General features: G+C 37.7%; 1 pseudogene across 1 annotated transcript; it reads right to left on the bottom strand.

Annotated features, from left to right (window-relative positions):
• Positions 1-39,650: 39,650 nt before the first annotated feature.
• Positions 39,651-61,509, bottom strand: LOC308611738 (ferritin light chain-like; annotated as a pseudogene). The gene is made up of 2 exons: positions 61,481-61,509; positions 39,651-40,175 (listed from the first exon to the last, which is right to left on the bottom strand). The product of its transcript is annotated as a ferritin light chain-like (transcript).
• Between the last annotated feature and the right edge of the window lie 10,580 nt (positions 61,510-72,089).

Here is a 72,089-nt window from a genome sequence, read left to right as displayed (position 1 = left end):
TTACTTTTGGCTGTGAGAAAGGTAAGGAGGAAGAATAGTATGACTAATATTCATATTAAGGACTAAATACTCCTTTAAGAAAATATTTTACTAATTAGGAAAATAACTACAGGTTATGTTACATTAGTTCTGCCTTCAAGGTGCCCACACTCTAGTGCCATGAAGATATAAATCAAATTTAGAGCCCAATAATAATAAATAGCTCAATCCAGGTGACTTGTAACACCCATTGCAATGTTTGCACTTCAAACTGTTTTATGTGATTCCCTAATTATATTATATGGTAACCTAATAAATGATCTCAAATCCATTAGATAAAAGGCATGATAAAAAATTAAGAAATAGACTTAGTAAAATAAAGGGTACCATGGCAAAATAATGTGTTTCCCTTGATTTATAAACCCGTTAATCCTGAATGAACATTTTGGTAACATTTCATCTGGTTTGTGAGTCCATTTTACAAGTATAAGCAGTTCACTTGGAGGAATTTTGTTGATTCCTGCTGGGTTTAAAACTTCAGTTAAGTGACTACCATTCTATTTCTCATGAGAGCTAGCTTAACTCCTTCCATTTTTCTTCATAATTCTCATCTTTGAGAGCAGGAACATGTTGGTTGGAATAATTTTGCATCCCAGTAGGAGCAATTATACATTTTCTCATGTGATTGATACTGCACGCAAGTCTATTGGTGATCAGTAACCTGTGCCTTGTAATTCCTTTAATTTCATTTATATTCAGCTGGGAAAGGAGCCAGATTTCTCCTGGCTTCCACACACTCGCTGATGGTTAGACAATAAATAAGATTTTTATTTTCCTTCCTGTACTTGTAGGCTTGTCGGCTATAACACTTTCTTCTTTTTGCAGCATTTTCTGTCACTATCTTTATTTTTAAATTAAGTGTATTTTATTTTGTGCAAAGTACCCCTTCAGCTTCAACAGAGAAGTTTCACTCTGCAGTATTTTTGTTACTATTCAGTCATATGATTTTAAACTTTATTATTTCTTCTTTCATCTAAGGGTTACTTACAAGAGTAAGTTTATTTCTCCCTAACTTCAGATGTGGTTGTTCCTTAGTAATCCCTTTATATCAAATACCAGCTTAATTGCGTTCTGGTCAAGAATGTGTTCTTTAGGATACTGGTTCTGGGAATATAATAAAACTTGCTTTATTACCTTGTAGCTGATTAATTTTTATGGATATGCTATGTTTGCTTGAAAATGATATGCATTCTACATTTGTTAGGTGTCATGTTCTATCTATACTCATTATATCAAGATCTTGTTTAGTTTAAATCTTCTATATCTTTATCAATTCTTAACATCTTGTTAATATTCCTGGCTTGGATTTAAGTTTTTTTTTCTTCTTAGCATTTCTACATTGTTACATGTGTATATATGTGGTGCTATTATTAGATGCATACATATTTATAATTTATACTCAGTATGATTTTTATCATCCTGATGACTTTAATACTACTATTTAACATATTGTTTGTTTGACATGAACACAAATACATCATTGATATTTTAAATATTTGGTTTGCTTATAAATTTATGCTCTTTTAATTTCAAATTCTAAGTTTTTTGGGTTTTTTTAAATTTACTTAGGGCCTAAAACTTATCCCCTTGCAAAAAAGCATATAACTTTATTTTTAAATTGACTTATTGATTTTTTTTAACCTGGATTATTTCTTTGGCACATTTAATTTCATATATATTGATTCATTCTTACAATCTTATTTTACTTATTTAATGTTTTCTATTTATCTGATTTTCAACATTTGTTTTGTTGGTTAGCATGTAGGTACATATACTTGGGTGTGTGTGTGTGTGTGTGTGTGTGTGTTTTAGTGTAACTTTTCAATTTTGGATTGATTTCACTTATATACTACTCTAATTGCATTTCACACAACTATTTTATTTTTTTTGATTGAAGTATAGTTGATTTATAATGTGTTATTTTCTGACAATGTGATTTGGTTATATATATATATATATATATATATGTATATATTCTTTTTAATATTCTTTTCCATTATCGTTTATTACAAGATATTGAATACAGTTCCCTGTGGTACACAATGTGTCCTTGTTGATTATCTATTTTATATATAGTAGTGTGTATATGTTAATCTCAAATTCCTCATTTATCCCTCCACTCCTCTCCCTGTTATCCCTTATGGTAACCATAAGTTTGTTTTCTAGGTCTGTGGGTCTATTTGTTTTGTAGATAAGTTAGTTTGTATCATTTTTTTTTCAGACTTCACAAATAAGCGATATCATATGATATTTGTCTTTTTCTGTCTGGCTTACTTCACTTAGTATGATAATCTCTAGGTCCACCCATGTTGCTGCAAATGGAATTATTTCATTCTTTTTTGTGGCTGAGTAGTATTTTATTGTATATATGTACATCTTCTTTATCCATTCATCTGTCGATGGACATTTAGGTTGCTTCCATGTCTTGGCTATTGTGAATAGTGCTGCTATGAACACAGAAGTGCATGTATCTTTTCAAATAGAGTTTCCTCCAGCTACATGCCCAGGAGTGGGATTGCTGGTCATATGATAGTTCTATTGTTTATTTTTTTAAGGAAACTCCATACAAGTTTCCATAGTGGCTGCACCAATTTATATTCTCACCAACAGTGTAGGAGGGTGCCCTTTTCTTCATACCCTCTCTAACATTTATTATTTGTAGAATTTTTTGATGATGGCCATTCTGACTGGTGTGAGGTGATATCTCATTGTAGTTTTGATTTGCATTTCTCTGATAATTGGTGAAGCTGAGCATCTTTTCATGTGCCTTTTGGCTATCTGTATGTCTTCTTTGGAGAAATGTCTATTTAGGTCTTCTGCCCATTTTTGGATTTGTTGTTGTTGTTGTTGTTGTTGTTATGCATTGTACGAGCTGTTTGTATATTTTGGAAAGTAATCCCTTGTCAGCCGAATTGTTGGCAAATATGTCCTCCCATTCCATAGGTTGTCTTTTCATTTTGTTTATGTTTTCCTTTGCTGAGCAAAACTTATAAGTTTGATTGTGTTCTGTTTGTTTGTTTGTGCTTTTATTTCTATTGCCTTGGGAGACTGACCTAAGAAAACATTGGTATAATTTATGTCAGAAAATATTTTGCCTAAGTTCTCTTCAAGGAGTTTTATTCTGTGATGTCTTATATTTAAGTCTTTAAACCATTTTGAATTTATTTTGGTGTAGGGTGTGAGGGTGTGTTCTAACTTTATTGATTTACATGCAGCTGTCAAACTTCCCCAACACCACTTGCAGAGAGACTGTCCTTTTCCCATTTTATATTCTCGCCTCCTTTGTCAGAGATTAATTGACTATAGGTGTGTGGGTTTATTTCTGGGCTCTCTATTCTGTTCCACTGACCCATATGTCTGTTTTTGTGCCAACACCACACCGTTTTGTTTACTGTAGCTTTGTAGTATTGTCTGAAGTCTGGGAGAGTTACGCCTCCCGCTTTGTTGTTTTTCCTTAGGATTGCTTTGGCAATTCTGGGTCTTTCATGGTTCCATATAAATTTTAGCATTATTTGTTCTGGTTCTGTGAAAAATGCCATTGGTAATTTGATAGGGGCTGCATCAAATCTGTAGATTGCTTTGGGCAGTATGGCCATTTTAACAATATTAGTTCTTCCAATCCAAGAACATGGCATATCTTTTCATTTCTTTGAATGATCTTCAAATTCCTTTACAGTTCTCAGAATATAGGTCTTTCACCTCCTTGGTCAGCTTTATTCCTAAGTATTTTTCTTTTTATATGATTTTCAAAGAGATTTTTTTTTAACTTTCCCTTTCTGATATTTCATTATTAGTGTAAAGAAATGCAACAGATTTCTGTATGTTAATCCTGTATCATGCTACCTTGCTAAATTAATTTATCAGTTCTTGCAGTTTTGGTCACACTATTTTAGATATTATATACTGTTTTTATCTTACAATGGCTACTTTCTAAAATAGTACATGTTAAAATGTTAATTATTACTTTCCAAATTATATAATAAATCCAGAATTCTTTAATTCCAATATTTTATCCTGACATAGTTTTTACTTTACTTCTGCAATACAGTAAGCCCCCTACATATGAACCTTCAAGTTGCAAACTTTCAAAGATGCAAACGTGTGTTCACATGTCCAATCATGTAAGTTACTTCATGTGTCTGGCTTCCATTGTCACGTGCATGCGTCCTCTACAAGTGGTTGTGCTTTTGTGTATTTTACTGTACAGTACTGTATACAGTATAATAATACAGTATCTTTATTTCAAGCCCAGGATGTTTGGAAGCAAGCGTAAAATCAATGGTATATAGCTGTTGTATTAGTTGGGTACCTAGGCTAACTTTGATGGACTTAACGAGCAAATTGGACTTATGAATGAGCTCTCAGAATGGAACTCATTCATATGTAGGGGACTTACTATAATTTATAAGTATAAGCATTAGATGTAAATGTTATATTTTCATATACTCACAAATAGCTTTGACCAACATGATTACATTTTCAATATTAATTCTTGTGTTAAAAAACATTATTTGATAGAGTAAATTTGAAGATGTAATTGGCTTTATTCAATGATTCATGAATTGGGCAGCATCCCATCTAGCAAGCAGAAAGGAGCTCTGAGGATCTGTACAAAATGGAAGGCTTTTATACACAGAAGGGGGCAAAAAGAAGTTTCTAACAAAGTATTATTTCAAGCAAGGTCACCTTTTTGGGGGGGATGTCACCTGTCTATGAGGCAGATTATCTCACTGGAACTAACCAGGTAATTCCAGAGTAACTGGTTAAAGTCACATCCCTGGAAGAGGCTGCAACTGTTAGTTATTAAGTCTATGATTAAGACCTATGATTCTTTGGATCTTCTTGTGGGTAACCTACGTCTCTCCCATGCCTTCAAACACCTGTCCTCCCAAAAAGCCCAGATCTGTACCTTGGGTCCAGACCCGTCTACCAGGCCCCTCTAAAGCACTGAAGATGAAGTAAGATCCTCTCGCCACCCCCAATCCCTTTCTACTGTGCTCTGTATCTCTCAAAAAGATGCAGCTGTAAACTGTCACCCACGCTTGCTGCCCTCTCTTTTCTAACTGGTCACCAGGCCTCACCCATTCTCTCTCAGATCTGCAAAATCCAGTCCCACCTTTTATAACTTAAGTGGGACCCTCAGATTACAACTCAGCCTGCACCAAATCAACTGCCTTCCACATGGAGGTCCGAGTGAGCCTCTGAACCACAAGTCCATCTCAGTCTTCTTTGGTGTTTCCCACAGCCTTCAGGATAAACACCCAAACTTCTGACAGGACAAACAAGGCCCCCTTCTCTTGGGCCCCACTAACTTTCCAGTATCAACTCTCATTTCTTTCCCAAACCCTGAGTTCCAGTCCTGTACATTAGTTTTGCCAAATTTTCTTATATTTCTCAAACATCAACACACACTGCTCTCTCCTGCCACCCCAGGAGCTTCTACATATCCTTAGAAAGGATGGCACCTCCTCCAAGAAGCCTACCCTGAACTTTCCCTTCCAAGATTCTGTGCTCTGCAAAGGGGAAAGATCGGGGGGAGGGATACATTAGGAGTTTGGCATTAACATATACACACGACTCTATATAAAACAGATCATCAACAAGGACCTACTGCATAGCACAGGGAACTCTACTCTATATCCTGTAACAAACTTTACAGGAAAAGAATCTGAAAAAGAATGGATACATGAATAACTAAATCACTTTGCTGTACACCTGAAACTAACACAATATTGTACATCAACTAACCTCCAATATAAAATAATAATTCAATTTAAAAAAAGATTCTATGCTCTATAGCACCAGAACTCACTTCTTCCAGAGCACTGACTACTGTGCTTGTGTTTACCTGCCGCCCAGTAGAAGGGGAGATTACCTAGGGCAGAAGCATCGTCTCCAGCAGCCCTTGGTTCTGACAACTCATTCAAGTGCCAGGCTACTTTACACACATAACCTGCTTAATTCATTCTAAGAACCCACAGAAAGAGTGGTTATTAATGTCATTTTACAAGTGTGGGGATTGTAGTCCATAAGAAACCTGCCCAGGCCACAGACAGCATAAGCCCTGGAATTCAAACCCTAAGCTGCCTTCACACCAGTGAGCTTTGCACTATCTGATACGACTATTGAAAAAAAATTTTTTTCCTGAACCCTGTTTTAATGGAAAGGAAATGAAGCTGGGATATATCCATTTCCTAATCGCTTTGGTGTGTACCAGGCAAAGTCATTCAACAGACCAGGAAACATCTGTGCAACAATTAACGATGCTCCAAACTGTGCTAAGTGTTCTACTTTGTAGAGTCTAGAAGCATTAATACAGTGCATCCTTGTAACCACCACAGAGACTGGGACCTGTTAAGCCCACGCTACAGATGAGAACACTGAGACCTAGAAGCCTTAAGGCACTCGGCCGGGGTCACCGAGCTGGCAGGAGTCCTAGGCCACACGCCCCGTCTAGTGCACGCACACCCGGGCACTGGGCACTGGTTCTAGTGCCCACCCTCCACCTTGCACCATCAAAAACCCCGCTTCTCAGCGCCAACACGAGGGGCCCTGGAAGCGGGAAGTACAAACCTGTCTCGACAAGCCGTGGCTGGAAGAAGCTCTGGATACAAATCAGGGGCAGCGGGTGCTCAGGAGCAGCGCCAAGTGCACCCCGCGGAGGCGGTCGGCCTTAAGTCCGGCGGGGCATCCCGCAGGGAAGCGTGCACAGAGGGCAGAGGCACCAAGTCCTGCAGCGCGCACAGGTCCTCAGAGCGCGGAAAGAAGTCGGCCGCGCTGTCCCGGCACAGCTTCACCGAGTGATCATGGCCCAAGCACGGCCTCGGGAACGCTGGCTGCGGACACGATGGCCACACCCGCCTGGGGGCCCCGGCCCCTCGGGCGCCCACCGCCCGGCGGCTGCGGCCCCGCAGCCTGCGCAGGACCGGCGTCGCAGCCAGAAGACATAGGGCCACGGGCCCCAGCTACGCCGACCCCCCCATGCCGTGCTCCAGAGACCCCGCGCGGCCCGGTGTTGGCGCAGGCATCTAGGGCCTCCATGCCACGGAGCTGGGGTTTACGTCAGCGGGCGGGACCGTTGGGGCGGGGCTCGAGGACGTCAGCACGCTCGCCGTGCGCCCGCACGCAGCCCTGTCTCCCATGGTGACGCGGCCTGAAGAGTAGGGGCTTGAGCTCTGAGACGAAGGCAGCGCGAAACATACGAGGTGTGGAGACTTTGGGGTTTCCAAAAAGCGTTTGCTGACTCATCCAAACAAAACTGAGACCTGGTTGTATCAACGCATTTTAAAAGTAAACTCCCGTAAGTGTCTGTGCTCCCCCCACCCAGGAGAGAGCCTGCACTCCGTGAGGGACACACGAAAGGCTGAGTGAACGTCTGCCTGTGGTCCCTTACCTGGTGCACGGGTGTGTGAATTTATGCGGAGAGCTCTTAATTTCTGTAGTTTCTGCTAATTTGACACGGTAGTTGGCAAATGGTGACGTGTTCCATGCATTCAGGACATGATCGTGGTTACTAATAATCACTTTGTTTGGTACTGACAACTCCACAGAGAATTTACTACTGAATATCCACTTTCCAGAAGAGAAACTGAGGCGTAGGAAGTGAAGTGACTGAGTAAGAGTAAGGACTCAGACAACTGGTGTTAGTAAATTAACCCTGCAAGGAGGCCGTTAGCCTGCGGTGGCTCTAGTGATGCGGCCGCCTATGTAAACCAACAAAAATCTAAGTCTGTCAACGCCTCAGGGTGGCGAACACTGCTGAGGACAACGAGTCACAAATCACCAACTAGGCTTTAAAGTTATAACAAGTCAGTCATTACCTTGCTTTGCTTCTGCCCTTTTAAAATAAACATCTCTGCAGCTCCTGTGGCTGGAGTGCTCCTCACCATTTCCGCTTTGGTGGTGCCTGAATTGAATCTATTTTTGCTCACGTAAAGTCTTATTTTAAATATGCCTCAGTTTGTCTTTTAACATTGGTCGTAGAAGTTGGATTTCTGTCCAGTTTCTAGAACAGTGGTCGTTCTCTGGTCAGGCCTTAGGCGTTATGCATACAACGTTCCTCTTCTACCACCACCTTCTGGATGCCTCCACCCACTACCAGCTCCCGCGTATCAGATCCCCTAGATGTGGTCAGAAATGGCTTTCACATGCAGCATGCTCACATTATAATATCGCAGACACTCCTCCGTCCTCCAGCCAGCGTGTGAAGTGAAACATTACCATTCCTCTTGAAGAGCCTGCTGTGACCACTTTCCCAAACACAGCCACTCCCCAGCTGACCCTGGGTAACCAGTCTTCTGAACTTGGTCTCCATCACTGCATGGATGTCTTTCTATTTAGGCTACATTTTTAAGTATTCTTAAACCTCATATAGTATTCTACTATGTTTTCTCTTCTTACTTGCTTTTTTTAGTGTTATCTTTGCTAGGTTCATCCATGCTGACACGTAAAGATCTGTCTAGTTCATGTACTTTCCTCACAATGTAGGATTCCCATGTAGGGAAGTACAATAATTTATATGTGCATTTTCCTGTTGATGGACATTTAAATTGTTTCCAATTTTCAGTATGATTTCTGTTTTAAAATATTTTTATATACTTTCTAAAGGTCACTTTACATTTACTGCTATTACAAAATATTGCCTATATTCCCTGTGTTGTACAATACATCTTTGAGCCTATCGTACACCCAGTAGTTTACATCTCTCACTTCCCCACCCCGTATTGCCCCCTCCTCCCCCTCCACACTGGCAACCATTAGTTTGTTCTCTATATCTGTGTCTCCCCTTCTTTTTGTTATATTCGGTAGATTGCTGTATTTTTTAGATTCCATATATAGGTGATATCCTACAGTGTTTGTTTTTGTTTGACTTATTTCACTTACCACAATGTCCTCCAAGTCCATCTATGTTGCCGCAAATGGCAACATTTCTTTCTTTTTTAAGGCTGAGTAGTATGCCATTGGTTTTATGTACCGCATCTTCTTTATCCATTCATCAGTTGATGACACTTAGGTTGCTTCCTATCTTGGTAATTGTAAATACTGATGCTCCGAACATTGGGGTGCATGTATCTTTTCAAATACATGTCTTTGAAAACACGTGTTTTTGTTCTTTTTGGATTTATACCCAGGAGTGGAGTTGCGAGGTCATATGGTAGTTCTACTTTTAGTTTTTGAGGACCCTCCATACTGTTGTCCACAGTGGCTGCACCAGTTTACATTCCGACCAACAGTGTACCAGGGTTCCGTTTTCTCTAAAAATTGTAAATTTTCTTCCTGGGGTAATTGAGATGATAGTTGAATAATAACATAAGATCAGGCGAAGTCTAAAGGAATTTTAGACAAGCTGGATCGAGTAGGAAAACTTCTGTTCGCTGGCGTCTGAGTGTTAGAGAGACACCAAGACATGTGGGCCAAGTTGTGGAGAGAAGGGAAACACAGACGCAAGCTTGACACTTGGTGCAGCTTTTCTCCTTGGGGCATTTGCTGATTCAAATGTTACAGCCTAGGAGCTGAAAAGCCAAAGAGTTCAAAAGACTCTAACGACAGAAGCCAAACGGCAAGAACCGTTTTACATTGATAAACAGCATTTTAACTATGGAGAAGCAGAAAATGAAAAGAAAGAACTTTGCATTACATTTAATAAAAGTTTAGGGAGATCTTTGTGGTATATTAGTGAACTTATTTGTGGAAATTTAGCCATGTACATTGTGTTGGAGAGGCACCAAGAGTTCAAGAATTCTCACATTCTGAGGACACAATTACCTTACATGTAGGCCTGGTGGCAGCCATTTACATAACAATGATTTGGAGGATGTTGTGTTAGTCAGCTCTTGCTGTGATAATGCTTTGGAACAAATCACACCAAAGTCAGTTACATAAACAAGAATTTATTTCTCTTGGACCTATGGGCTAGCTGCAGTGGCTCTCTTTTAGACCTCTAGATGGCTAGTTTTGCTTCGTGTTTTGGGTCAGTTTGAGGTCTGTCACACACCTCTTCGTCTGGAGCCCAACTGTGAGGCCGCATCTCCCAAGCCCTGTCTTCTCTAAAAGTTCACTGAAACATAAGAGGTGAGCCCAACTGCACAAGCCCATTTAAGGCCTCTTCTGCTCTTTTAAGGCCATCATGTCTGCTCATACTTCAGTGGCCAAAACATGTCACAGATCTAAGCTGTATTTAGAATATGTGTATTTGTTTAAAGTTGGGTGCTCTCACAGAAGAATATTGCATTTTGGACAGTGTTAGCTTAGCATTTCCATTGGCATTTGCAAACGTGATAAACGTCGTGTGCACTTTTTCACCTTTGAGAACTTTTTGAAATTGTGGGACAATTTCTATGGGAAAAGAGGAAGGTACATTTTAGAACTCAACTCTAGTTATAGCAGTGTTGGGAGAAGAATTAATGAGATAAGGTCAATACAGATGAAAGATTTGGGATTCACATATTCATAATTAACATTAGCATTCTTCAGAACATTCCTGGAGAATTGTGATGCTTGCTTTACGTGATTTTATCATAAATCATTATAATCTGACCAAGCCACTTCAGTAAAACATACATCATACAGTACATCGCATTTTAGTTTTTCCTACCACTGCACAACTTCTCATCAGGCACGAAAGCCTACATATGGTATGGTTCCATTTATGCGAAATGTCCAGCAGTGGCAGATCCATACGCATGGCAAATATTATACATTAGTGGTTGCCAGGGGTTTGGAACAGAGGGAAATAGGGAATGACTCCTTAAAATGGGTGTAGGTTTCCTCTTGGGGTGATGAAAATGTTTTTCAGCTGGACAGCGGTGATACTTGCACAACATTGGGACAGTACTAAATTCCACTGAATGGTACAGTGAATTGTAAAATGATCAAAATGGTGAATTTTGTGTTCTGTTCATTTTACTACAATAAAAAGGAGAAAGAATTAGGGAAAGACTTAGAGTTTGGGAAAGTAAGGTGAAGTGGTCAAGAAAAAGACAGCTTTACTGTTCAGTTTTCTCTCAGCTCTCCCAGTGCATTAATCCTCAGCAAAAAGTAGCCTGAACTTGTAGATGATAGTCATTCAACACAGTGCAGGGAAAAGTAAATAAAATAAAAGCCAACTCTTCTTCTTTAGCACATCTGTGAAAGGTTAACTTCCTGCTCAGCCACATGGACATTCATGAAGACGTTTCACTTCAGGTGTCCTCTACTTCAGTACTTTAGTCACAGCTCATTCACACATGTAGGCAACAGCATTCCTGGTTGTGATCAGCAGTGCTGGTTGTGATCAGTCTCATGAAAAGAAAAGGGAAAGAGGAAAAAGCCTCCACATTGACTTGGTGGTCTTGACAAAATGGATGCAGAAGACAGCTTGAGTGTCAAACTGGAAACTTATTTTCCTTTTCCTTTTCTTTTTATCTTTCCTATCAGGTCTTCTGCCCACTTCCCACCTGCTTCTTTCAAACAGGAGAGACACTAATTAGCTGCTTTTTTTTGTTTGTGCTAAAACAACTATTGTTTTGGGTTTCTTGTTGTTCGGTGAACATTTTTGTTTTTACTGCCAAATGAGCTTCGGTGGTTGGTGTAGGGAGTCTCTTGGGAACTTAACTTTTTCCAGTTTAAGTGGGAAAGCTTATTTGTTTGAATGGGCTTTTACTGGGTGCTTCAAGGTTTGCTCTTGGCTCTTTGATGGGGGACTGGATAGCACTGTGTTTCCTTTGAGGCTCCGATAAATAAAGGATCCTATGTCCTCCTGGGCACTTTGTGTTGATTTTGCTGTGTGTCCTCTCTAATAGCCAGATGCAGATTCCAGGAAAATGACATATAAATGAATAGAAGTAATCTAATATTTTTAGAATTTGCTTTGGCCATACTCCTGGTCTTATTCTACTTGTAGCAGATGGCTTTAAAGAGCATTAGCTATGTATATATTAAATATAATATAAATATACCAATATTAAATATTATATTGATATATAAATTTAATATACTAATATTTATATTAATGTATAACAATTATGTATTATATTAATATATATTTTTGCCTAGCGTATATTATATACAAAATATATGGGTAATGAAATGTATTTATATGGTTAATATGTTCATAATATTAATAGGATATATCCTGTAATATTGATTATAAAACAATTATATCATAATATATAAATTATAAATATATATATTTATATATATTATAAATATATCATTATTATTATCTGATATAATACACTATAGTTAATATAGTCTATATAACACAATACGTAATGTATGAGTATAAGACAATTATATTATGTAATATAAATATAATATATCTATAAAACTATATATATTTTAATTATACATTACACATACAAGTATGTATAGCTATTTATAATTTTATTTACATAGGAATCTGTTCATCATAACAATTGATGTAAAAATATGCAATATTTTCAATCAAATGGGCCTTAAGCTCACTACCTACACATAACTACTTTTATAATCATGAACCCTGTCTAACTCATGCTTCCATATCTCTCAACCTGCTTTTCTACACATGCACATAGACGACACACATTTATACACGATATATATGTATACTACCAGTTTTCAGTTCAATGTGTATAACTATATAATTTATATAACTATATTCCTGTGTATGTATACAAATATAAATCAAAGGTATGTGTATAGGTATGTATTTCGTATGTTTATATAACTATATCATACAAATAATGTATGTGTATATAAATACATGACTATATACATACATACACAGAAATATACTTATTTAAACAAAAGGGACCTAAATAAACATAGTTCTCTAAGAATAAAACTAGTTATGTCTCACTGTTTCAATAAGAGTTTATAGTTTTCTACTGTATGTGCTTCTATAATTGTTATGAACAATTCCCATTTGTTGAATGTTAAGTTGTTTTAATTTTTTGCCATTATTAATGAAGCTCTAAAGAATACGGTGGGCAAGATGACTTGAAAAACTCTCCTGAAGGAAAAGGGTTAGGTATGCTAGGTTAAATGTACACAACTTATTTTTAAGTGCGTGGTTGATTTTTGAAGTATGCAGTAGAAATTTCCAGGACCCATGAAAGAAGGGTGGTACATGTATGAGAGTTATAGCTATATTAGGAGTGGGTTGAAGATCTTGATAGCTTAGAACAGAAGCTGGAAATCCTGTTTTTATGGAGCCAAGTGGCAAATATTTTAGGCTTTGTAGACCAAGGAGCAAAATTGAGGATATTATTTAGGTACTTAGGCAATCATTTAAAATGTTACCAGTTAAAATGTGAAAATTATTCATAGCTCACAGGCCATAGAAATAGGCATCTGTCTGGATTTGTAATACAGGCCATAGTTTAATGACACAACTGACATAGAGACTTGTTTATAAATGGCCATAACCATGTGAGAGGCAGGAGGTAAGACTCCATCCCTACTAGATGGGAAGTTAGAACTAAACCTATCTATCCCTAGCTTCACCTTCAATGAAAGGGTGTGCCAGGAGAAAAAATATCTGCTGGCAAAGGGAGACTAAGACCAAATTCTCTTGGCCTCTGCTCTGGGTAGGAAACAGGTAGGAAATCTTGAGAATTCTGAACCCCAGATCTGTGTTCCCAGTGTTTGGGTTGCAAATTTATGTGCGGTCTTGCAAACAGAAGCTAAGAAATTAACTTAAAATGCTCCCAAATCGGTGGTATTCCAAACACAAAACTAAACCCTTTCTGGAGAGGTAGACCTTCAACACAGGCCTATAGCATTCCCACAGATAAAGTTTAGCTAAACATGAGCTCATGATCTAAATTTACACAATAATGAAGAAATCAGCTAGAAGTGGAGAGAATCAGCAAAAAAACAATCAATACCAGAATTATATTCCCAAGGCCATCCATCAGATGTTGGAATAATCAGGTGCAAGGCAGAAAATACACATAAAACTAGAACTGAAACAAGGAACAAGGATGTTTTAAAAGACTGGGTAGGATCTTTAAAACATTTTTCAAGTACATGTCATTGATAAAGCTAAAAACTCGAAGGTTGTGTAATACAGCAGATTAATCATGGAGAAGTGTGAATTTATGCTGTTTTTAAAAATATGGCAGGTCAGATTTTCTGCCTAATTATATAAGTAGATTTAGCTTTAAAAAATACACATTACTTTAAAGACTTATTGGCTGTAAAATAAGTTAAGGTTATTTCAAAGGGCTTCTCTCCAAAGAAAAGTGAGAAGTAGCAAAACACAGAAAGTCGAGGGGAAAAAATGTCAATATATACATTGCGGTAGGGTGAACTAAGCCTTAGGCTAGCAACAGTGTGGACGAGCTGACCCTTAGATACTTACAACTAATCTGGAATCTTCAAAAAGTTCAACTATTTATAACTAAAAAGATTTCTTAAAATTAATAACCAAGTGTTTTAATTGACATCAGAAGAGTAAAACAATAAACCCTGAGAACATAGAAAAATAGATAATAAATATATGAGCAGAACTTAATAAAACAGAAAAAAGTATAAAATTGAGGTGATTTAGTATGTCAAAAGAATATTCTTTGAAAAGATTTAAAAAACACACTTTGATTAAGCAAAACAAAAACATAAGTAAATAATATACAGAAAGAATCAGGACAATGTTAGAGCAGAGAATATATGAAATGCCAGTAAATTTGAACATTTCTGTAAAGTGGACAATTTCCTAGCTCCTAAAGTTTACCAAAACTGACACAAGAGGAAATTTATAGCTGGAGCTCTTTCACCAGTAAAGGAATTATGTCAATAGTTTATGATCTTTCACCAAGAAAACACCAGACCCAGCCAGATCATTTAGGAGGTGAATTCTATAGAACTTCTATTAAACAGATAACATCAATATGAACAAAGAAAAAGTTCTAGAGATAGCGAAGGAAGAATGCTCCTTTATTCATCTTATGAAGTCTATAAAATCCTAATACTGAAAATAGATTAGGACTGTAAGGAAAAAGAAATTTACAGGTCAAATTTACTTGTAAATATAAAAGCAAAAATTTTAAACTATGATATTAGCTACCCAAGTTCACTAGAGTAAGAAAAAGCATGAGCAAGTTAGGTAATCCAATGAATGAAAAGGTAGTTTAATGTCAAGGATATATATCAATAGATTGAAAACACCACATTTTATTTCTTTCATCTGTCTCTTTAAAAAATGATAAGTACTTATATTGATCTCTCTTGTACTAGGCACTGTGCTAAGTCACATATTTACTCCTTTAAACCTTCTATCATCCCTGTGGGAAAGTTCTATTTTGCTTCCATTTCTTAGCTAAGACTCTAACCCCCAGGAAAGTGAAGCAACATTTGTAAGTTTTTGTGGATGGTCAGTGATGGGACCAGTACAGGAACATCCAAAGTCTGTGCTTGGAAACAGCGCCCCATGTTGACACTCACATTACAGATGAAAGGAAAGGAACCATGCACTTACCATATAGATTAAGTCTCACATTACAGGTTAAAGGAAAGGAACCATGCACTTACATTATAGATTAATACCCCCATAACAGGTTAAAGGAAAAAGAAACATGTGCTTCCTCAAAAGTTGTAAAGAAAGCATATCCATTTCTTAATATATTTCCCAATTTCTTTTGCTTGTTTTCTGACCTTTGTAGTGCATTTTGCCATGAGGCAAATTTTATATCTTATATAATTAAATGTATCCTTTTTTCTTTGTATCTGAGAAAGGTATTCCTCATGAATACTTTATTTCATGTCTCCCAGGTTTCTGATACTTTTACAGTTTCATTATTTTTTAACTTTTAACTACTTGCTGTATCTAGAATTTAGTAATGATAGCCATATTTTCCCACTTTTGTTGAATAATTTTTGCTACTGATCCAAAATGTGAATTTTATTTTAAACTCAATTCCCTTATGCTCTTGCATCTAATTTTAAGATGCTTCCTATTCCACTGGTTGTTTTGTCTATCTAAAACAAAATGCTACCTCAATTATAATGTAATTATAATATAATAAATGTAATTAGTAAACATAATACGATATATAATAAATAGCATATATAAAATAACAAAATATAATTTACCATATAACAAGGTCCAAGGAGAGCAATACTATACAATCACTTGAAATATCCCGCAAAAGATAGTTTATAAAATTCAATATTCATTTGTAATTTAAAAGAAAGAGTAAAATAGGGATTGATGAATGCTTCCAAAATAAGAAGAAATTATATGTCTACAAGAGAAAGAGGTAAATGATAAACTTTAGTAACACAGGCAATAAATGCAGGACAAGATGAGGATGCCTGATATAATGTTAAAGAAAAAGTATTATGTAACATTGTTTTTGCAGCACTGATGAGTTCAGTGAAAAGAGAATCTCATAGAAAAGAGTATCTCGTTCTTCTTAATGTCTGTACACTTGTCCATTGCATGAACATAACAGCTTATTTAGCCACTATGTTACTGATCTGCATCTGGATTTCTAGGTTTTCATGGAGTATTTTATTATGCACAATTGTTTCAAACACTAGGACTTCCTCTTATGTTTATATCTTTTGAAAGAAACAATATCTCCACAGATGATTTATCTGTGCTGGCTGCTAGCTGACTTTGGGTACTTCTCAGTTCTTCCCTTTACCTTCCTTGTCAATATGAAAACGGAAGGCAAGAAGGTCTCCTGTTTAGAGACTGTCAAGATAGATCTTGGTGATAAAGTCTTGGTGGTAAAGGCTAAAAGTATCAACCCAGAACAAACGTTTTTCCAGCTGTAACTATGTGTGATTCCCTTGGCTTGATTCCGTAGAGGATGTCAGACCAGACTGTAGAATCTGCCGTCAAAGTGCTTCCAGTAGGATGAGCTAAGTCAAGTATGGTGGCATATGTAATTCAAGACAAAATATAATGTCTCCTTTTCTCTCCTAGCAAAACTCGGTAGAGTGAATGTAGAAGTCACTGTATGCTTTGAATTAAAGGAACACAATAAATCTTGTTTTGGAAGGTAAGTATTCTGGTCTCTTTGTGGAGATGAATTGGAAATTGTCTAGAAGAAGGAAAATGAGGTTAACCAAAGTTAAACTCATAAATAATTGAGCATTAATTAAATATCTGTGGTCTATGTTTGTCTTTGATCATAATTTCTCCCAATTTATAGACCTCTTTGATACTTGATGAATCCTTGTCAAAGATGCACTTAACAATGGCTATCACTTGTGTATTAGGTTTTGCCTGGGCCCTGAAGAAACTATCCTAAATTACCAGCTATGATTGTCACTTGATTTCCTCACAGAGAACAATCAGAACTCCTTGTCTTAAGTGGCTTGGAATGTGAAACTAGTTAGTCTCTTAGATATTGTTAGAGGACCCTACAGAGCCCATTGGTGAAAGTTTGGAAAACATGGGGCTTCTTAAAATTGATTCTTGTAGTGCTATAGGAAAGATCACTGAACCAAAAGGATAACGGTGTTTCTGGTTCTGTTGTTAGCGTTCTCCATGGAAACATTGCTGAAGCTTCTGGACTCAATTTCCTTCCCCATGTGTGAATGTCACTGAAAATATCCAACTCCATTCTATCCCCATATAACTTCAGGAACTAAGCAAAATGAAGACTCAAAATTCATTTCAAATAATGAAATGAATATATAACATAGAATGGAACTGGGAAAATACCTGGTTTAAATTCTGGAAAGTACCAACTATACAATTCTGGATAAGTTGCTTACTCTTGCTTAGTCTAATTTAATGCCCATCTCACAGGATGTTATGATTAATTTAATATCTTTGTATAACACAGAGTGTTATGTAATTTCTTCTTGTTTTTCTTGAGTAAATACATATCCTTAAGCAACTCACTGTAAACAATAGTTACTTACTTGCTTAAATTACTCTTATCTTCTATTATCACCTGAACTGTGTCCTGCTCAAGTTAATATGTGGAAGTCTTAACCCCCAATACCTCGTAATCTGACTGTATTTGGACATAAGGCCCTTAAATAAGTAACTGAGGTCAAATGAGGTCAAATGGGTGGGCTCTAATTCAATATGACTGGTGTCCTTATAAAAAGAAAATATTAGGACACAGACATGCACAGAGAGAAGACCATGTGAAGACCAAAGGAAAACATGGCATCTACAAACCAAGAAGAGATACCTCAGAAGAAATCAATCCTGTTGACACCTTATCTCAGATTTCTAGCCTCTACACCCGTGAGTGAGTAAATTTCTGTTGTTTAACCTCCTCAGTCTCTGGGACTTTGTCATGGAAGCTCTAGGAAACTAATACAACTTTTTATGGCCTCCTTGTCTCAAGTTGAAAGTTCAATATTTGGCATCATAGCTAAGAAACAAAAATATCATCTACATTCCTTGTTGTAGTCTTTCTTCCCCATTCTCATCGCTAGTAATTTCCATATTTGGGTCTGTTTTCTGTATCTTGTAAACAGAGCGTTACACTCATTTCTTGTCTTACTGCTAATATACAATAAATGTGCAGATACCGAATAGATTTTGGAGAAGTGCAACATATAGTTGATACATGTGTGATATGTGTGTATTCATATAATTTATACTTTTTCTCTATTTTCTTCCTTTGTTGTGAGCTAAGATTCTCTGCTTTTGTGACTAGCGCTCCTGAATACTAATCCCTGAATTTAATTCACCAAAAATTGTCAAAAATAATAATCATATGGGGAAAGAGAGAGTGATAGAGGGAGAAGAACAAATAATCAGGCAAAGGCAGTACTGTGAATTATTAGGGTCTTATTAATAAGATTATGTTAGTCTAGAGGAAATGACCGTAAGTACCATCAGTGAGCCCAGTTGGTCTTTACTGACCGCTAGACACATCCCTGAGTTCTGTTCTTAGTCTCCAACTGTATGATGACTACTGTCTGGAAGTATTATCTGAACAACTAAAGTCACTTAATGGAAAAGGAATATGTCTTTAGAGAAGCAACAGTAATTTTTCTATCTGATTAAAAAGCAATGTTGACTGTCTGGAAACCTCAGTCATATTTGTAAGCAGAAAAGCATTGGCTATTCAAAGTGGATGACGTAAAGAGATGAGCAGAAACTTTGGCGATAGGTATACCTGGATTTAATTCTCACTTCTACCACTTGGCAGCTGGATAGCCTTAGGCAAGTTTCATACCTCCCTGAAATTCACTTAATTCAGTCTGTAAAATGGCATAATAACTTATTATAGCATCCTTTTAGGAATTTTAAATCAGTTATTGAAATAAAAGTACACACTATATAGACAAGTATGGATTCCTCAATAGGTGTTGGACCTTTCATTTCTCCAGTATCCCACCCCCATCAAATAAAGAAAAATACTTTTTAAAATTTACGAATATTTCATTATTCCAAAGTTAAAGCCATAAAAATAAAAATAATCAAATGGCCTACGATCATACCATTAGAAGAACAAAAAATAGGTGTTCATGAGAGTTCCAAATTAGAATACAAGTTTTCATTAGGCACCTGTTTATGTATGCTATTCTACTCTTTAAAATAAATAATTAAATTTGAAAGACTTATTTCCTCACTTTTAAGACTTCATTAGTTTACAAATTACATATCGACCTATGCTAAATATTATACCGACCCATGCTAATAAATTCAGTACAGAAAACAAAAAACACTGCACTCAAGCAAACCACATATATATGTGTGTGTGTGTATATATATATATATATATATATATATATATATATATATATATATATATATATATATATATATATATAACTTAAATGCATTTATATCCTAGCATGTCCCATAACGCATTGTGGTAACTCACCGGAATACATACAATCAAATATAATGGCAAAAGCACTTAATATAAACAGGGCCAAGGAAACATAGACAGAAGATGAAGAAAAGATGAGGGAAATGTGAACAGGAGAAAGTGTAGTTAATCGAGTTGTATGTTTTGACCTTAAGACTCTCTGTGTGGGGACTTCCCTGGTGGCACAGTGGTTGGGAATCTGTCTGCCAGTGCAGGGGACATGGGTTCAAGCCCTGGTCTGGGAAGATCCCACATGCCACGGAGCAGATAAGCCCGTGTGCCACAACTACTGAGCCTGTGCTCTAGGGCCCATGAGCCACAACTACTGAAGCCCGCGTGCCACAACTACTGAAGCCCCAGCGCCTAGAGCCCGTGCTCCGCAACAAGAGAAGCCACAGCAATGAGAAGCCCGCACACCACAATGAAGAGTAGCCCCCGCTCACCCCAACTAGAGACAGCCTGTGTGCAGCAACAAAGACCCAACATGGCCAAAAATAAATAATAAATAAATTTATTTTAAAAAAAGATTCTCCGTGGATAAAACAACATGTAAATAATTGGTTACAAAGCCACATTATTTGAAGGTGCCAGACTGCACATTAACAGTCTGACACAAAGGGACAGCACAGGAAAACTATTCAAAGATAGAGATTTTTAAATATTTGCAGTTTGAAACCTTTTAGAGCACGTATAATGAGCTCGACACACATTTCAACACTCAACATGTTAATCACATGTTCAAAGTATGTCTCAAAGTCATTGGAAATAGCTGTTGTCTCTGTCCCTGATATCCAAAACTGATCTGTGATGTGTAAAACTCACGAGGTATTGATATCCACTTTTTGGCATCTGAACAGGAAACAAAGTTGTTTTGCAGTGATAATAAAGAATGAAGTAAATGCAAAAGGATACAAAAGACAAAGTACTGAGGGAATGTATTAACAGAACGAGTCAAACTAAATTCTGGTGAACTGGGGCCTACGATTGTACACACTCCATGGAAATACCCCAGCATAAATACTGGCATAGGAGGAAGGGTACAGCGAAGCCCATCACAGTATAATCCTTTAAAATGTCCCTTTCAAGGTTGGCTCCACTCAACACTGAGTATAGGAAATCTTCCCATCAGGCAGAAACACTGGCTGCCCAATGATTGACCAAGAAATTAACACACTAATGAATAAACGATGCTAATTTATTTCTATCCCTGACAATGGGAAACAGCACACACTCTGTGTCAATGGTATGTCCTCCTTCCCACTTTTCTAAGTGGTAAATTATGTTTTTCCCTTCATTGCTTTATATCATGTGTGGCAGGCATGATGGGAAATGGCTATCAATGGTTCTGTTATTGATTTCTACCTTCCTTTCACTGTGGCTAAAGAAGATACTTTGTATGATTTCAATTTCTTAAAAATGTATTGGTACTTGTATTGTGGCCTAACATATGGTCTTTCCCGGAGAGTGTTCCATGTGTACTTGAGAAAAAGGTGTATTCTGCTGTTGTTGAGTGGAGTGATCTATATACGGCTGTTAGGTTTAGTTGGTTAAATGTGTTATTCAGTCCCCCTACCTCTCTACTGATCTTCTGTCTAGATGTGTTTTCCACTATTGAAAGCAAGGTATTGATCTCCAACTATTATTTTAGAACTATCTATTTCTTCCTTCAATTCTGTCAATGTTTGCTTCACATATTTGGGGGTTGTTTGGTACATATATGTTTATAGGTGTTCTATGTTCTTGATAGATTGAACTTGTTATCAACATATAGTGGCCTCCTTTTCCTCTTGTGATAGTTTTTGATTTAAAGTTTATTTTGTGTGATAGTAACATAGCCATCCCAGATCTATCTTCCTTCCTTCCTTCCTTCCTTTCTTTTTCTGTCTCTCTTTCCTTCTTTTTTGTTACTATTTGCATGGGATATTTTATTCTATGCTTTAACTTTCAAGCAACTTGTGTCTTTTGAAATCAAGTGAGATTTTTGCGGACAGCATATACTTGGATTATGGTTGTTTTTAAAGTCCATTCTGCCAATGTTTATCTTTTCATTGGAGAGCTTAATCCACTTACTTTTTCAAAAATTACTGATGAGGAAGAACTTAATTCTGTCTATTTCCTGCTTGTTTTCTGTATGTCTTATGCATTTTTTGCCCCTCATTTACTCCATTACTGACTTCTGTGCTTAGCCGATTTTCTTGTGGTGAACTCTTGATTCCCTTTTCATTTCTTTTTGCATATGGTCTATTGATATTTTCTTTGTGGTTATCAAGAAGATGACATTTACCATTCTAAAGTTAAAACAATATAATTTCAATTGAAACCAACTTCAGTAGCACACAGAAACTCTGTTCCTCTACAGTTCTGTTCCTCCTCTTTACATTATTATTGTCACAAATTACACCTTTTTACTTTGTGAGCCCAATAACATGGATTTATGATTACTTTATACATTTGTTTTTTCAATCATGTAAGAAATAAAAAGTAGAGCTACAAGCCAATAACACAATACTAGCTTTAGTATTTGCCCATGTATTTATCTTTACTGGAGATTTCTATTTCTTTCTACAGCTTCGAGATGCTGTCTAGTGTCCTTTCATTTCAACCTGAAGGTTCAATTTAGCATTTCTCATAGGGCAGTGGTAGGAAGTTGTAAAATAAATGCCCTCAGCCTTTGTTCATCTGGGAATGCATTAATTTCTCCCTACGTTTTGAAACCAGTTTGGCCAAATATAGAATTCTTGGTGGACAATTTTTTTTCTTTCAGCACTTTAAATATGTCTGGCCTCTTGCTTCCATGGTTTCATATAGGAAATTAGCTCTAATCTTTTTGAGGATCCCTGCTTTGTAACAAATTTCTTTTTTCTTTCTCCTTTGGGAGAAAAGATTCTTTCTGTGTCGTTTGGCTTCTGAGAGTTTGATTATACTGGTTTTTGCTGTGGGGTTCTTTGAGTTTCTCTTAGTCCTGAAATCAACCAAAGATTTATAGCAACCAAGCACATAGTGAACCAGGGAAGAGGCAATTTGAAAATGGCAGGAAAGCTTTGTGGCATTTTTACTTGCCCTTGCCCATCCACTGTTAGTGTAGTGATGGTCTTAAAGTGGTGGAGTCTTAATGCAGTGATAGTCTTAAAGTAACAGCAGACCATTCCTAGTATGGGACCCTCAATCCTGCTTCAGGAGGGAGCAGAAGAGACCATACTCTCAGATTATTATGTGTAGCTGTTCTAACCTGTCTGGGAGCTACCTGAAGGACTGACACAAGATGCTTATCTCTGTCTTAGCTAACTTGGAACACAGTCTGGAAAAGCAGTGGTCAATGCTCAAAAAAAGTGCAAGGTGAACTAACAAAGCACAGATGGCTGGGGCAGAGGACTGTGCATTGAAATACAATAGACCACAGAAGATGCAGGAGCCAAAGTTGGGAGAGATTCTTTGGGAAATTAGAACCTACAAAAAGTACACATATGTCCAGAGAAATTAGGAAAGCCACATGCATACTCGAGATAAGATGCATGTTCTGAAAACACCAGAGGAGTCTCTAAGCTTTTACCATGGGCTGAGCCCTGAACTCAATGCAGGTCAGCTAAATGTTGAAGGAGTGATCCAGCAGTCTGCACAATGGGCAGAGGTGTGTGGTTTTGAGTGTGCATGTGGATGTGCTTGTGTGTATTTATTTTTGTTTGTTTTAGGTGAAGGAATTCAAGGAAATCTCTGTCAAAACATTAGCTGAACATGAACTAAAGGAACAGAGACTTCAGTGCGTACATACGATAAGGAAAATAGTCATTGCAAAAGTAGTTTGGAAAGGTCCCTAAACAAACAGACTACTACAGCCTCCAACAATCAAAAGCCCAGGAAACCCTGGGAAAGTGGGAGAATCTGATTTCCATAGATGCCACATTATACTATTTGAAAGACAAATTTTCAACCAAAAAAATCACAAGGTATACAAAGACATGGAAAAGTATGGTCCATTTAAGAAAACAAATTAATTGATGAAACCATCCCTAAGGAAGCCCAGACATTTCTCCACTGCATATTCTGGCCTCCTTTGTCATAGATTCATTGACCATAAGTGCATGGGTTTCTTTCTGGGCTCTCTATTCTGTTCCAGTGATCGATGTTTTTGTGCCAGTACCATACTGTTTTGATTACTGTAGGTTTGTAGCACAGTCTGAAGCCAGGGAGCATGATTCCTCCAGTTGTGTTCTTCTTTCTCAAGACTGTTTTAACTATTCAGGATCTTTTGTGTTTCCATACAAACTTTAAAATTATTTGTTCTAGGTCTGTGGAAAATGCCCTTGCTATGTTGATACAGACTGCATTGAATCCGTCGATTTCCTTGGGTATGATGGTCACTTTAACAATATTAATTCTTCCAATCCGTGACCATGGTATATCTTTCCAGCTGTTTGTGTCATCTTTAATTTCTTGTATCAGTGTCATATAGTTCCCTGGGTACAGGTCTTTTACCTCCTTAGGCAGATTTATTCTTCTGTATTTTATTCTTTTTTATGTGATTGTAAATGGGATTGTTTCCTTAATTTCTCTTTCTGATAGTTCACTGTTAGTGTATAGAAATACAGTAGATTTCTAGATATAAATTTTGTATCCTGCAAATTTACCAAGTTCATTTTTGAGCTCTAATAATTTTTGGATGGTGTCTTTCAGATTTTCTATGGATCATGCCATCTGCAAACAGTGACAGTTTTACTTTTTCCTTTCCATTTTGGAGTCCTTTTATTTATTTACTTTTCTGGTCTGATTGCTGTGGCTAGGACTTCCAAAAGCACCTTCAATAAAAGTGGTGAGAGTGGGCATCCTTGTCTTGTTCGTGAACTTAGGGGAAATGCTTTCAGCTTTTCACCATTGAGTATGTTAGCTATGAGCTTGTCGTATATGGCCTTTATTATGTTGAGGTATGTTCCCTCTATGCCCACTTTCTGGAGAGTTTTTACCATGAATGGATATTGAATTTTTTTCAAAAGTTTTTTCTTCATCTATTGAGATGATCATATGGTTTTTAGTCTTCAATTTGTTACTGTGATGATAAGAGACCTAAGAGAGCTACAGAGGCTAAGTGACCTTTCCTTCCCTGAATGGGTAGGTATCCTTGTTCTGCCTTCTAATTGAGTTAGTATCTGCGTAAAGAACTGCCAGGTGTCATTTAGTTCACAATACACTGTTGTGGCAATATAGAAATGAATTTGCCTAAATCATTTGGCTTTTCTAAATTATAGTAAAATGAATATACTGAATGAATACTTCAACTTAAGGAAATGTTCTTAAAAATATATTAATGTAGGCACTTCAGCGGAGAATTGAAAACAAAACAAATAATTCAGGTAAAATTAAAGTACACTCAGTTGTATCCAGTTTCCTCTTGTAAATCTCTCTTTTTCATTTGAGTGGACAGTCACTGGAGAATATCTGACTTGGGGCTAAGGAAATCTAAGCCTTCTTGGCCACACTGTATTCTCTTATGTCGTTTAATAAAGACACCAGTTGGGTTGCTGAAAAAATAGTGGGAAAAATCAATGCCTCACATCCAAAGGGCAGCTCTTGAAAATATGTGGATTGTTGTAGTCATTTTGCTCTTCTGGCCTCAGAAGTTCTAATCTTAACCTTAGCCCCTCATGCAGAGAGACTTTTTAAACCAATTTGCACATTACTCATTATGTGACTGTTGAATAAGAGAAACCCAGCTCTTTTCCTGTGCTTTCAAGCAGTTATCTTCTTCAAAACTTTGTTTGGATTGTTATACTTTAATCTTGCTGGCAAGGGACTTATGGGAAGGTTCTTATCGTTTGAAAGTTTGGTGCCAGTATCTGCAAAGAAAGAAGAAAGTAAAGAAGGAAAGGTGTGTTTATCAAACATCCCAATAGTGAAGGTGTGTGAACGCAACTTTTGAAAAAGTGAATCTGTCAGAGTTTAGCCATATTATTACATTTTATATTATTCATTGAACATAAATAATTATCAGTGAATCCTTTCTAGATTTTCTAGTTTCCCAAAGTTCCCTGTATTCACATTCTAAGGTGAAAAATGGTATTTTAAGTCACTGCTCTCCACCTTATATTATTTATAGTCACTCCTCATGACCTCTTCCTTCAAAGAAACGTGATCCTGAGAAGTGTCCTTTGTTTGTCTTTGTGGAATAAGTGATGGGGATGCATCCTGGAGACCTGTGAGATGTTTAAATTGTGGCCTAATGAAACTAGGATGGAGAGTTCTGGAAAGATCTGGAAAGATGGCTGGTAGAGTGTGGTCAGATGTGGGAGAAGAGACGTGTACAGAGAGAGGGAGAGGAAATTTTTAGAGGGAGATAAACAAATAATTCAATAAGTTTTGTTGTGTGGTGTGGGATGCAAGCCTTTCTCTCCCCCTTTCCTTCACAATCTCTTTGTTAAAGACTGTGTTTTTCATTAGTTTTACTAAGATAGGATTTGCCGCTTTGTTTGGATACTGAGAATGGACCCATGGAAACAGTTACATTTGGGTTATCTCTAACTAGCTTTAATGAAGAACATAAATATTGGCCACACTATCTATGCACATGCTATCACCATGCCTTTTTTGTTCTCTGTTCATATATCTAAGTCCTCTTCTTTGAGGTCAATCTCAAATCTCATCTGAAATGTACATTTATTGATAGATTCAACCCATAATGAACTGTCCCTTCTTTGTGCTCCTTAGGCTCTGATTATTTATAAAAACTCATTTTTGAACTTAGACACTGTCCAATATGATATATTAGTTATTTCATCCGCATATGTTATATCCTCAACACAGTTATAAGCTTTTGTGGGGCTAGGATCATACATTCTGTAATTTTTCTCAGTACTTACACTTACTTTGATAGAAAGCGCATTCATTCATCTAAACATCATTTATTGAGTGTTAATTAAATGTCTCAACTCAGTCAATATTGTTTGAATGAATGCATGCATGAATGAGGGAGTATGCAATAGGTAGCCTAATGTACCGCCTGATGTGAAAAAACCAAAAGCATAAACACAAAAGCAAGCCAAAAAGTGGCCCAGGACTTTCTACAAAATATCCTGCTTTTGTTGGATGAGGCCATGAAAATCAAAATGCTCCTGAAAGGTCTTAAGAGCTGACCAAGAATAGTAAACAATTGAAATTTTCTCAGGCTTATTCAACCCTATCACTGGACACATTTATACCTCTCAGGAATGTTATTAAAAGAAGAGATTAATAAAGCTTTTATAGATGAGTTGATAAATCTCTAAATATTTAAATCTTCATTTCCTCCTAGGTTTCTCTAGTTTGGGTTTCCAAAAGATTTCAAGAAACCACAGGATAATTAAAAAATTAGACATTATCTTTCTTACCTTCATGTTTTTTGATGGTAAACACATTTTATTTTCTCCATAGTGCTGCCCAATTTCCACCAGTACAGTTCTTAAGTGAATTTTGCTCTGGATGGTAGGATATATAAGATGTAAATGAATTGTTTGTATATGTTTTAGAATTCTTCAAAAGGGCCTGGCCATGGGAATGCATTGAATCTTACTTAAATAAGTAAAGTAACTTCCTCAGAATTATTATTTTGTTCTGGTTAGGATACTCTCTGCCCTGGTTTGTTAAAATTTCCCTCTAGAGTGGTTTTAATTTTGTTTCTGATAGGGTCCTAGGATTTATTGCCACACCCATCCTGCATCTGGTTTTCTTTGAATTCCTCTCCTTGCAGTTTCTGATTCATACAGGGCCTTACAGGTTAGTGACAACCTGGCCATCACAACTCTGGGAAGGACAGGCCTACTTTTCAGAGGTGTTGATGTTTTCTGTACCTGAAGGTTTTCAAGAGATATCAATCTTCCTCACCACCTCCCTTGGCCCTCTTAATGGACTAAGCAGTTCCTCATGAAAGTTCTGTAGGATATCTGTACTAACTTCTCCATATTGTTCCATCCTGAGTCTAAATTCCTGGCCTCAAGGTAATGTTAGATTTCTAGCTCCAGCCCCTATGTACATAAGGCCTATACTAAGGAACGGAACCCATACACATCAGTCTGCTCTTATTTCTCTGTTACTTTCTAAAACATGCAGGTGTTCCTTTCTTTCTTTTAATCTCAGCTATGTGCTTTTAACATTTTGAAAACTGACCCAGAATTTACATGTGTCTCCAGTAAGAGTACATTAAATTGAGCTTAGTCTGCTCTTCTACTGGCATATTTGAGATCCAAATAATTTGCTACTTAACTGGATTCAGTTACCTGTATATTTCAGGCACCTAAAACTCACCATGTTCCAAATTTCCCCCTTTATAGTTAGTAATTTTCTTGGGAATCTGGATAACATTAGATGGAATAAAGTTAGTGAGTGGCCCAGGATTGCCTGAAATTTTGTTTGTCAGAGTGGCCAGGGAAAGTTAAGCAAAGAAGCAAACCAAATGAAAAACAGAATCACATTATTATGGCTGAGACAAGATTCCATGCAGAACTCTCTGTAGAGCTGGGTTGGGTCATAACTTATGCCAGAGCTCTAGGTGGGGTTGACACCATCTCATGCCAAGCTCTCAGTTCTGGGCTGACGTCATCTCTGGTCCACTCTATGGAGTGGAAACTTTGGAGGAATGGCCAATGTGTTCCACAGTGTAGGAAGAGGGAAACTGTGAACGTTACTTTCTAAATTGTGGAGGAACTAACCACTGTAAATGTGCCTTGAACTATGGTGTTTAATTTGACCAGTCAGATCAATGATTTTCCCCTTGAATGAAATGCTGCTACGTATATGAGCAGAAAAACAAAACTGGTATAAGGAATAGATAGCTAGTGGGAAGCAGCCGCATAGCCCAGGAAGATCAGCTCTGTGCTTTGTGACCACCTAGAGGGGTGACATAGGGAGGGTGGGAGGGAGGGAGATGCAAGAGGGAAGAGATATGGGGACATATGTATATGTATAACTGATTTACTTTGTTTTAAAGTGGAAACTAACACACCATTGTAAAGCAATTATACTCCAATAAAGATGTTTTTTAAAAAAAACTAGTATAAGGAGATGGAGAGACTGGGAGTCTTATTTTCCCAGCAATTAACTTTTCCTCGACCATGACCTTCCCTTTGAGTCTCCTAGACCTTGGGGATGATCGCAACCCCTTGGGTTGGGTGATGGCAACCCCATCTTCACTAGAACCTCTATAGTTAACTTTGATTTTTCCCACTCCGTCTATCCATCCCATGTATGCAGTCAGACATTTGATCTTGGACTTTTACTGACAAAATATCATTGAATGTAGCCATTTCTTTTCACTGCCACTGCTACTGCTTTTGTCACTGCCTTAACTAGGGCTTTATCTTTAAGTTCTTTATATAAATATATAAATATCTATATATAAATAAAATATACAAATAAATAAAATGTAATATTAATTCTGATGATTTTAAAGTCTTTTCTTGATAAAGACTTTTCCTGATAAATATACACAATATCTTATATAAATATTTGTGTATTATCTGTTCTTTTCTTAGAATTTTAGTCATATGATTCTATCTCTTGGTATGTCTAGAACTTTTTGATTGAATGCTGACTATTTTATTTGGCTTTTAAAATTTTTCTCAGTGGAAATGTTGTTTTGCTTCAAAATATTTTACTCTACCTGGAAGTAGCAAATCTTCAAATTACAATTTGTTAAATACTTTCAAATATCAATACTATAGGTGTCACAAAATCTAGAAAAATGACATTTGAAAATTAACTACTGCCAGATGTGTCTCTATAAAACTTTTTCCCCACTCTTGTAGCTATATATTCTTTAACTGCCTCCTCATATGACAGTTTATGTGTTTTAGAAATAAAATTGTAAGAAATAAACTTTGTAGTTTATAGACATAGATTTCTTTTCACATGGTTGATTAGAGTTTGCTTTTAGTTATTAATAGTTTAGAAAAGTTTATTTCAGCGTCACAATTTATTATTGATAATGTCGCATTAATGTTCAATGTTAACTTTGAGAAAACCTCTATGGATTACTTGCTCATAAATATTTACTATTATAAATGCATTACTGATTTCAGTACTGCTATAGGTTTGTGCATTACAGGAATTCTGATAAAATACTCATTGACACCATTCCATTACACACATTATTGATGGGGTATATTCTTTTATTTCTTTATTTATTTATTTATTTTTGACTGTGTTGTGTCTTCATTGCTGTGCGCAGGCTTTCTCTAGTTGCAGAGACTGGGGGATACTCTTTGTTGCGGTGTGAAGGCTTCTTATTGCGGTGGCTTCTCTTGTTGCAAAGCACAGGCTCTAGGCACACAAGCTTCAGTAGTTGTGGCTCGCAGGCTCAGTAGTTGTGGCTCACGGGCTCTAGAGCAAAGGCTCCATAGTCGTGGCACACGGTCTTAGTTGCTCTGCACCATGTGGGATCTTCCCGGACCAGGGCTCGAACCCGTGTCCCCTGCATTGGCAGGTGGCTTCCTAACCACTGTGCCATCAGGGAAGCCTCTGGAGTATATTGGCTTTTTTTTTTTTTTGCGGTATGCTGGCCTCTCACTGTTGTGGCCTCTCCCCGTTGTGGGGCACAGGCTCCGGACATGCAGGCTCAGTGGCCATGGCTCACGGGCCTAGCCGCTACGTGGCATTTGGGATCTTCCCGGACTGGGGCACGAACCTGTGTCCCCTGCATCGGCAGGCAGACTCTCAACCACTGCACCGCCAGGGGAGCCCTGGAGTATATTCTTGACAGAAGGAAATTTCCGTTTTGACTAAGCATTGAAGAAAACTGAATCTTTGACTTATCTTTCACATGCCTGATGATTGAAATAATTTTCCACAGAATAACTTCTGGTTTTATACTTTTCAGTTCTTTTTTCTTCTTCACATGCACATGCTTTGAGAGCTGTGAAGTGCAAGACATGGCTATATTGTAAGGTGGTTTTTGTCCTTATGCTTCTGTGTCTTGTGCTAGTTAAGTCAGTAGAGTAGTCAGTAAGAGTACTGGAAGTTATTCCTGTAATGGGATATTATATAGTCAGTTACATATGGTGGTGTCTGAAAATCACATAATAGCCTCACTTAAAACATCTCCTTAGCCAGATTTCAAAAAAGTCTGTGACCAATCCAATATGATCCAACATAGCAGAATATGATAGAAGGAAAATTGACAAAGAAATAGACGCTGGACTTACCTGATGGAAATAAAAATATCTCACTTTTGACAATTTTGCAAAAACCTATAATTACATGAACTAATTTCTAGGGTTCTTCGTAGGACCTAAAAAGGAACCCATAGAGTTGTGGAACAACAATAGTAGCTACTGCGATTAGAAACCCGGGCACCGCAACAAAGAGTAGCCCCCGCTCACCGCAACTAGAGAAAGCCTGCACGCAGCACTGAAGACCCAACGCAGCCAAGATAAAAATAAATAAATAAAAATAAATAAATTTATCTTTTAAAAAGTAATACTCAGGTTTGAGGCATGAGAAATTTGATGAGGAGAAATTAGCTCATGTTTGCAGAACTTTTAAAATATCAAACTCAGTCTCTAAGATTTTAGCATTCTATACAACATCGGTTACTTATTAGTGGTTTGGGAAGGCCAATTTAAAATTTTCTCATCTTACTGTATTGAAATTCATGGCCCTAATGTTTTCCACGTTGACTATATGAATGATGAAGAAAAGTCAGTCATGTATTTCATTTCCAACTGGACAGAATACAATATTTTAAAAAGTGTTTGGCCTACTGACTTTTGATTTCTTCTAAGGCAAATGGATAGGTAATTTTTATTCCCTGATTAGGAGAAAAATGGTGGAAGAGGGCAGGGTTAAGAATTAAGATTTCAAGAGCATGAGAGGTAGATGGCCAACCATAGTTCCTAAGGTTCGGTGCCTGTAACTGTTGCCGCTGCTTAAGCGTGCCAAAGCAGTGGTACGGCTGCTGCGCTCGTGTTTGGTACCACTAGAAACATTCTTGCCAGTAGTGGCGGCAGCGGGACTCAATTACTCCCTTTTTTCACTCTCTCCAGAAGCTCCAGATGGCGTCTTCCGTGGGCAACGTGGCCGACAGCACAAAACCAACGAAACGTATGCTTTCCTTCCAAGGGTTAGCTGAGCTGGCACATCGAGAATATCAGGCAGGAGATTTTGAGACAGCTGAGAGACACTGCATGCAGCTCTGGAGACAAGAGCCAGGCAATACTGGTGTACTTTTATTACTTTCATCTATACACTTCCAGTGTCGAAGGCTGGACAGATCTGCCCACTTTAGTACTCTGGCAATTAAACAGAACCCTCTTCTGGCAGAAGCCTATTCGAATTTGGGGAATGTGTACAAGGAAAGAGGGCAGTTGCAGGAAGCAACTGAGCATTACCGGCATGCATTGCGTCTCAAACCAGATTTCATCGATGGTTATATTAACCTGGCAGCCGCTTTGGTAGCAGCAGGCGACATGGAAGGAGCAGTACAAGCTTACGTCTCTGCTCTTCAGTACAATCCTTCTTTGTACTGTGTTCGCAGTGACCTGGGGAACCTGCTCAAAGCCCTGGGTGGCTTAGAAGAAGCCAAGGCATGTTATTTGAAAGCAATTGAGATGCAACCGAACTTTGCAGTAGCTTGGAGTAATCTTGGCTGTGTTTTCAATGCACAAGGGGAGATTTGGCTTGCAATTCATCACTTTGAAAAGGCTGTCACCCTTGACCCCAATTTTCTGGATGCTTATATCAATTTAGGAAATGTCTTCAATGAGGCACGGATTTTTGACAGAGCTGTGGCAGCTTACCTTCGTGCCCTAAGCTTGAGTCCAAATCATGCAGTGGTACATGGCAACCTGGCTTGTGTATACTATGAGCAAGGCCTGATGGATCTGGCAATAGACACCTACAGGCGAGCTATTGAATTGCAACCACATTTCCCTGATGCTTACTGCAACCTAGCCAACGCTCTCAAAGAGAAGGGCAGTGTTGCTGAAGCAGAAGATTGTTATCATACAGCTCTCCGGCTGTGTCCCACCCATGCAGACTCTCTGAATAACCTAGCCAATATCAAAGGAGAACAGGGAAACAGTGAAGAGGCGGTTCGCTTGTATCGTAAAGCATTAGAGCTCTGCCCAGACTTTGCTGATGCCCATTCAAATTTAGCAAGTGTATTGAAGCAGCAGGGAAAACTGCACGAAGCTCTGATGCATTATAAGGAGGCTATTCGAATCAGTCCTACCTTTGCTGATGCGTACTGTAATATGGGAAACACTCTATGGGATATGCAGGATGTTCAGGGAGCCTTAGAGTGTTATACTCGTGCCGTGCAGATCAACCCTGCATTTGCGGATGCCCACAGCAATCTGGCTTCCATTCACCAGGATTCAGGGAATATTCCAGAAGCAATTGCTTCTTATCGCACTGTTCTGAAGCTTCAACCTGATTTTCCTGACGCTTATTGTAATTTGGCTCATTGCCTGCAGTTTGTCTGTGATTGGACAGACTATGATGAGCGAATGAAGAAGTTGGTCAGCATTGTGGCTGACCAGTTGGAGAAGAATAGGTTGCCTTCTGTGCAGCCTCATCATAGTATGCTCTATCCTCTTCCTCATGGCTTCAGGAAGGCTATTGCTGAGAGGCATGGGAACCTCTGCTTGGCTAATATAAGTGCCCTTCATAAACCACCGTATGAACATCCAAAAGACTTGAAGCTCAGTGACGGTCGACTGCATGTAGGATACGTGAGTTCTGACTTTGGGAACCATCCTACTTCTCACCTTATGCAGTCTATTCCAGGCATTCACAATTCTGATAAATTTGAGATATTCTGTAATGCCCTGAGCCCACATGATGGCACAAACTTCCGAGCGAAGGTGATGGCAGAAGCCAATCATTTCACTGATCTTTCTCAGATTCCATGCAATGGGAAAGCAGCTGATCGCATCCATCAAGATGGTATACACATCCTTGTAAATATGAATGGTTATAGCAGGGGTGCTCGAAATGAACTCTTTGCTCTCAGGCCAGCTCCTATTCAGGCAATGTGGCTGGGGTACCCTGGGACTAGTGGCGTGCTTTTCATGGATTATATCATCACTAATCAGGAAACGTCACCTGCTGAAGTTGCTGAGCAGTATTCTGAGAAACTGGCTTATATGCCCCATACGTTCTTTATTGGTGATCATGCTAATATGTTCCCGCACCTGAAGAAAAAAGCCGTCATCGATTTTAAGTCCAATGGGCACCTTTATGACAATCAGATTTTGCTGAATGGCATCGTCCTCCAAGCATTTCTTGATAGTCTATCAGATGTGCAAATAGTCAAGATGAAATGTCCTGATGGAGAAGACAACACAGACAGCAGTAATACAGCTCTTAATATGCCTGTCATTCCTATGAATACTGTTGCAGAAGCAGTTATTGAAATGATTAACAGAGGACAAATTCAGATTACAATAAATGGATTCAGTATTAGCAATGGCCTGGCAACTACCCTGATCAACAATAAGGCTGCCACTGGAGAGGAGGTTCCCCGTACCATTATTGTAACCACACGTTCTCAGTATGGGTTACCAGAAGATGCCATTGTGTACTGTAACTTTAATCAGTTATACAAAATTGACCCATCTACTTTGCAGATGTGGGCAAATATTCTGAAGCGTGTTCCCAATAGTGTACTGTGGCTGTTGCGTTTTCCAGCAGCAGGAGAAGCTAATATTCAACAGTACGCACAAAATATGGGCCTTCCCCCGAACCGTATCATTTTTTCCCCTGTTGCTCCTAAAGAGGAACATGTTCGGAGAGGCCAGCTGGCTGATGTCTGCTTGGACACTCCACTCTGTAATGGCCACACCACAGGGATGGATGTCCTTTGGGCAGGGACCCCCATGGTGACTATGCCAGGAGAGACTCTTGCTTCCCGAGTTGCAGGTTCCCAGCTCACTTGTTTAGGCTGTCTTGAGCTGATTGCTAAAAATCGGCAAGAATATGAAGAGATAGCTGTGAAACTGGGAACTGATCTCGAATACCTGAAGAAAATTCGTGGCAAAGTCTGGAAGCAGAGAACATCTAGCCCTCTGTTCAACACCAAACAATACACAATGGAACTAGAGCGGCTCTATCTACACATGTGGGAGCATTATGCAGCTGGCAACAAACCTGATCACATATTTAAGCCTGTTGAAGTCACTGAGTCGGCCTAAATAATGACTGTGTGCCCAGGAGAATTACCCCTGTAGCTGAGCCTCAACCTTCTGGGGGAAAGGAAACTACTTTTTCAATAGCATGGTGCAGATGGGTGACAGACAATGATAAGGAATAGCACAGCCAGACTTGATTCCTGCATGATCACGATAGGGAGAGACCCAAGAGATGCGAAACTGCTGTTCCACAAGGAGTCTCCATCGAATTTTGCAGCAGCCAGGTGTCTGGAAGGTCTGGAAGGTAAGTCTGGAAGGTAAGTCTGGAAGGTCTGATCTCCCTTGGTCTTCCAGGGGATGGATGGTTAGTGTGGAAGGGAGATAGAGATTGCCCGGCCGTTTTGTGATTATCACGGATTGATTGAGTCTTCTGAATTAATTTTTTTCTTTCTATTTTGGGTATTGGAGCTTTTAAAAATGTTTGGTTTCAGGTATTTTTATTCATGTGAAGTGTATATGATTCTCTTGAGATAAGGTTTTAGGCTAAAATATTCCTTGTTTTAGTTTCTGAACTCTACCGATAAATGGGGACTTTGCTGGTGTAGTCTTTTTATAGGTTTTATAAACCACTTGAGCCTCTATCAGTCACTTTAGTGTCTGACATACGTTTGGAACTCTCAGTGCTTTGTTGGTCTGTAGATGATGGCTTCAATTCTTTTTCTGGTCCGTTTCCTTCTTCCCTTCCCCCCACTTTAAAAATTCTCCTGTAACTTGGCTAACAAAATACCAAGTGTGATTCAAAACCTCCCAGAGTGTTTCTCTTCAACACATCATCTGGTGCCAAATGAAGATTGTTAGGAGTGCTTATTAATTATGAAGGGCACAGTTGTGGTACTGTCACTGACGATAATAATAATGGATTTTTGGCCTAGAGTTTTGACCTATTTCACCAGTGTTTTACCATTGACTGCCCCTCTATGCTGCTTCCAAAAGTGAGAGTGTGTGATAAGATTTTTACTTTCATTTCTAAAGTTTGTTTTTTTTAGGTGAGTCCTGTTCTTCCTTTTTCTTTCAGCAGAAATGAAATCCCAGGTAAGTATAAGTATTCAAATATTTGATCAGTAAGTCACAGTTATCTCCAGTACATTAAATAACTTTCATCAAAAAACATGTTATAGGTGAAAAGCTCTGAAGGACCAGCTATGTATATGATAATTATGTTTCAGGCCTTCTAGGGTATTATATATAATAACTTGTCTTCTGGTCGTGGTCTTGAAGTCTTTATGGATTCAGCCTCAGTAGTAGCGAACTGCACTGCTACTTGGTTTGGAGTACAAATTAGACTTTAGCCTTCCTGGAGGTTGAGTTTTTGGTATTGAAAACCATAGGAATGAAATTATTGTATTTCATCAAAGGATCGAGGGCTTGAGGCTTAAACAAGCCAACATATGTGTGGGAAGCAGTCAGCCTTGAGAGCAGGCTACGGACATGCCAGGCATGCCGCCGCTGCTCGAAGGGACTGTCCCTACTTGTTCCCCTCCTTGTTCCATTCCACGGGAGATAAATCACCAGGGCCCAGAAATCAGAAAGAATGTAAAATGAGACAAGCCAATCTGTCTCCACCCTGCACGTGCAGGTTATTTTGGATGATTCTGGGTTTATGGGTTTTCTGCCAGGGAAGTTAACCTTGAGCCGAGACAGTCATTAGATGATGTAAACCACCGTCTGGCAACCTTCCCTTTTCTAGTCGATATAATCTGCAACTGTAACATAATAAAACTTGCCTTGCAACCGTCAGTTGTCTTGGTCCTTCTGACCCCATTTGTCGGTGCTACTTCAGTTCCTTACCCCGTCCCTTCTGACCCTGGGCGGTGAAATCCTCTTTCTGAGGCTGGTCCGTGACACATATGAATATGTTTTTGTCTTGCTGTACTACACATATTCTGTCTAGTAACAGATATTTTGTCTGCTATTAGTGTTTTAGATTATGTCTTTCCAAAGCGCTGAGGCAGTGCACCTATTTTGAAGTTGTAGCTGATGCCTGAACGTATCCTAGCTGACAAATTATTGATTAATAAAAACATGAATTTCTGAAAGATTTGTACTGTTAACCAAAATCTGGGCAAGGAGTCTCAAATGTAATTCTTAGCCAGAGTTACATGTTAATGAACCATTTAACAGTGTAAATCAAGGAACATCAATGTAGGGATTTCTTTTCATTTATTTCTTACCTGCTTGAAATATCAGTTAAAGGTTGCCAGCTTGGTTGCAGATGAACAGACATTTGAAGTTCCCCGAACTACTTAATGTGGAATAGGATACTAGACTTCCAACGCCCTCAAGGCTGTGACCTTGCAGCCATTTTACATAGCACATCATCCTCCTATAGGGATGAACCTTTCCCTGGCCCGAAAAGTAGCCACTCCGTTGAAGCTTTGCTTATTGTAACAGGCTTTTGTTTCCAGGTTACATGTCTGTGGAAGACTTAATTCTGAATAGAGATATAGATATTACTGGAAACTAATTGTTTTTGCTATTATACTCTGCTTTATCAAAAAAGTAAAACATTTAAATTGTGCTACAAAAATTCAGATGTTGTCTTGCAATATTTAAACAATAAATGAATGAATTGCCCTTTAAAAAAGAATTAAGCAGTTAGTTAAGCTGTTGGTCCCACATCAGACAAATTATCCTTATACCTTCTGTCAATTTTGTTAACAGAGGCTGTTATTTTATTAATCCTTATGATCCCGTGATTCTTTCTTTCATGTTTCGGGGCACAGCAGGTGAGAGAGTGGGTTTGTTAAGCTGGGTGGGTTTATCCTTCTTTTATGCGTTTATTCAATTTTATGTTCATTTACTTATTGTATACATATGGCAATAGAAGCTGCTAAGGCAATCATTGCTATTCTGCAAAACAACAAGGCACAGAAGCAGATGTCTTATTTCCGAGATTTCTCCCCCCGGGATTATTATGATTAAAGATCCTTTCCCCCCACTCCCTGGAGAGAACAAGGGGCTGCTTGCTGGAGGATTTTTAATGACTTGGGGAAAGGCTCAAATATCCCCCCATTATGGTAATCCACCCCAGGGGCAAACCACACAAGAATATTATGAATTTATTTTATTTTTCTATCCTTGCAAAGGTAATACTCAGCTCATTAGAATATGAAAACTATACTGTCAAATTTCAGAATTACATGGATGAAGAAAATCACCAAAGTGGCATCATATCATGTGTGTTATAGTTGTATTTACTATATTGACTATATTAAATATGTTGTGTTAACAATGTATTGTATAACTATATATTGAAAAGGCAAAATGCTGTAACGTATTTCAGAGAAAATAATTATGTTGGCCAACCCCAAATTGTACATTGTAGACGGGTCCTAGGAAAAGAAGATTTAATTCATAGTGAACAAGAGGTTAGCTTCTGTTTTCAGCCATGTGCTATTTCAAGAATTAAACATCATGAATAATACAGGATATAAGAGGAATAGTCTAAAGATGGAAAAGCACATTTTGATTAGGAAAGAGAATTTAAGGCTTAAGTCTTTTTTTTTAAGGAAAACTGCCTTATTACTATGAGATAAGAAAATTGTTTCCTTCTTTTCTTCCTTGCTTTCTTCTTCTTTTTTTAACCTTTTTAATTTTGGATATTTGACCTCTAAGCTGAGATGACTGAAAATGCCTCCTCTGGGCATTAACCTTTTTGAAAGACCTTTTCCCCCTCCCTGAGGGCTATTTGTCTCTTGGAGGCTTTGTCTACATTACTCCTCAAGAGGCAAGCATTTGTCCTTGCACTAAATGCTGACATCTCCTGATAAGAGGGAAGCTGCAGAGTAGAAGAATTGAAGGTCAGTATGTTGATATTGGTCTCAAGCGCACTGATGTACATTTGTGTATTGGGGAAGGGGAGTGAAGCTTGAGAGTGGGCCAGTGGGGAGGGGTAAATATTTTGTGATGCTGTCTACCTATGGGCTTATAAAGTTTACGGCTGCATTAGGAGGACAAGCATTACCATTAGCATGAAAAGTAGGGCAGACCTCAGTTGCAAAAGCTTCTAGCCATACACATAGGGCAATACGTAAATGATACACCTTATTGCATTCACCCATTCACCCTCCCCTGTTCACGCTAATTGGAAATTTCCATCCATTTCAGAGAAGTAACACAACTATCAATCATTTTCCCTGGCACGAATCTTCCAGGAGAAAGAAAATGGAATACACCTAGCGACAGAGCTCACGCACTAGTAGTCCATGTGTCTTAGATTTAATATCTGATGACTAGCTGCATTGAAGCCAAGAGGTGGTTCACAAAGTTGCTGCACATTAGAATCACCTGGGGAACTCTGAGACCTTCCCGTGCCCAGGCTCCTCCCTAGACCTACTGAATCAAAATCTCTGGGGCTGGGACCCAGACACCAATGTTTTTCTTCAAAGCTCTTTAGGTAATTCAAACGAGCAGCAAAGCTTGAGAACCAGCCCAATAATGGGAACAAACTTATTTCACACAGATAAAGTGGGGCAATTCATATGTTAAAAGAACGTGAATATATGTATATATTTCTTTTTTTCACTTTATTCTGTTTGTATTTCAAATAGGCTTTTTTTTTTCCTTCTGCAAAAAGCATTATTGTTTCCATTTGGTCCAAGGCTTGGGAGAGGGCTCCAGGGCGGTTACAAAGCTGCCTAGTGGCTGCAGAGCGGGGCTTCAGGCAGAAGCTCTGACGCCAGAGGGTCTCCTCAGATGCGGCTGGACTTCAGAGACTCCTGTTTGGCTCGAGGGTGAGCCTTTCAAAGAGATACTCGCCCAGCACAGCCTGCGGACCAGCCAGCCTGCGGAGGTTGGTCAGGTGGTCTCCCATCTTCTGGATGAGTTTTACCTGCTCCTCCAGGAAGCGGCTCTCCAGGAAATCACAGAACTGGGAGTCTGCACGGGCAGGACCCAGGGCGCGCAGATCCGTTAGTGCCTGGTTCAGATTCTTCTCCCTAAGAATGGCGGCTTCCACAGCATCCTGGGTTTTACCCCACTCATCCTGAGAAGGCTTCTGCGCATCCTGGAAGAGGGCGCGGCCGCAGCACTGGTTTTGCATTTTCAAGAGGCGCTGGGCGCCCTCACACTTCTCCTCAGCCAGTTGGCGAAAAATGTGGCCCATACTGTCCAGAGTCCCATTGTTGCTGTCGAAATAGATGCTCAGAGAGAGGTAAGTGTCCACAGATGCATGTTGAACAGGCGGTGGACGGCGGCCTCCACCTCGGTGGAATAATTCTGACGAACCTGTGAACTCGTGGTTGATCAGTGATAAGGAGCTAAGCTCAAAAACTGGTGTTGGCCTGTCCTGGAGGCTGAGGATAGCTGAGTGTCTGATTCCAAAGGTTGCGAAAGGAAGAAAGGTTGGAAGGTGGTTGGGGGCTGGAGCAAGGAGCGTCCCTGGGTCTGTGCATTCCAAACACTGTTGAAGCAAAAGACAGATCTGCAGGACTGCCGAACGCACTGCCTCAAATAGGCTTTGATATAAATGAACAAGAAGTCCAAGCAAGGACAAAACTTACCCTTCCTCCCACCAAAATAGCTGGTGATACTAGAATCTAGATCTGGGAAAGGATTCTTCCATTGCTTTCTTAACATTCCAAGCCACTAGAGCAGTGGTTCTCAAAGTATGGTCACCTTGTAACTAAGCAGTACCCTATGGGGCCTTCCTAGGACAGACCCATCCCCCATATCCTCTATTGTAGTTTCTCTCTGAAGTACTCAGATAATAGTATCTCAGGCATATTTCTTGAGTTTTCAGATGCTAAAAACCACCACCCAATGGAAGAAATGAACTCCTTGATGATCATGAGCACGTAGCCCCCAGACCCTCTGGCACCTAAGGATGGATAATGTTACCTGCCTTGTGGCCTCAACATCAGCCAATCAGAGGATTGTGCACGAGCTGATCACATGCCCTGGGATGTCCCTCCCTCACCTGGCCTTTAAAAATGCTTTGCTGAAATCCTTTGGAGATTTCAGGGGTTTTGGAACACGGACCACCCCTCTCCTTGCTCGATCCTGCAGTAAACCTTTCTCTTCTCCAGACTCCAACCTTTAGGTTTGTTTGGCCTCACTGTGCTTCAGACACACGAACCTGCATTCGGTAACAACCTGACCAGCTTTACCAGCGTCCCCTGATAATGTGTCAGATATTCAAGTTTTAGGGCCCTATCCCAGCCCTATGGAATCAGCAACTCTAGTGGGGCTCAGTGATCTCTGTTATAACTGCCCCTCCAGATGATTTTTATTCACCTTAAAGTTTGAAAATATCTGCATTGTCAGCTGCCAAAGCGTCCACCAGCAGGTGAAGGGGAGTGACGCCTGGAAAAGATAGGGAGTAGCCAAGGCAAGTACAGCAGCATTTGCCGTGGTAGTAATGGAGAATGCCTTTTCTCCACTGGTTGGCACAGACTAGTATCTGGGAGCAGTGGCAGGGTTATTTAGGATACTTTACAATTCAATGTTGAGTGACCGCTGTCCTGGTTTGCCAGGGACTTCCCCTGTGTGAACACTTAAAATCTCATCCTGGCAAACCCCTTAGCCCTGGATTTGAAAAACTTAGGGAATAACATGAAATTTAGGGGAAACATGATCTAGGATTTGGGCAAGTCACAAGTGCTAATTAAAGCTAAGCAAGTATGGACAACATCTAGCCTTCTTTACCCCTTTGTGGGAAGGTAAATCTGATTCGGTGAAAGGACTTATTGTTAAGAAATCTTTGTAGAAACATCCCCTTCTGCTTAGTCCGCTGGTTCTCAGTTCTGGCTAGACACTGGCATCGTCTGAGGAGATTTAAAGTTATTTTATTGGTCTAGGATGACCAACAGTCAGTGTGAGGGTTTTTAAAAAGTGCTTCAGATGATTCTAATATGCAGCCAAATTTAGGTGCCACTGCTTAAGCTTTTGAACCACTGCTCCTTTTTTCACCTCATCTTCCTATGAGAATATCCAACTGTAGTTGAGGTGTGTTGTTTTTTCTTTTTCTTTTTTTAACTCTCTTATTATAAGATTTCCTGTCTTAAATAAGATTGAATGTACAGAAAATCCTGCTAGTCCATCTGGTATAGCTAGATACTTAGGATAATATCATTAAGATATATACCATTTAAGTACTGTGACTGGCCTTTTTAACATTAACATATGCATTGAATTAGTACAATCTCTTTTGAAGTTGTCATGTTGGGGAGCTATACCTGTAATCTGCTGCCATTGCTAATTATCTGGACACCTCTTATTAGGAATTGTTTTAAAAAATCTTTAGGGATTAAAACCAAGAGTGCTGTATTATTTGTACTGGGACCACAAAAACCTCACAAAGTTTCCCCACTGTACCTTCTACCCCCATCTCTAACCCTTGGCAACTTCTAATCTGTTCTCCATCTCCACAGTTTTGTTATTTTAAGAATAATATGTAAACATAATCATGAATTACTTAATCTTTGGAGATTGGCTTTTAAAAATTTTTTCTTCAGCATCATTCCCTTGAAGTTCATTTTAATGTTTGCATATATTAATAATTTGTTCCTTATCATTGCTCGGTAGTATTCTATCATAAGATTTTATCTCAATTTGTTTCAACATTCATCCATTGAAAGACATTTGGGTAGTTGCCAGTTATTGGCTATTATAAATAAAACTGCTATGAACATTTATGTGTAAGTTTCTGTGGGAACTTAATTAAGTTTTTGTTTCTTTTGGATAAATGCTCAAGAGTACAATTACTGCATTGTAGGGTGAATCTACTTTTAGGATTAAAAGAGACTGTCAAGCTGTTTCTCAGAGTGGCTAAACCATTTTATTTTCCCACCAGTGACGTGATATAACTTTTCTACGTACTCACCAGCATTTGATGTTGTCACTATAATTTTAGTTATTCTCTGATATCTCATTATGGTCTTAATTTGCATTTCCCTAATGCTAATGATGTTGAGCATCTTTTCATGTGCTTCTTTGCCATGCGTATATTCTCTTCCATGAAATGTCTGTTCCTGTCTTCTGCCTATTTTCTAGTTGGATTTTTTTAAGTTGTTTGGAGAGTTCTTTGTATATTATAGATACAAGTCATCTGTCTCATATGGGATTTTCAAATATGTTTTCCCACTGTGTAATTTGAGTTTTCATCCACTTAAAAGGATCTTCTATGAAGCATTTTTAACTCATTTTGATGAGATCCAATTTATCAGTTTTTGCTTTTATTGATCATACTTTTGGTGTCAAGTCTAAGAATTATTCACCTAGTTCTAGATGCCAAAGATTTTCTCCTATTTTTTTTTCTAAAAATGTCCTGCTTTTACATTTAAGATTATGATCCACTTTGATTTAATTTTTGTGTAAGGTGTGGAGGTTTAGGTTAAGGTTCATTTTTTGTTTGTTTTTGTCGAGGGATGTCCAACTGTTTCAGTACCATTTTTTGAAATGTCTATTCTTCCTTGATAGCTTTTGCACTGCTGTCAAAAACAGGTTAAATGTATTTATGTCAGTCTATTTCTGGGTTCTCTATTCCATTCCATTGATCTATGTATCTACCCTCCAAAATTACTGCAAAGTCTTGAAATTGGGTGGATTAATTCCTCCCATTTTAATCTTCCTTTACAAATTGTTTTAGCTATTCTTCAGCCTCTTCTTACCATATAAATCTTAGAAAAAGCTTGTCTATATCCGCAAAAACCTTGAGGGCATTTTAAGAGTAATTGTGTTAAGCCTCTTAACTTGGGGAGAATTGACATCTTTATTATGTTGTGTTTTCTAATCCATGAACAAGGTATGTCTCCCTATTTGTTTGGGACTTTAAATTTTTTCTTCATCAGCATTTTGTAATTTTCAGTATAGAGGTCCTATAAATGTCTTATTGGGCTTGTATTTAAGTATTTATTTAGGTCAGTTGTAAATGGCATCACATATTTTAATTTAAGCTTCTACACATTAGTTATTAATATATAATGTGATAAAATTGTGTTGATCTTGTACTCTAAAACATTTACAAACTAATATTATTTCTCAAGCTTTTTGTGGATTCCTTGGTATTTTCTCCATTTAGATTATCATGTCCTCTTCAGACACAGACAGTTTTACTTTTCCTTAGGCAATATAATAGGATATATTACTCTTCAACATTCAGTAGGATATATTCCTTCCTATTCAACATAGTAGGAATAGTCCTTTTATCTTTTAAATGAACTTTTTAAAAATTTAACTTTTAAATGTATGTATTTATTTATTTTTGCTTTATTTTCTTACTAGAACCTCCAGTAATATATTTAATAAAAGTCGTGGGAGCAGATATCCGTGCCTTGTTTCTGATCTTACAGAGAATGCATTCAGTCTTTCACAGTTAAATATAATGTCGGTATAGGTTGTTTGTAGATCATCTTTATGAGTTTCAGTATGTTCCTTTTCTATTCCTAGTTTGCTTGGAGTTCTTTCTTCTTCTTTTTTTACAATCATGAATGAGATTGGATTTTGTCAAGTGCTTTCTCTGCATTATTGGATAGGATCACATGACTTTTCCCTTTAATCTATTGGATATGGTGGATAATATTGTTTGATTTTCAAATATTTAACCAACTTTGCATAACTAGAATAAATGCCACTTGGTCATGGTATATTATTCTTTTTATATATTTCTGGATTTAATTTGCTAATATTTGGCAGAGGATTTTTACAGCCAATTTCATAAAAAATATTGGTCTGTAGTTTTCTTCTTTCTATCATATCCCTGTCCGGTTTTGGTATCAAGGTAATACTGGCTTCATAAATTTAATTAGGAACTGTTCCTTCTACTTCTATTTCTTATCAAATCATGTAAAATTGGTGTTAATTCTTTATGTCTTGGGCAAAAGTGAAACATCTAAACCTGAATATTCCTTTTGGGAGTTTTTAAATGAAAAACCAGTGTTTCTAATGGTTACAGGAAAATTGAGATTATCTATTTCATCTTGGCTGAGTTTTGGTAGTTTTGAGTGTAGAAGCATTGGCCCATTTCACCTACATTTTTCAATTTATAGTGTAGACTTGTTCATAACAACTTGTCCCTTATTAACCTGCAGGATATGCCATGGTATCCCTGGTTGCATTTCTGATATCTGTGGTTTGTGCCATCCATCTTTTTATCTTTATCAGTCTTGCTAGATCTTTATTGATTAGATTGTTTATTTCCAAGAACCAGCCTTTTGTTTCATTGATTTTCCCCCCCTATTTTCCTGTTTTCAGTTTCATGGATTTCTATTTCATCTTTATTATTTCCTTCCTTCTGCTTGTTTAGTGTTTTTTCCTCTTCCCTTTTTACTGTTGTAATATAGAAAATTAGATTATTGCTTTGAAACACTTTCTTTCCCAATTTAGTGCTATAGACTTCCCTTTCAGCATTGCTTTCACTACATTCTGCAAACTTTGATCTGTTATATCTCCATTTTCTTTTATTCTATGCATTAAAAAATATTTCCTTGATGCTGTCTTTTTTACCCATGAGTTATTTGGAATTGTGATGTTTAGTTTTCACGTGATTGAAGACTTTCCTGTTGTCTTTCTGTTATTGATTTCTAGTCTGATTCCATTATGGCTAGAGAACATACTCTATGATTTTAATTCTTTTAAATCTGCTAATTTTTTATGAATATATAAATGAAAGAAATAAGAAAACCTCTGAGTCTTAGCATCCAACACTTAGGCACATTACAATTTAAATCTGCTAAGGTTCTTTTTATTGCCCAGTATATAGTATATGAGTGAATATTCCATGGACACTTGAATATGTATTCTGCTGTTACTGAGTGTGTTCTTTAAATGTCAGTTATATCCTATTGATTGATGATGTTTTCATTTCTTCCATATTCTTGCTGATTTTTCTCTCTGGTAGTTCTATAAATTGCTGTGCTGAAGTCTCAAATAATAATTGTGGATTTAAAATTTTCTCCTTTTACTACTTTTTTTCAGTGTTTGCTTCATGTATTTTGAAGTTCTGTTGTTTGGTGCACACACATTTTGTATCATTGGGTCATCTAGGTGGATTATTCCTGTTATCTTTATGTAATGACCCTGTTTGCCCCTAATAATTTCCTTTGCTCTGAAGTCTACTTTATCTGATATTAATATAGCCATTCCTACTTTTTCTGATTAACATTCACATGATATATCATTATCTTCCTTTTACTTTGAACTCCCTATATCATGATGTTTAAAGTAAACTTCTTATAGACAGTATATAGTTGGATCATGCTTGTGAATTTTTAATCTACTCTTCCAATCTCTGTCTTTGACTTGGTTATTTAGATCATTTACAGTTAATGTAATTATTGCTATGTTAAAGATTAGGTCTACCATTTTATTTTTTGTTTTGTCTTTTACCTTAGTTTCTCAATCCTGTGTTTCTCTTATTTTGCCTGGTGGGTTACTTAAACATTTTTTAATAAGTCCATTTTAATTTAATTTATTTATAATCATTTGTGTATACTGTTTGTATAGTTTTCTTAGTGGTTACTTTTGGCATCACAGTATACATATGTAACTTACCATAGCCTACTGGAATCAGTGTTTTATTACTTCAAGTGAAGTTCCAAAATTTTACTTCCATTTAGTCTCTTAATATTCCCCAGTTTTAAAGTATGATTTTCTGTAGTATTTCCTTTCTCTACATTGAGAACCACATCAGATGGTGTCATAATATTTGCTTTGACCATTATATAGTATTTAAGAAACTCATGAGGCTAATGATATTCTCTTATATATACCCCATTTGTTTTCACCCATTCCATTGTTCCCCTTTTCTTTCTGAAGTTCCCAGTCTTCTGTTATTGTTTTTTTTATGTTTTCATAACATTAGGTGATATCTGGGCTTTCCAGTGCCATTGGATATGAGTTTCAGGAAACCCTGAGTCTGGCTCACTTAATGCTGCTGAGTTGGAGGGTTTGTATATGTTGGGCCTGTTGGCGCAGCAGGTGCTAGCAGATTAGACTAATGTTAATGGGACTAGTGCCACAGGAGGATGGGTTCCCATTCAGGCTATGCTGCTGCTACAGTAGATCAAGTCCCCCTCTACCCCAAGTGTGGGGCAGTGACCTGCTGCTGTCACTGCTTTGTATTAGGCTGCTTTTGCCTCAGGTGTGTGGTGGGATCCCTTGGAAGCTGTTGCTGCTGTCAATCACAAGGTTAAATTCATTTCAGAAATACTTAAGTATAAATATATAGCCTGGCTCCTGTAGGACCCCTGTAATAGTTTTTTATTGCTTTCATACAAATTACCACAAATATAGTGACTCAAAACAATGTAAATTGATTACCTTACAAGTCTGACATTGGTCTCAATTGAGTAAAGTAAAAGTGTTGGCAGGATCGACAGATGAATGGATAAAGATGTGGCACATATATACAATGGAATATTACTTAGCCATAAAAAGAAATGAAATTGAGTTATTTGTAGTGAGGTGGATTGACCTAGAGACTGTCCTACAGAGTGAAGTAAGTCAGAAAGAGAAAAACAAATACCGTATGCTAACACATATATATGGAATCTAAAAAAAAGAAAAAATGGTTATGAAGAACCTAGGGGGCAGGGCAGGAATAAAGACACAGCCATAGAGAGTGGACTTGTGGACACAGGGAGGGGGAAGGGTAATCTGGGATGAAGTGAGAGAGTGGCATGGACATATATACACTACCAAATGTAAAATAGATAGCTAGTGGGAAGCAGCCGCAAAGCACAGGGAGATCAGCTCTGTGCTTTGTGTCCACATACAGGGGTGCGATCGGGAATGGAGGGTGGTAGGGAGATGCAAGAGGGAGGAGATATGGGGATATATGTATACGTATAGCTGATTCACTTTGTTATGAAGCAGAAACTAACACACCATTGTAAATCAGTTATACTCCAGTATAGATGGTTAAAAAAGAAAAAAAAAGTGTTGGCAGAGCTACATTCTTTTCTGGAGGCTCTTAGGGGTGTTTCTGTTCCCTGGACTTTATCCGCTTCCAGCGGTCACTTGTAGTCCTTGACTCAGAGTCCCCTTTCTCCACCTACAAAACCCAAAATGTTGAATCTCTCTGATTCTGCTTCTATTAGGACATCTCTCTCTTTCTCTTTCTACAGTTGGGAATGGTTTTCTACTTTTAAGGACTCATGCAATTAGATTTGTTCCATGAGGTAATCCAGGATAATCTTTCTATCTCAAGGTCTATAACTTCAGTCATATCTGCAAAGTCCTCTTCACCATGTAAGGTAACATATTAATAGGTTCTAGAGATTAGAGTGAGGGCATTTTTAGGAGACATTATGCTCCCTACCACACCCTTAACAAGTGACCTTGAGAAAATGACTGAGATTTTTAAAGCCTTACTTTCCTCAAACATAAAATGGAAAGAAAGCTAACTAGTTAACATCATGAAAGTGAAACAGTATATATGAAATCAACTAATTCAAAAAATAAGATTTCTTCTTTTTCTTTATGATTTACATGATTCTCAGAGTTCAGTTACTTGAAGAGTTACTTTTTTTTAAACAGAACTAAGGAATTTCAGGGTTCAGGTGCTGTAAGATTGTCTGAATTATCTGAGTAACAATTAGCTAAGCACAGGTGTAAAGCATTTGATTTACTCCCTGGTTTTCTTTATCTTCTCATCCCAGTAAATGCATATCCCTTTTCTAGCTCCAGCCAGTAGAGTCAGAGCTCGTTTTACTGTTTAACTAAAGTTCAATTTAAATTCTCTCTACATCTCCAGATTCTCGGCCCTGGTTGCATATTATAATCACCTGGGGAGATTTCAAGGACTACTGATGCCAAATTTCTACCTATGATGGATATTTGAGGAGGGACCTGGAATGAAATGCTCTAGCTTATGGTTTTTGGAACCAAATCATAGTCTACACTGAGCCAAATTATTTGCAAGATCACCTCTAAAAAGGAATTTATCTGTGGTGACTAATGCTCTTCCTTTGTCAGTATGCTTGATTTGTCCCTCTTTGGGGGAAAAAAAGAGGGGGAAAAAAACCCCAGCAGTTGTGCTCCCTGAATTATAACCTGATGCTGTGGAATTAGTGTTGGCTTAGAGCGCACATCTTCGGATACCCATTCTCTCTCCTGCTTCCTTGCATGAACTTATATCCTTGGGCAGTGTTTCATCCACCACCCTCTTTTGCTTCTAATCTTAGCAAGTAAAGTCTCCCCTTAATGAAATAGCATTTCATGAGGCTTACTGGGAGCATAGGTCTGTTCCAGACCTATCCTATGTTAGCTAAAGCAGATATAAGTGATGTATTTTTGGCATTCATCCTTGTGGGTTGGAAAGAGAAGACAGAATTTTATCTTTAGGTGTCATCTGACTGGACAAATGGGCTCTTTCCCTCTGCTGCCTACCATGTAAAAACCTGAGGGTGTTACCTCTAGACGGTATCTTCTAGTTATCAAAATAGTTCAGATAAGTCAAATTTCTCAGTAAAAGATGACAAAACTATGGCTTAGGTGGTTAATTTTCTATGTCAATTTGTCTGGGCCACCATGCCCAGTTATTTGGTCAGATATTATTCTGGATATTTCTGTGATGGTGTTTTCGTGTTTTTTACAATTTTATTTATTTATTTATTTATTTATTTATTTATTTATTTATTTATTTATTTATATTTTTGGCTGCGTTGGGTCTTCATTGTCACACGTGGGCTTTCTCTATTTGCAGCAAGCGAGGGCTACTCTTTGTTGTGGTGTGCAGGCTTCTCATTGCGGTGGCTTCTCTTGTTGCAGAGCATGGGCTCTAGGTGCACGGGCTCAGTAGCTATGGTGCACGGGCTTATTTGCTCCACGGCACATGGGATCTTCCCAGACCAGGGCTCAAACCTGTGTCCCCTGCATTTGCAGGCGGATTCTTAACCACTGCGCCACCAGGGTAGTCTCTGTGATGGTGTTTTTGGATGAAATTCATATTTAAATTGGTGTTGGACTTTGAGTACAGCAGATTATCCTCCATAGTATGGGTGCGCCTCATCCAATCAGTTGAAGCTCTTAATAAAACAAAGACTGACCTCCCTGTCGCAAAAAGGAATTCTACCAGAAGACTTACAGAAATTGAACTGCAACTCTTCCTAGAGTCTCTAGACAGCCTAACCTGCAGATTTTGAATTGACCAAGCCTCTATTATTGTGTGAACCAATTCTTTAAAGTCTCTCTCTCTCTTTTTCTATCTTTATATAGATATGGATATAGATCTAGGTATCAATATTGATATCTATATCTATCAATATATATGGGCACATTGTATACACATGCTGTTGGTTCTGTTTTTCTGGAGAAGCTTGACTAATATAGTGGCCCATATAAATAAAAGGATGAACCCAAGTTCACCCAGGTAGAAAGTAGTACAATGAGAACTGGAACTTAAGGCCTCATGACTCATTCAGCTGTGAACACTGACCCAGAACTGGGGTCCGCAAACTCTGGCCCACTGATCAGATCTCGCTTGACTCCTGGTTTTGTACATAACATTTTGCTTGAACACACCCACACCCATTCATTAACGTATGGTGCATGGCTGTTTCTGTGCTACAGCAGCAGATAGGCAGTTGCAACGGAGAGGTATGGTACACAAAATCCAAAATATTTACTATCTGACCCTTTACAGAAAAGATCTGCTGACCCTTGCTCTAGGATGCCATCTGATTTCTGATAACACAGAGGAGAATAATTCATGCACATTGGGGTTGATTGTTAATCTCCTGTCCTCCTTAGGTCAAAGATCTCTTAAATGCTCACCCTTGCAATAGCCAGCTTGGGGAGCATTGTCTGAGGATGCAGAAATATTTCTTGCCAGGTCTTTCCAATCCACACTGCTCCCTGACTATGGTTCTTAAAACCTATTTTAAAAAAAAAATTTATTGGAATATAGTTGATTTACAGTGTTGTGTTAATTTCACGTGTACAGCAAAGTGAATCCGTTATACATATACATATATCCACTTTTATTTTTTTTTAGAGTCATTTCCAAATAGCCCGTTACAGAGTATTGAGTGGAGTTCCCTGTGCTAATAAGAAGAGCAGGTTCTTATTAGTTATCTATTTTATGTATAGCAGTGTGTATATTTCAGCCCCAATCTCCCAATTTAGCCTCCCCACCACAATCCCCTGGTAACCCTAAGTTTGTTTTCTACATCCCTGCCTCTACTTCTAAAACCTGTCTATTTTAACCAACTACCACTCATTGCTTACTGTCTCTGGCTTCATGTACTTCATAATAAATCTACCTCTTGTTCAATCCTGGATGACATGTTCCAAAGACTGAGATCATATCTTATTCTACATAACTTGTGCTTGATATTGTCTAACTTGGGGTCTTTATCTATGTCCCAAAGAAGACAGTCACACTCTGTCTTCTAGTACTACTAATAATACCACATTTTATGGCATGAATTTGACCCAATGCACTGAACTATCCCTTTAGAAACTGTATGCAACCTGTCACTGGGTTTTAGCACCGGGATAGAGCTGAAATTAGTGTTCATATTTAAACAAATCTACTTGACCAGAAACTTTTTGTCTCACCATTTATTTTATTACACAAGTAACTTCTCTCTTTGCATCTATGATGTAAATATTTTTAATTTCCTAAATTATCTGAAAAATTATTTAGAGCTTCCATTTCAGTAGGCATTGGAATTGCTGTGTTATGACTATTTCATTATTTTATTTCCAAATGTTAAATTAGGCTTCAAGCTTTGGCCAAGAGTAGACAGGAAAGGGTTTTAAAAGAAATGAAGAATGGGAAAGACTTCTGATGCAACGGAGACTTAATAAAGATTTGCTTTTGAATCAAGAATTTATAATAAAGGTTTGATTTTGAATCAATAAGTTATGTCATTGCAAAATAGCTCCCTGGTAAAATTCCATTCTTTTGTAATCATTAAGTACAGAAATTAACCATCAAAACATGCAGTGATCTTTTTCATTTTCTAAAAACAAACCTATATCTAGATGAGAGGAGAATTCATTTCATAACTCAGGCTCTGGACTTACGACTCCAAGTCCTGTTTTCTTTCAACCATGCCTGCTAAGTTTCTGTCTAACTTCTTGAGCATGAGGTAATGGCTTCAGCTTTCATCTCCTTACTCAGTATATAGCTTGGTGACTAAGAGTAAGGGATCTAAACCTTGAGAACTTGGGTTCCAATCTTGACTCTAAAATTTACTTGTTGAGTACTCTTGAGCATGTTATCTGTTTTTGCCTCAGTTTTCTCATCTATAATATAGAGATAACATTACTTCTCTCAGCGAGTTGCTATGAGGGTTAAAAGAGAAAATTCATACAATGCAAGAATTTATCAGTTCTTGGAACACAATAAATACCGAAAAGAAATGTTAGCCATTATCAAGGGCCCCTCATTTTATGGATAATATAGATTAGTTTATATAGGTCTAATATTTACATATACATAACTATTTTGTACCTATATGTGTGTATACGTTCTTCTTAGAAATTGAGCAGTCAACATTCACATCTAAAAGTATGTGCTCTGTGAAATGTAGATCTCCTGTGTACAGACACAGTGCTGTAGTTATCTATTGCTACATAATAAAGAAGTCCAAACTTAGTGGTGAAATAAACAAAAATTTTAATATGTGCCCAGATTCTGTGGGTCAGCAATTCAAACAGCACGCAGAGGAGATGGCTTGTCTCTACTCTGTGACTGATGTCTGAAACCTCAGCTCATGGGGATTCAAATGGCTGGGGCTGCAATCATCTAGATAATTTTAATTCACATGTCTGGCCCTTGAGATGGGATGACTTGAACACTGCGCCCAACAAGGACTGTTGCCTGGAGTGCCTATAGATGGCTGCCCATGTGGCTTGGACTTCTCATAACGTGGTAGTTAGGATTCAAGATAGAGTATCCCAAGAATGAGCGTTCAGGGTTGAAGCATTCCAGGAGAATCATGCAAAAGCTGCATGACCTTTTATGACCTAGTCTTAGATGTTACATAGCATCACTTTATACTATTGCAGGCGTTGGAGACGTTTTTCCATAAAGTGTCAGACGGTCAATATTTTAGGCTTTACACGCCATACAGTCTCTTTTGCAACTACTTAGCTCCGCTGCTGTGATGTGAAAACAGACACAAACAATACATATACTAAGGAACATGGCTGTGTTCCAATAAAGCTTCATTTATAAAAGCCGGTAGCGGCCTAGATTTGGCCCAGCAGCCATAATTTACTGACCCCTGCTCTACTGTTTGAAGCCATGGAAAGCCTGCCCAAATTCAAGGGGAAATGCCCACATCTGGATGTGAAGAATGGCAACGAATCTGAGACCCTGTATTAAAACCACTACATATGGGATACTTAGAAGAAGATCTGTCTGCATACCTTGTTTCTCCCATGTATGGTGGATATGAGGTATTGGCACATGTTACATCTCTGTAAGCCTGGGTCAAGGTCAAAGTTGGAATCTGAACTCAATGACCTTGATTTCTGGAAGAATTGGTAACTCTACTTATGATATCCTTACACTCCTTACCCATATAAATACACCACAAAAGATAGATTTCAAGTAAACAGTTGCTTTATGGCAGCTTTTTATTATGTCTCCATTGACTGAATTATTCCATTTTGGTTAGAAACATGAGTTTTGTTTCTTTCCTAAAGAGATCTGCAACTTTTCAGATGTGGCATTTCGTTCTAATGAGAGGATGATGTAGGTTTTTATAAACGGAAAAAGCAGGGCAGGCTGAGTTCACTCAGATCATACCAATGCTTACAGGAATAACCAAAACTGGAGCACAGGCTTCCAGGTTTTCCCGTCCTGTGCTCTTTCCGGTAGGTGCCATTGTCTGCTGGGCCTGGCAGTAATAAATTTTGACCTTTACCTCTCTACACTCTTGTGAAGTGGTTTTGGGCTTTGTTAGCTTTCTTATGAGTTTGTACTAAATTGTGTCCATAAAGTAGGCTGAATTCCTCAGGGAAGGATGATAGCTGTTACTGTGTTATTACTGCAAGTGTTGTGTTGGTTACTTCTTTTTCTTTTCTTTTGTCCAGTTGTATCCTGAACTTAAAAGTTATATTATCTGAAATGAACGATGTGCATCTGGTGGAAAACATTAATTTAAGGGATGAAAATTCCTGATGATTGCTTCAGTCAACCCTTAATACACACTGAGCTTCATTAGTAAATAGACAACTCTCAGACCTTTCCCTTGGAAGAGGTCGCATAATCAGGCTTTGTGTTGATTTCGCATTCTGTTCGTTAGAGACAGAACAAAGTAGAATAATTGGCTGGTACAGGGAAAGCAGAAAGAACTTTCTTCTATTTTGGTGATGCATCCCGTAATAAGGGTTGAAAATGAGACTGGAGGTAAAAACGTGAAACTCAGAAGAGCAAAGGAGAGAGGATATTGTTTCTTTGAAAATATTCTTTCAGTGTTGGCCCAGATGAAATATGAAGCTGAGGAAATTTTTTTTTAAATGATGATTTTTGTGTTAACAATGTGAGTGTGGAATTAGTAAGAATCAGAAAGCAAGCATCCTTTCCCACCAAGGACTTGGGAGCAAGTGAAACCATAAATACTCCCGGTTCTTGGAAACCCTTTTGGAGCAGTAATCAGAGAAGGGTAAAGGCAAAGCCTCAGAGCAGAGGTGTTCAGAGCAAAGGGATAGGAGGAGAACAAAAGGAGAGTGGATATTTTTAGAGCTGTCATTTTGAAATTTACCTGCTTCTGATTCAGTGCTGCTTTGCTACTGTGTTGATCCCGTGGAAATCCTCAAAGCAGGAGCAGCCCTATTTTAAAATAATAAGGTTAGAGCAAGTGACTTGAATCCAGGTCTCTTTAGCTCAAGAGCACAGAGGAGAGTGTGAGGAAGGAGTGAGGCCACAAGGAATTGTTCACTGGGTACATTTTCCCCAAACCTCACTAACTGGGAGAAACTGACCACTGGATTATGTGGCTTGAAGGAAAGCAAAAATGTTGAAAGCAAAGAGTGTGGAGCTTGTTTAGAAAGCAAGCTCTATCATTTGGTCACCTGCTGATGATAATAGCATTGGCTGAGTCCTGACCATTTACAATGAAGGCACTTCTGTAGGTCATAAGTTCCAGGAGAGCCAGAACTGAGTATGTCTGTTTCAGCATTTAGCATGGTTTAGCATCTTAGAGCCCGGTACATTATTGGCATATAGTAGACTTAAAAATGAATATTTGTGGATTGTCTGAATGAGTGGATGGATGTGTGTGATTCATATCCTATTTGCAGGTCCTATGCCCTACAGTGGATTTTCAGTGTCAGATTGGGACCGTATTTATGATGGGGATTGACATTGTTCCCTATCTAATGGATAAAGATTACACATCAAAGGACTTTACACTGACATCCCAAAAACCTCATAGGAATTACTTAACAAAAAATAAAATTGGATTCTCTATAATTTCTAATTTATAAGCTGGCTAGACCACTGGTATTTCTGCCAGTCCTCTGGTAGTTCCGATGATGTCCCCATGATGACCCAGGCATAATCAGAATGGCTTTAGGATTTGGGAGCCAAAATGTTCCTCAGTATTTACTGCTTTGCTAGTCCATTTAAGAAAATGGACTATTGAAAAAATAGCTTCAGACACAATATGGCATTTTATGATTTAGCATAAAATCTGAGAAATATAGAGGTTATCTGAAGCCTGCAGTGGTAAAGTTCCCTCTGCTATTGAAGTTATTGTCTTTAAATAAAGATTCTACATCAGTAATGCTATATATATATATTTTTTTCTGATATTCAGGTTAATTTCTTATTCTCTATAAGGAAGTAATTAGTTGGTTGGTATGAGAGATAGTGTGGCTTCCAAAAGTGAAAAGTATTATTTTGTTGTAATTTCCAGCTACCTAAGGATGGGAGAGGCCCAGGACACTGCAATCAGTATATTATGTGGAGCAGGTTATATTGTGGTTTATTTATGACCTTTTACATGTTTATTTTCTATGCAATTTTGTGTGCTCCTTTTTGAGTTTTGGTAGATAAGTGTTTTGTAACTTCAGAATACTTGAAGTTATATATATATATATGACTTATATATATATATATATATATATATATATATATATATATATATATATATATATTTATCATAGTAGTTAAAGCCGTGGACAGTGTACTAGTCTACCTAGGTTCAAATTCTGGCTTTACCCTATGACTTCCCTGTGGCTTCCTCTGCTCACCGATTTAAAAGGAGTATAATAAGACTGCTGTGGTGAGTTATATACTAAGTGCTATTTAAGCATTTGCTATAATGATTATGTTACTCGAAAGCAAGGAACTTGCCCCTTGATTCTCTCTGTATTCCTAGTGCTTAAGAATTCCTAGTGCTTTCCTAGTGCATTGTCTTAGGATAGAGATAGCTCAGTATAGTTCTTCTCACTATAAAGTACTGTTACATTGAAAGTCTTTGCTTGTGTACTAATAATCTATGACATATCTGCTGAGGACAAGGAAAGGAATAGTTTTAAAACTGCAATGGATAACAAAAGATTGTATGATGTAATGCCTTTATTATGTAATTATAAAACTAACAAATGATCATGGTAGAAAATTTGAAAAACTCCTAGACAAAATAGAGATCAATAAAATTTGGAGTAGCGTTCAGAGTGTAGAGTTGTCCATGAATATTAGTGCTTTCACATTTTCCAGGACTTTAAGTAGACTCTGCTTCTTAAGAGTCTATTCATGATATTTTATTTTAATGATGTTTTCATCATGGGGACACACACACACACACACACAGAAATCTGTTAAAAAAAAAGAAAGACATGTAAATCACTGATGTTTCAGATAGCCACATGAAATAAAGTGAGAAAGGTCAACAAGCTGAAAGAATGTGGAGTAGTATCTCCTTAATTGCTTACATAATTCTGATAATTACCTCTCTGTGGATAATGTAATTAATGGGGAATCTAATTCAAGGAAAATGTATGAACTTCAAGCCTTCTCGAAGCCAAGTATTTCTTTCCACAAAAGTTTAATTTCCACAGTCGTGCTTCCTTATTACCTGACAGGGAAAGTGTATTGTATGGCAAAGGATCTTCCCGAAGGAGGGTGCTTCCCACACTGATCATCATAAATGACTTCGGAATTATTGTTGCTATATTACCAAAATCTTAAACTAGGGTATTTTTGACAAATGTGGTCCTTAGTTAATTTTTAGAGCTACAAACTCTCAGATGGCTCTGCAATAACAATTGACTGGCTGTTCTTCAGGTTGATCACAATATGTTAATGACCTTGAGGTACCACTAAAAAGCAGGAAGGTGTGAGTCTTCCTTTGGTTCCAGAGTGAAATGCGAGTTGGAGTTGGAGTTGGAAAAGAGGCCGACAACCAAGTGATAGAGAAGGAAATGTGAGGTCATTAGTGAAAAACCAGGTTTAAGTTAAGGTGAAGAGGCATGAGGAAATGGTCAGCTGTTACAGTATTACAAAGATCATGAAGAAGCATATCTATCCATGAATGTGGTTTGTATTGCAATCTGCTGAAAAAGAGACAAATATCCTGGCCTGGCCTTCATGGAGATTATTTTTATTGATTCTGATAATAGATTATTGTTGAAAAGGGCCTCCTATAAATTATAACCATGCAAAGGCAGCAAGATAATTTGTTTTTTCTTTATCTATGTGTTTCTCATTCCTACTCACTTCTCTCTTAGGGGAAGAGAAAATCACAAAACACAAAAATGTCAAATCTCAGCTATTCATTTTCAAAATAATTTTTTTTCCAAATTCCAAAGGAGGCAATAGGTTAACTGTTAAGATTTGTAAGGCTCAAAAAACTAGATTTTTACAAAGTGTAGCCAAATTTTGTTCCATAAGTAGTAGCTTTGGAAAGAATATGTGATGATGCAAAGTTGGAAAAAGCTGGTTTTTCTTCCGTAAATGACTTCACCGTGTGGGAGAAGAGGCAGAGAAGAAATCAAAGTAATTAAACATGGGGTGAGTTTTTCTGATAGGGGACTCTAGTGCTTTCAAATAGACTAGATAATCCTCGGGATAATCTGAGGGTAGAACAGACCAGTGCCTCATTTCCAATCTGGTACCCTGGAAGAAAACAGTGTATTTCCTTTGAGGTCTTGAGAGGTTTTTCTTCTTCTTTGTTTTGTTTTTGGTTCATTTTGTAATCAACTTTATTAAGGTATCATTTACACACAATAAAATGCAGACATGTTTAGTCAACGGTTCAATGACTTTTAATTAATGTACACATTTGTATAACTACCACCCCCATAAGATCGATAACAATTCTAAAACCCTAGAAAGTTTCCTCCTAGGCTTTTGCAAAAGTATCCCCATCTCCCACCCCAAGGCAACCACGGATCTGATTTTTATCTTTAGAGATGAATTTTGCCCAGTTTAGAATTTCATGTAAGTTGAATAATATGGTAGGTGCCCTTTTGATCTGGCTTCACTTGCTCAGCATATGGTTTTTGAGATTCATTCATGTTGGGATGTTTTAAAACCAGGACTTTAGCCTGGGTGGCTGATGTTGTCTGAAGGCACCTATAGGTACATCTGAGTCTCTGGCATTGTCACTGTCTGTTCTTGGCTCAGTATTTTCAACTTTACTAAGAAGCACAAGGTTGAAGTAAGGAAGATCATTGTCAGTATAATGGAGGTGAAGTGGGTTCTGTTATATAATATTCTCAGCATAAATTGACCTGCTTGGAATCATTGTGTTGATAATCGACAAGGATACTCTTCCTCCAAAAAACTTGATACTATAAAACTTCTAAAGGATGCTGTCCTAGGACTCTTTTAGTTTTTAATTTTTGGGAAACATTTCTGGAAAATTGAAATGCTCACAACCTGAAAGAAGCAATTATTCACCTGAAGGCTAACTCTGCTAAAGTTGAGTTGTCCGACCTTTACATGCTGATAGAACCCAAATAGCCTTGCAAAACAATGCTCTCTTATTGGATATAAGCATATAGATTATTTAAGACGGATGTGTATATGCAGTAAAGTGAAAAAACAAAGAATCTTTGAGTTTTCCTTGCTGTTTTTTTTTATTTTTTCATTTACGCTTCTATATCATATGCTAATAGTTTAGGGTAACCTCAGGTTAGTTTTAGGTCCACTCTTTACGTAAATGTTGATGTACTCCATACGCAACTTTTTTCTACCTTCCTTCTTTTCTTCCATCTTTCCTTTCTAACTTCTTATAATCCATTCTACTTAATCCTGCATTTGTTGAGGTGGCAAGTACTGTAGGAAAATTGAAAGCAGTGTGAAATTTTGCTGTTCAGAATGCATGTTGACCAAATTCTATATTGAGAAAAGGTCTGAATTTACCCACAGTAACCATTTCTCAGCGTCTCTGAATAAAGGCCATAGAAACTGGGCTCTATATAATATCCTGACAGGTATGTAGAATTCATAGCAATTGCCCTCAAAGAGCTTACCTAGCATAGATGCATATGAATGCATTTAATGATTGCTTTATTGGCAGCAGTGCCAACATACACAGTCTATTTTGTTTTATATCATTATCATTACCTGCTGTTTACCACTGTATACATTGCTAATGGTGTGGTTTCTATAGCTTGTGAATTTCACGGCCCAATATTATGTAATTTATTGCACACTTTAGTGTAGAAGATGGAGACTCCATAAATTTTCGTGTGCTCTTTGCCCCTTTGGAATGTATTACACTGAGATCAGGCAAAGTAATAAATTTATTTCAAATGTGCGTGATAGCTAAACATCAATTAGGACTTGATGGGAAATATTTCTTCTTCCAGCAACATAACAGTTTTTAAAGACTAAGCCATTGAACGTGGAGTTCCTGAACATGGGATTCAGTTCACTGGGATCCCTCCTTAGAAAAATAAAGGAAAACTTGAATTGGATATGTGTGGCTTATTCAAGTAGTAACTAATCAGCTACATCTTTGATAACTTAATTTGTCACAATGGTTTGGTATTTTATTAACTCCCTTCCCCTTCTTCCCCTGACTCTCACGAGAATGGATCATGAGTATCTTAAAACATACTAAGTCGTCTTCCATCCCTGTTAATCTAACTACAAAAACACACTTCCCTTATCCAATGTAACATACCGTCTTTTAGAGTAGCTGTGGTTTTAATTCACTACAAAATTAAAACCAGCAAAGAGAAACATTTTCAAGGAGCCACCACATTGTAGAGCTTTAGAAAGAAGACTTTAGAATTAAGGGCAACTATATCATTTTATAGCTAAAGCACCTGAGACCTAAAGTAGGAAGGTAACCATCGAGGTCAGGGAAAGGGGTTGAAGAGCAGGTTTCAAGCTGAGAAAGAGTCTACAGGGACTCAATCTGAGCAGGTCAAAAACTGAAATGAGACCACGAATGTTCTGGGAAGGGTGGCACCTGGCCTCAAGTGTGGGATTCAGACAGGGAATGGGCCCCAGGGGAACTGAGCTTCTGCAGTAGGCAGAGAAGTCCACCTCATCTCTGGAAAGTGCCACTGACATCAGGGAGTTGAGGGGAAAGAGCAATGAATTCCAGTCCACCTGAGAAAGCAGGCCAATCTGATTAACTCTGAATTTAGGCTTATTTCAGATACTCCTTGAGAAAGAACTTGGACAAGAGCAAGTCCCACACAGCCTCTTTAAATCCATGTCCAGTATGTTCTGGTGGAGCTGCTTAAACCCTCCAAGTGACTCCAGTATTTTAATTTCACGTTATATTTAATTCCGACCGTTCTATGATTGATTATTTAATGGGCAAATAGGTAGGGTCACAAAAGAGTGTGAATGTATTTTACAGGATGAGGATGGGCGGAGTGGAGCAGTCTGGAATAGGACACCAATAAAAAGGGATCTTGGTAAATAAGAACGTCTATTAGAAATGGAGAGGAATTTGCAAGGAAATTAGTGCCTGACACCACGCCCTTCTCTCTGCATGTTTAGAAGCTAGTTTCTCATTTTATTTTCATGGGAGATGTCCCTGTGATGAATTGTCTTTTACCTCCACACTATTTATCACGTGACATATTGTGAAGTTTGTGTGAGAGAAAGTAAGTATTAGCATTTGTCTTGGAAGCAGCTATAAACATTTCCTGGAACAATCTAGGGTAGAAGGAAAAGGAAAGGAAGGTGGAAACAAAGGAGAAAGACAGCTAATGCTGCTGGAGTCTCTCGCTGGGATTTGTGGTGTCTCTTTTTGAAACTAAGTACAGAAAGTCAGAACTTGACCGATTGTTTCTTGATCACGGTTTGTTTTCATTTTTGTTTTTTTCTTGCTCTCTCATCAGTTATTCCAGCCAGTGCTATGTCATTTTCAGTTTCATTAAGCATGCCTGTCTTGTTTCCATTTGCATTATTCATGCAAACGTTGATTGAACTGATGACCCCGAGTTATCACGGAAACATTAGATACACCAGTGGATACATTTCTTAATTTTAGAAAAAAATTACCAAGTGAAGGTTAAAATAACTCCTCTTAAATTTGTCATTTAAAAAAAACTTCTCCTAACATACAATACCTCATTGCCTAATAATGCCAGATAAGTGAAGAATACCTATGTATTCATGAATGCAGGCTAGTCTGTATATTTTTTGGCAGGTATGACCATTACCGAGGGTAACGGCCTGGTTTGCTGGCCATGTCCTGTCTCCTAGAAAGTTGTAGTTTCTGTTGTCTTTCAGTTGGTCCATTGGATATCAGAGGTGAATTTATAAAACTATACTTCCCTTTACACTTACTTTGTTTTGTTTTGTTTTTTACTTGAAGTATAGTTGATTGACAGTGTTGTGTTTCAGGTGTACAGCCAAGTGATTCAGATATATATATATATATATATATATATATATATATATATATATATATATATATATCTTTTTCAGATCCTTTTCCACTATAGGTTATTACAAGGTATTGAATATAGTTGCCTGTGCTATAGAGTAGGACCTCGTAGTTTATCTACTTTATATACAGTGTACACTTACTTTGTGTGATCCAGGCTGGTCAGACCACATAATTATTTTCACTTCTGATATAATTTTTTCAGGTTCAACCTCAAATCTTTGATAAGAAGATATTTTAAACTAAGTTTAGCATGTGTGTGCTCTAAATCCAACAGTAGTTATTAGAGATATGGTTTTGCACTAGGTATTCCTCTCTTTTTTGTTCTTGGCCAACCAATTGAAAATTAGCTTTTATTTTCTGGTTGGTTTGCTAGATGTTTATGACTATAATAAAAGTCTTAAATTTTGTCTCATATCTTAAAACACAATCTGAATTAGCAATGGATATTGTGCTATACATAGGGGCTGTGATATAAATATAGTTTCTAACTTCAAAAACATATAACCTAGAAGGGAACACAGACACATATGCAGCAATTATGGCAACTGCATTTGTTTACTAAGTGAAGTAGTACTGAGATGGATAAAGTGCTAGCAAGCCTTGAACAGACAAATCAGCTTCAAAAATAGATGTGCAGTTCTTTAAAAATATTTTTAACATTTTTCCAGCTACATGTAGAATATAACAGCATAAAAACGGTATGGGTTTTATTTTAAGTAATTAAGCATTTTGACATCCTCATAATGAAATTAAATCCAGAAGGAGGTTTCTCTCCATGATCTCTTGAAATGGTCCTTGATCATCCACAATATTTCCCATCATCACAAAGATGATACCAAGGGCAGGGAGCTCCAACATTATTAAAGTTTCATAAAGCAAAGTCAATTTTAAAAATATAATGTCCCCAAACTGATAAAGGTCTTGTCAGATAATTTCAAGGGAAGCATAAATTATTTTCTGTTTGTCAGAGGGCAAAAATATTTAGATTGAGTTAATGAATGGTAGAGTTTTTGAGTGGAGAGTGTCCTTAAAATATTTTGTAGATCTGTACTGTCAACAGATGCTAGCTATGTGGCATTATTTATATGTAAACAAAATTTAAAATAAGATTAAAAGTTCAGTTCCTCAGTTGCATTTGCCATATTTCAAAGATGTTTATTAGCTCCATGTAGCTATTGAATACTGCTTTGCATAGTACAGATATAGAACATTTTCATTATCACCAAAAATTCTATTGAGCAATACTAAAATTATACCCAGATATTCACAGAGAAGGCAACCAAGTCTCAAGGAAATAATATAACTTCCCCAAGGTCACACAGCTATGTTTTTAAAGAAAAACAAAATGACACAAAGGAAGTAGTAATAGAGGCATTAAAGAAACCCAGTAAGTTTCTGGAGCAGTCAAAGCAGGGCTTAAAAGTGCATACTTAGCTGTTAGCAGGGTTGAAGCTCTTGATGGTTGGTAAGATCTACCTGCCTGAATTTGGACATTAGCATTTTATGCAATGAATTAAAAGCAAAAAATCATTTCAACGTGTGGCTGCCAGCTCCATAGTTTTAGCCACTGCCATGCTTCCAGATTATGTTTATCACTTTCATATACAGGGCACCACTGTGAAATGTGATGGTTTATCTGACCCCAGAGAAATCAAGAAATCTTGTGGGGGCTATGGCTCTATTTGAAAAGGTTGATTTTTAAATGCATCATGCAGACTGGCCCTGTTTTAAAGGGGATTCCTGCCATCAATAATCACAATGTAAACTCTCTTCTCACCTTGAAAAAGTCAAAGATAGTCCCTGCATCTTTATTATTTCATTGAAATCCAAATATTATTTTTCCATTCTCTAACTTGTTTTCCTCACAGTGTGATCAACTATTGCCAAGGAAGGAAAGGTTAGATTTATCAATCAAAGTTTGCTGAAGGTCCCCTAGGTGATTGAACGCTCAGGAAAAACAATCCTCATGTATTCTTTTTCTGTTGTTTCAATAGCTTTGTTTCAGTATGTTTTGTTCTGTAGCAGAGGTTCTGTGACGTGCTTATCTTCCTCAGAGGTCCAGAAAGCCTGCGAGTCTGTGGGTAAAGAAGGGTAAGGAGAGAGAGGGAAGGAGGATAGAGAGAGGCTCAGGGCTGAGATAAGGACAGTGATCTACAGCCTCCTGGGGGTGAGGCTGGGGTGCACAGACACCCACGACTAATCTAGACAGAAACTGAGTAATCAAGGGGACGGCCACTGTGAGGTCATGTGGTCACCTCTCCCTCTAGAAATAAACATTGCCCTTAGTAAGTCTCCTCCCACCCCAGAAGAGAATTAGGAAGGTCTGGAGAGGGGGATTATTGGCAGAAATGGAAAAAGCAGGTTGAAGGGATTAGCCAGGAGCAGAGAGACCAAGAAACCCAAGCCAGTAGGTGGAAGGCAGACTTTCCATGGAAGTCTCCAAGCCCAAGTCAAGTTCTGGGACCACCAAGTACAAGTCAAAGAGTGCTCATTTAGCCCCTTTGGGCCCCCATGGGAGTGGAGGAAGACTGGACAGAGACGGAGAATTGGGGGTACGGTATTTACTAAGGGATTTAACTCCTGAAAGTTCTCCCAGTAGCTTCAGATCTGCTCAAGAATCCTTCATGTCCTGCTGGTTTGCAGTGAGTGGCTCACAGCTTCAAGGCCTCCTCTGCCAGATGGAGAACTATTTCAACCATCCTGCCTCTATTTTGGACTGTAGCAATGCAGACAGGAAACCTGACCCCATTTTCAGGTTCTAAAGAGAAATTCTAAGTACCTGAAAGACTGAGGAACATGGTGGCTTTTATTTAAGATGGGGAGCTAGAGAGCACATACCTGGACTTGGGCCTGCAGCAGCACCAAATTGCACCAAGAGTTCCCTTTATTTTCTCTCGCATCTCTGTTTCTCCTTTTCTCTCTGCTGGATTAGCCACGGGGACTCCAAGTTCTTCATTATGTGGTCCTGGTACCAAGATTCTCCTGGGAATTGTAAAGCTATTCACCTTCTACATGGAGCACTTCTTGTTTTTTCCCCAGCAAAGTTAAGTCATCCTTAAGAGGAGTCAGGGTGCTAGCTCTTAAATATATTTTAGTCATCCCTTTGTACATTAAATGCTCTTTCTTGGAGACTGCTCCTGACGTGGCGTTCACCGTGCTCTCAGCTGGCCTCCTGAAGTTCTGCCCTGCCTTCCCCACCAGGTACAGTTCAGGAGCTGCCTACCTCAGGTTGATAGGTTATCTTCTAGTTGCTTTATTCCTTTCCCTTTTACATTTAGAAAATATAATTTGAATACATAAACTTCTCTGTGGCCACAGCTTTATTTGCAACCCACAGGTTTTGTTATGGCATATTTTCATTATCATTCAATTAATAAAATTCTAATTCCCATTGTGACTTTATCTTTGACTTACATAATGATCAGAAGTATGTTTTTAATATCCAACTATTTGGTAAAATATTGGTTATATATTTTTAAATTTCTTGCTTATTCGGAGTCTTGTTTTATAACCAGAATATAGTCAATTTTATAAATGTGCCATGTGCACCTAAAATTTTCTGCATAATATATATATTCCATCATTGTTGTTGCAGTGTTTTATGTAAATTTAGGCCAAAGTTTTTAATGTTGGTATTCAGATCTTCTCTAATCTGCTGATTTGTTGTTGTGGTTCTATGTTACTGATCTAGGTAATTTAGATTTTTCTATTTCTACTTAGTTTTTTGGAATTTCCCTTCATCTATTGCATTGAAGTTTAGATTTATAATATATTCCTTGTAAAGTAACAGTGGGTTTTATTATCCTGCCTTATCGCCAGTGATACTTTTTGCTTTCAAATTTATGTTAACATTAAAAAATCTTCTTCAATTTTACTTATTGTTGTTAGGACATAATTTTTGAATCCTTTAATTTTCAATCTGACTCTTGTCTCTTGTAGGTGGCATAGAATTACGTTTTTTGTTTGAATAATCCTTGTCCTTTAATTTGAGTATTTACAGTTAAGGTATTTTCTTGTAGACCGTTTACTCCTCGTTTACTATCTGTCCCACCTTGATATGTTCCTTTTGCTCTTCTTTCTTCCTTTTAGATTTCTTCAAATTCCATTTTCCCTTGTATTAGCTTGTTATTTGTACATAAGTAGCAGTTACACATGTACCATGACTTATTAGCTCTTTTACTGCTTCTCAAGCAATGCTGAGATCTTAAATATCTTTTACTACTTTTTCTCTTCCATTTGTTTTAATGCATTTTAATTTTTGATATATTTTATTATTACTTTTTTGTGCTGTTAGATTTTATTTAGGTTTATCCACTTATTTATTCCTTCTGTTATACATAATTCTTTATAAAGTCCTTATTTTCGTCTATGATAATCTTCCTTCAGCCTGCGGGTCTCCCTTTATAATTTAATTCAGTCAGTTCTGATGAGAACATATTTTCTAAATTTTGTGTGTCTGCAAATTTCCTTATTTCATCTTTCCTTCCAAACAACATTTTCTCTGCCTCTAGAATTCCCAATGGGCAGTTCTTTTCTTTAGCACTTAAAAATGTTACTCCATTATTTTCTAGTATCCAGTCAGTTTCCTTGAGAAGAAAGCTGTAATCTTAATCCTATTGTTCCTTTGAAAGTAATCTCTCTCTTTTTCGTCGGGCAGCTTTTAAGATGTCATGTTTTTCTTTGCTATTCATGAATTGTACTGTGGTGATCTCAGGTGTGGTTTTCTTTGGATTTGTTCTTGTTGCATTTTTTAATGCTTATTGAATTTATGGCTCCATATATTCTTTTTAGTTTTAGAGAACTCTCAGCTGTTAATATTTCTGAAATATTGTTTCATCCCAATCTCTCTCTCCTTTTTTCCTTGGACTCCAGTTTACACATATGATAAAAAATATTTACTGTGGCCCATGTGTCTCAAATGCGCTTTTGTCTACTTTTTATTCTTTTCGTTTCCCATGCCTTAGTCTTAATATTGTTACTACTCTATCTTCCAGTTCACTTACCTCTCTTTACCTGTGTCCAATCCAGTACCGAGTTTTAAATTTCGTATAGTTTTTAATTCTATCAGTTCAACTTCAATCAGTTTATAGTTTCTAGTCGTCAAGTTAAGTTCTCCACCTTGTCATCTATTTTCTTGAACTTGATAATATTTACCAAAATATGTATGAACTTTAATGTTTAGGTCATCTATGATTCTGATTCTGTTTTGTTTTTTATTCTAATTCTCCTTTTCTTGGTAGTCTTGGTGGCTCTTCAGCGAATACCAGACTTGGGATATGACAAGTTGTATAGAATCTGAATGACATTACAGTTGCCCTTTGAACAACCTGGGTTTGAACTGCACAGATGCACTTATACATGGATTTTTTTTCCAATAAGTAATACAGTACTGCATGATGTGTGGTTGGTTGAATCCTCAGATTCAGAACCACAGATAAGAAGGGCCGACCATAAAGTTATATGTGGATTTTTGACTGCACAGGGAGTCAGTGTCTCTAACCCCTACATTGTTCAAGGGTCAACTGTATTTTCTTGAGGAGAGAATTTCCTATTCTTAGGTAGGGAGCAGAGGGGAAGATCACCTCAGTCACTGGACCAACTTCATACTCATTTTCCTTCTTTATAAGGTTCAATGTAGATGTTGCCTCAACCTTCCTAACACACACACACACACACACAAACACAGACACACACACACACACACACATGTAGAGATTTCAATGTCCTAATTCATATCATTAGTTTACCATTGGGCCACAAATCTTTCATAGGTTCTGAACCCCAATTTTGTCTCTTCAGCATTATGAACCAACTAAGTCTTTGCTTTGACTTCAGTTAGCTTTTGTTTGACTTCTTAGCATCTTGCCTTGTCTACCTATTATACATGGAAAATACTGCAAGGGAACACTGTTGCTGAATCCAGCTCCGTTCTCTGAATCTTTACTCTCTCTGTGATTTTGGTCCTTAAAATTCTAGCTGCCTTGTTATTTCTCAATTCCAGTTCTGGTTTCCTTAGTCCTATGACACTGTCCTAAGATCTACTGGCTTTTCTACCTCTTAGGAGCCACATTTGGTTTCTCAGCCTTTTGCTCTTCATCAGTAGTTTCTAAATGACTGGGCTAGAAAAGCATGTGCAGAATATTGTTCTCACTTCAGTGAGTTTCTTTCTCTATTTTACTTTTCTAGGTCATGGCTACCTCAGTAGCTTTCTAACGCTCACAGTCCAATGTTGCTTATGATTTATCTGGCCTTTCTAGTATGTTTTCCTAAGGTAAACTGATATAGTTGGAAAGAGGAGTTCGTACCCACCATTTAAAAAATGCTGTTTTGTCTTTCTATGAACTCTCTTTTCGTCCCATCTTCTGTCACTTTTTCCCACCAAAAATTCCCATTCTCACAGATAGATTATTTTAAGATTAAAAATTATTATTAAGCTAATAAGTTAATTTTGAAAGGAATTAATTTTGCTTTGAACAAGAACACAGATTGGTGAATGGAATATGGAAGATTCCTTAAGACCTTTTTCATCTCTAAGAGTAGTATCCAACCATCGGTACCATAATAAGTTTGTCAACAATGGAAGAAAGCAGTCTTTATAAAATCAGCATTATTCAGTAATCTCAAAAACTGCTTCACTTTCCTGCTCATGCCACCAATTTCCAAATGTTCAATAGGAGCAGAGAATCATGGGATGGGATGTGGAGAAATGGCCTGTCATAGTAACTATAAATATTGGAAGAATGGAATTATAAATAAAGAGGGTTTTCTATGAATATATTTGAAGTGTTTGTTCCTAAAGAACTTCTAGAATAAGACTCAAAAGTTTAACATAGAAACACCTCTTAATAAGTATGAAAATCACTAAAATTTATCTCATAATACTTTTTTCTTTTGTGTTATGTGATTGTCAGAGTCACACAAAACTATTTTTATCTGGACTTCACAGATCTTCTTATTTTTACTATGGGATCAGTTACCCTACATTTTTGAAATTTGGCAAAATAGTTAAAGTTGGAACATTTCCCCAAAATCCAGGGCATATGACTTACATTTCTGTAGAAGGCAATATTATATTTCTGTCTAGTTCTGGGGTAAACATTTTCATACCTGCCAATCCAATTTGACGAATGTATCATTTTTCCAGTGCACTAGTGTAAAGTAAATGGTAAATTCAGTCAAACAGTCGTTTCATACATCAAAAAGGAAAATCAGTCAACACAACTGTCTGACTGAAATGAATGAAGAAAACAAATCAAGGCAAACAACTGTCCCAGTAGACTTGTATAAATACAGTAGTGGTGTCATGTGCAGGATTAATCTTCCCTCACCCTTAACTGGAGAACACTGGGCCAGCCAATTCAGTCACTCAAATGATACTGAATTATAATATTCCAGTTTCATTTACTCTCAGTTACTGCTGACTGCCCTTCCTTCTCCTTCATCTGTCCATCAGTGGAGAATGTCAGAGCAGGAGAATAGTAATATTGGCATAAGTTGTAATGTACTGTCGTGAATTCTACAGCTTCAAAATTCTTAGGATAACTCAATGATCTTAAAGAATCTGGTGCAGAAAGGATATGTGAATTAAATCGCAGACCACTGTCTGACCCTTCCAGCACTAACACCCCTTATTCCTGGTTCTAATATATCACAGAATACTCAAGAGGAAGGTTTTGAGTGGTCAGCAGAAATATGGCTCCAAAGCAGCCACATGGAAAAGAAATGTTGTCATCTCTGATCCACTTTAAAGTTGACTTGTCTTTTACTCATAAACCAGATTCAGTGTGAACTCTGTTCTGCTAAATGTTAGAGAATCTATTGGAGGAGTGTGGCCAATTCTTTTGAATTTTTTTACTCTCTAACTTTTTGTTTTTTTAACATCTTTATTGGAGTAGAATTGCTTTACAATGCTGTGTTAGTTTCTGCTTTATAACAAAGTGAATCAGCTATACATGTACATATATCCCCATATCTCCTCCCTCTTGTGTCTCCCTCCCACCCTCCCTACCCCACCCCTCTAGGTGGTCACAAAGCACCGAGCTGATCTCCCTGTGCGATGTGGCTGCCTCCCACTAGTGTGTGTTTTACATTTGGGAGTGTATATATGTCCAAGCCACTCTGTCACTTCATCCCACCTTACCCTTCCCCCTCCCCGTGTCCTCAAGTCCATTCTCTACGTCTGCGTCTTTATTCCTGTCCTGGCCCTAGGTTCTTCAGAAGAATTTTTTTTTCAGATTCCATATATCTGTGTTAGCATACGGTATTTGTTTTTCTCTTTCTGACTTACTTCACTCTGTATGACAGTCTCTAGGTCCATCCACCTCACTGCAAATAACTCAATTTCATTTCTTTTTATGGCTGAGTAATATTCTACTGGATATATGTGCCACATCTTCTTTATAATTCATCTGTCGATGGACACTTAGGTTGTTTCCATGTCCTGGCGATTGTAAATACTGCCACAATGAACATGGTGGTACATGTCTCTTTTCGAATTATGGTTTTATTAGGGTATATGCCCAGTAGTGGGATTTCTGGGTCATACGGTAGTTCTATTTTTAGTTTTTTAGGGAAACTCCATACTGTACTCAATAGTGGCTGTATCAATGTACATTCCCACCAACAGTGCAAGAGGGTTCCCTTTTCTCCACACCCTCTCCAGCATTTATTGTTTGTAGATTTTTTGATGATGGCCATTCTGACTGGTCACAGAAAGAACTTTGGCATGGTGTTCATCATCTAACTTATCCTAACATGCAGACATTTATGAGAGTAAAGTCATGTCTTTGCCAGAGTGGGTTGCTTATCTGGGCAACTGGGTCAAATCAAGAAGGGCAAATGTAGGCTGCCAGAGTAAATAAGGAGAGGAAAAACAAAAAGAACGAGCCATATCATTCATCAGTGATTTTCCCCCCAATATTCTTAGACTCCACCTATCTCCATCTTACTGGTAACACAGGAACTAGACTGAACTATCAGGTAAAAGGTCTCTACAGAAACTGAGGTAATACAGAAAATTAAAAAAAAAACATAAAATTGTAAATTTTCTTCCTAGGGCTAATTGAGATGATACTTCAATAATAACATAAGATCAGGTGAGGTCTAAAGAAATTTTAGAAAACCTGGATACAGTAAGAAAACATCTGTTCGCCAGCATCCGAATGTTAGAGAGACACCAAGACATGTGGGCCAAGTTCTGGAGAGAAGGGAAACACAGATGCAAGCTTGACATTTGGTGCAGCTTTTCTCCTTGGGGCATTTGCTGATTCAACTCATACAGCCTAGGAGCTGAAAAGCCAAGGAGTTCAAAAGACTGTAACCATAGAAGCCAAACGGCAAGAGCTCAAGCTAAAGGCAACAACTAATGGAATGACAAGCTACACGTATCCTTAGTCTCACAGGGCTGCGGGAACCATTACATTTAAAGCCTAACAAATACAAGGGTAGTTGGGAATAGGGAGAATCCAAACTTTCGCATGGTTAATCCCAAAGGGCAACACCCGTAGAGGAAGGACAAGACAGAAATAGAGCACCCTTCACACAGACGGAAAAAAAGGCTTTGAATGAGCTCAAACTGAGAATGGACTAAGGTTTCCAGTCCCTATAGTAACTGTCTGCCATGGGCAAAAGGAAATCTTTTCAAGAGAACAATAACAACATCCAGAAAGTGGAGGTATCTTTATAGTTTCCTAAAATAAGTTAAGCCCAATTTTAATATAAAAAATAATTGGACATACCAGGAAAAAGACTCAATGATCAAAAGCTCAAAAAAGAAAGAAAGAAAAAAGACAATATAAATAGACACAGGAGGACAAGGGTTAGTAGGCATTGGTTAAAAAACAAAACAAAACAACTATGATTAAACAAAGAAAATAGACACATGGCAAATAAGCATATGAAAAGATGCTACACATTCCATGTCATCAGGGAATTTTAAATTAGAATAACGAGATACCACTACACACCTATTCAAATAGCTAAAATCCAAATAATGAAATACCAAAGTTGTTGATGATGCAGAACAACTGAAATTCTCATTTGCTGCTAGCAGGGTACTTGGCAGTTTCTTACAAAACTAAACATACTTTTACCATACAGTGATCTAGTAATCATGCTCTTTGGTATTTACCCATAGGAACTGAAAAGTTATGTCCGCATAAAAACCTGCACATGGATGTTTATAACAGTTTCTTTCATAATTGCCAAAACTTGAAATCAACCAAGATGTTTTTCAATAGGTGAATGGATAAACAAACTATGGTATATCGGTACAAAGGAATAGCATTGAGCAATAAAGAGAAAATGCTATGAAGCCATGAAAAGACATGGAAGAAGCTTAAATGCATATTGCTAAGTGAAAAAAAGCCAATCTGCAAAGG

Source organism: Mesoplodon bidens (genome assembly GCF_964165515.1).
Source record: "Mesoplodon bidens genome assembly, contig: HAP1_SCAFFOLD_499, whole genome shotgun sequence".
Classification (NCBI taxonomy): Eukaryota; Metazoa; Chordata; class Mammalia; order Artiodactyla; family Ziphiidae; genus Mesoplodon; species Mesoplodon bidens.
This window is presented reverse-complemented; position numbering and strand designations above follow the sequence as displayed.